Source organism: Brachypodium distachyon, chromosome 3 (genome assembly GCF_000005505.3).
Source record: "Brachypodium distachyon strain Bd21 chromosome 3, Brachypodium_distachyon_v3.0, whole genome shotgun sequence".
Taxonomy (NCBI): Eukaryota; Viridiplantae; Streptophyta; class Magnoliopsida; order Poales; family Poaceae; genus Brachypodium; species Brachypodium distachyon.
The window spans coordinates 48,347,222-48,414,939 of NC_016133.3; the positions used below are offsets into that span (position 1 = coordinate 48,347,222).

The 67,718-nt window shown below is 48.5% G+C and overlaps 8 protein-coding genes, 1 long non-coding RNA gene, 1 other non-coding gene and 1 pseudogene across 17 annotated transcripts; 7 read left to right on the forward strand and 4 right to left on the reverse strand.

The window, feature by feature from the left end:
* The first annotated feature begins 11,309 nt into the window (after window positions 1-11,309).
* Window positions 11,310-14,985, forward strand: LOC100840329 (beta-1,3-galactosyltransferase GALT1). The gene is made up of 7 exons (XM_003572601.4): window positions 11,310-12,559; window positions 12,660-12,874; window positions 12,951-13,232; window positions 13,358-13,486; window positions 13,580-13,759; window positions 14,048-14,155; window positions 14,539-14,985. Exons 1-7 carry the CDS (start codon window positions 11,824-11,826, stop codon window positions 14,743-14,745), a joined length of 1,857 nt encoding a protein of 618 aa, XP_003572649.1. The 5' UTR covers window positions 11,310-11,823; the 3' UTR covers window positions 14,746-14,985.
* Window positions 12,024-16,784, reverse strand: LOC100838407 (transcription termination factor MTEF1, chloroplastic). Of its 4 annotated transcripts, XR_002965600.1 has the most exons (7): window positions 14,603-14,617; window positions 13,990-14,054; window positions 13,367-13,815; window positions 12,788-13,229; window positions 12,493-12,624; window positions 12,244-12,406; window positions 12,024-12,166 (listed from the first exon to the last, which is right to left on the reverse strand). XR_002965600.1 is itself a non-coding variant. In XM_024462355.1 (5 exons), exon 1 carries the CDS (start codon window positions 16,660-16,662, stop codon window positions 15,817-15,819), a length of 846 nt encoding a protein of 281 aa, XP_024318123.1. In that variant the 5' UTR covers window positions 16,663-16,784; the 3' UTR covers window positions 13,130-13,229; window positions 13,367-13,815; window positions 13,990-14,054; window positions 14,603-14,642; window positions 15,524-15,816. The 4 variants fall into 4 exon arrangements, 2 of the variants coding, with proteins under 2 accessions (XP_024318123.1, XP_024318124.1); XR_002965599.1 differs by lacking the exon at window positions 14,603-14,617 and having other exon boundaries at window positions 13,990-14,132; XM_024462355.1 differs by lacking the exons at window positions 12,024-12,166; window positions 12,244-12,406; window positions 12,493-12,624 and adding an exon at window positions 15,524-16,784 and having other exon boundaries at window positions 13,130-13,229; window positions 14,603-14,642.
* Window positions 16,785-19,607: 2,823 nt separating this feature from the next.
* Window positions 19,608-23,070, forward strand: LOC100840640 (annotated as a pseudogene).
* On the reverse strand, window positions 19,913-20,489 carry LOC112271991. Its single transcript, XR_002965601.1, has 2 exons — window positions 20,159-20,489; window positions 19,913-20,090 (listed from the first exon to the last, which is right to left on the reverse strand). It is a non-coding gene; the product is annotated as an uncharacterized LOC112271991 (long non-coding RNA).
* Window positions 23,071-25,474: 2,404 nt separating the features above from the next.
* On the forward strand, window positions 25,475-28,325 carry LOC100838716 (7-deoxyloganetin glucosyltransferase). The gene is made up of 2 exons (XM_003575174.3): window positions 25,475-26,067; window positions 27,160-28,325. The coding sequence occupies exons 1-2, from the start codon at window positions 25,545-25,547 to the stop codon at window positions 28,095-28,097; spliced, it is 1,461 nt and encodes a 486-aa protein (XP_003575222.1). The 5' UTR covers window positions 25,475-25,544; the 3' UTR covers window positions 28,098-28,325.
* Window positions 28,326-28,562: 237 nt separating this feature from the next.
* LOC100839018 (7-deoxyloganetin glucosyltransferase) lies at window positions 28,563-31,456 on the forward strand. 3 transcript variants are annotated; one of them, XM_024462358.1, is made up of 4 exons: window positions 28,563-29,149; window positions 29,254-29,366; window positions 29,548-30,181; window positions 30,295-31,456. In XM_024462358.1, the coding sequence occupies exons 3-4, from the start codon at window positions 29,659-29,661 to the stop codon at window positions 31,239-31,241; spliced, it is 1,470 nt and encodes a 489-aa protein (XP_024318126.1). In that variant the 5' UTR covers window positions 28,563-29,149; window positions 29,254-29,366; window positions 29,548-29,658; the 3' UTR covers window positions 31,242-31,456. The 3 variants fall into 3 exon arrangements, with proteins under 3 accessions (XP_024318126.1, XP_024318125.1, XP_003575223.1); XM_024462357.1 differs by having other exon boundaries at window positions 28,563-29,366; XM_003575175.4 differs by having other exon boundaries at window positions 29,254-30,181.
* Window positions 31,457-31,640: 184 nt separating this feature from the next.
* On the reverse strand, window positions 31,641-32,669 carry LOC100839323 (photosynthetic NDH subunit of lumenal location 2, chloroplastic). The gene is made up of 2 exons (XM_003575176.4): window positions 31,968-32,669; window positions 31,641-31,871 (listed from the first exon to the last, which is right to left on the reverse strand). Exons 1-2 carry the CDS (start codon window positions 32,511-32,513, stop codon window positions 31,773-31,775), a joined length of 645 nt encoding a protein of 214 aa, XP_003575224.1. The 5' UTR covers window positions 32,514-32,669; the 3' UTR covers window positions 31,641-31,772.
* Window positions 32,670-36,907: 4,238 nt separating this feature from the next.
* Window positions 36,908-39,486, forward strand: LOC100839624 (uncharacterized endoplasmic reticulum membrane protein YGL010W). The gene is made up of 4 exons (XM_003575177.4): window positions 36,908-37,297; window positions 38,840-38,902; window positions 38,988-39,059; window positions 39,147-39,486. The coding sequence occupies exons 1-4, from the start codon at window positions 36,995-36,997 to the stop codon at window positions 39,261-39,263; spliced, it is 555 nt and encodes a 184-aa protein (XP_003575225.1). The 5' UTR covers window positions 36,908-36,994; the 3' UTR covers window positions 39,264-39,486.
* A 7,710-nt stretch (window positions 39,487-47,196) lies between these two features.
* Window positions 47,197-49,143, forward strand: LOC100840938 (NAC domain-containing protein 92). 3 transcript variants are annotated; one of them, XM_003572603.4, is made up of 4 exons: window positions 47,197-47,322; window positions 47,636-47,875; window positions 47,966-48,255; window positions 48,345-49,143. In XM_003572603.4, exons 2-4 carry the CDS (start codon window positions 47,686-47,688, stop codon window positions 48,900-48,902), a joined length of 1,038 nt encoding a protein of 345 aa, XP_003572651.2. In that variant the 5' UTR covers window positions 47,197-47,322; window positions 47,636-47,685; the 3' UTR covers window positions 48,903-49,143. The 3 variants fall into 3 exon arrangements, with proteins under 3 accessions (XP_003572651.2, XP_010235594.1, XP_010235593.1); XM_010237292.3 differs by having other exon boundaries at window positions 48,348-49,143; XM_010237291.3 differs by having other exon boundaries at window positions 47,285-47,414.
* A 1,907-nt stretch (window positions 49,144-51,050) lies between these two features.
* On the reverse strand, window positions 51,051-51,122 carry TRNAW-CCA. Its single transcript has one exon. It is a non-coding gene; the product is annotated as a tRNA-Trp (tRNA).
* Window positions 51,123-56,169: 5,047 nt separating this feature from the next.
* Window positions 56,170-58,394, forward strand: LOC100841244 (transcription factor MYB106). The gene is made up of 3 exons (XM_003572604.4): window positions 56,170-56,427; window positions 56,537-56,666; window positions 57,465-58,394. The coding sequence occupies exons 1-3, from the start codon at window positions 56,292-56,294 to the stop codon at window positions 58,150-58,152; spliced, it is 954 nt and encodes a 317-aa protein (XP_003572652.1). The 5' UTR covers window positions 56,170-56,291; the 3' UTR covers window positions 58,153-58,394.
* Window positions 58,395-67,718: the final 9,324 nt, after the last annotated feature.

The following is a 67,718-nucleotide window of genomic DNA, read 5'->3' on the forward strand; positions in this document are numbered from 1 at the left end:
TGCCGCGGTTCGAGCTGCAGGCCGCGCAGGTGGACGGGACGGACATCAGCACGCTGATCCCGTTTTTCTCCAACATGGTGGGGAAGCTCGGGGCGCTCGATGTGTGGATCTCCAAGTTCTACGACGGGGAGATTGCCACGTGCGCCAGGGAGATCGCCGGGACGATCCTTCCCCGGGTGCACCTCCGCCACCCGGACTTCCCCTTTGAGACGCTGCTGGACGCCTGGTCGGACAGCGAGGACGGCCAACTCACTGCCAGGCGGAGAGCAGGTTCGTCGAGGAGGTGGTGGATCGGATGCAGAGGAAGCCGGAGCCTAGGCCCGAGCCTGAGCCCTCGGCCGAAGGCGCCGGCAACTAGTCGCTGCAATCCCCTGCCGGACCTCGTTTTATCTTTGTGCCTTTGTTGTGTTTTTTATATCCCTACAAGTACCACGCTTGGCACCGTTCGAACAATGAACGTTTTATTAGTTCATGTAATCATTCACTGCGTTTTATAAATTTCGTTCTCTAGTTCTATTTGGTGCTTGTTTCCTCTTCCCCGGGTTGACTCGCGGGGTGGATCCACTAGCCTTCATGTGGTGTGTCTTGTGTTGCCGGGGACTCGCGCGCCACACACTTAACCGGACCAAGGACCCGGGACGGACCCGCAGTGCCGACCTGGGGTCAGGTAGCAGCGGCGAGCCACTCCGCCTGCGGGATAGCTACTCCCAAGCATGCGCTCACGGGACTGACCCGCAAGCCGCACGAGGAGCGCACTCCCCCCGCAGGCGTCCTTTCAACACCCCAGCCACACGTAGGACTCGTGCCACACCAGCGAGCCAACGTTAAGTGCCAGAAAGCTTGGAGACTAGGCTCATGTACTTAGCTGTCCGTTCTCACGCTTGGAATACTTGTTGGAGGGATGCGGCAGGAACGCTGTGGCGAGGCCGCCGCCGGTGCCAAGCACGGGTGGCGGCGCCACCACAGCGTCTCCGCGGCAACCCTCGCCTTGGGAACGCTCTCTGGAGGGATGCGGCAGGAACGCTGTGGCGAGGCCGCCGTCAGCGCCAAGCACTGATGGCGGCTCCACCACAGCGTCTCCACGGCAGCCCTCGCCTCGGAACCACCCTCTGGGGGAATGCGGCAAAGCCGCGATGGCAGTGCACCCATCGGCACTGAGCACTGATGGCATGTACCACCATCGCGGCGCTGCGGCAGCCCCCGCCTTGGAGATGACCGGTGAAGTGATGTGGCAGGGAGGCGATGGCGGGAACACCCCCGGCACTTGTGCGCGGAGAAATGCTCCACCACCACTTCTCTACCGCATCACTCACCATCTTCTTAGCTCCGCTTTGGGTTGCTCCATGGCCACCACGCCTTTTTATAGGCGCGGTGGAGAATCTCGCCACCATGCGCGCCGAGTCGCTGCAGCACACGTGGCGGCACCCTCCCGCGTCAAAATTCTTGAAACGCAGCAAGAGCCTTGCCACCATGCGCGCCAAACCGTCGCAGCACACGTGGCGGCTCCCTCCTGCAACAGGAACCTCGAAGTGCGGTGAGAACCTTGAAGTGCGGTCGCTACGCACTACTGGGCACCACTAAATGACACAGCCCGTGAGCGGTCCACGAGCATTACAGTGCGCAACTCCGTCCTTGTCCTGCACGTCAGATTCTTACCGAGCACAGGATGCTGCAAATGTTTTTCGAAATACACGAAAAAAGACGCAACATGGATAGAGCACAGGTAACCCTCCTGCCTCCCAGCCCCCGGGCACAGAAGGGTCGATGCCAAACTTGGGTGTGAGCACTATTCCATTCCCGGACGCAGCTTCTGCATGATGCGCATTGTGGGGAGCCCGGCAACGGCATGGCCCCATGCCGGAGTAGTCCGGCAACGGGTTCTTCGTTTTCGAGGCTCCGGCAGCCCCCTGCTCACAACCAAGGATGGAAAGAGACTTATGTGCACCTAAAGGAGGAGACAAAAGGAGAAAAAACATGCAAATAATCGAGGCAACTTGAAATCCAGAGGAAAACACTTATCTTTATTCATAGAAACTCGTGGTTTACAATCGGGGGTTGCCCGGTTACACTAGTTCGAGAGGCATGCTACCGAAGCATCACCTGTGGGTCGGGCTCCGCCGCGTCACGGGTAGAACTTGCGCAAGTGCTCAAGGTTCCAACTGTTTCGCACCGGCAAGCCTTCTTCGGTTTCCAGTCGGACAACCCCTGGCCTGGTAACCTGCACTACCCGGAACGGGCCCTCCCATTTCGGAGTTAGCTTGTTCTCGGCCTTCGTTCCTTGTATCCGGCACAGGACAAGGTCTCCGGTCTCGAGCTCCCGGGGACGAACCCGCTTGTCGTGATAACGGCGGAGTCCCTGCTGGTAGCGTGCAGCTCGCATAGCAGCCCGGCATCGAAGTTCTTCGATGAAGTTTAGATCGTCAACCCTCTGCTCGTGTTGGCTATGGCTGCCGTACGCGCGTACCCGAGGGGATCAATGCTTGAGCTCGAGGGGCAGCACCGCTTCTGCCCTGTAGACAAGGGCGAAAGGAGTTTCACCCGTTGCCCGGCTAGGTGTGGTCCTGATCGACCACAGCACGGGCTGGAGTTCTTCAATCCAGTGCTTCCCGTGGCCTTTGAGCTTGTCAAAGGTTCGCGTCTTGAGCCCCTGCAAGACCTCTGCGTTGGCCCTCTCCGCTTGCCTGTTGCTCCTTGGCTGAGCAACAGACGCGAAGTAGATCTTGGTGCCCATGCCCTCGCAGTAGGCTTGGAATGCTGCGCTTGTGAACTGTGTGCCGTTGTCGGTGATGACGCCATTAGGCACACCAAACCAGCACACGATGCCTTTGAAGAACTTGACGGCCGCCTGGGCGGTCACCTTCTACCCACTTGGAGAACTTGTTGATGGCCACGAGCAGATACTCATAGCCGCCAACTGCTCTCGGCAACTTGCCGACGATATCTAGCCCCCAGACCGCGAACGGCCAGGAGGATGGAACGACTTGCAGGGCCTGCGCCGGCTGGTTGCTCTTCTTCGCGTGGAATTGGCACGCGTCGCATGTCTTGACCAGCTGCTCGGCATCAGCTAGCGCCATAGGCCAGGAGAAGCCGTGCCGGAACGCCTTGCCGGCCAGAGCCCGGGAGGCCAAATGGTGAGAATATGTGCCTCGGTGTATCTCCTCCAGCAGCGCACGCCCTTCGTCCTGGGGCACGCAGAGGAGCTTCACTCCGTTTGCACGCCTCCGGTAGAGATTCCCATCCACCAGGGCGTACATCTTGGCTTGCCGGGCTACATGCTCCGCAGCAACGTCATCTTCCGGGAGGGCTTCTCCCTTCCGATAGCGGGCGATATCCACCGCCCAAGGCGGGGTCTCCCTGCCCATGCATGCCACTATATCAGCGGCATGGACCTGCGCTGCTGTGGGGTTTCCCTCGGTTGCCGAGGGGGGGGGGGTGACCGAAGGCGCAGTCTGCCTGTGCCAGAACACCCCCGCCGGAACCTTCCGGCGCTCCGCTGCCAACTTGGATAGCTCGTCTGCCGTGAAGTTATCCTTGCGCTTGACATGCTCAAATCGTAAACCCTAGAACTTGCGTTCCAGCTTGCGGACTTCATCCACGTACGCTGTCATCTGCGGCCAGTCGTAGTCCTTGTTGACCTGGTTGATCACGAGTTGGGAATCCCGCGAACAACCAGGCGCTTGATATCCAGGGCGATCGCCGCCTGCAACCCGGCAAGCAACCCTTCGTACTCAGCCGTGTTGTTGGTGGAGTTGGGGAAGTCGAGCTGGATGGCGAACTTCAGCTGATCCCCCGTGGGCGACTCGATGACGACTCCGGCACCAGCCCCCTGCAGGCCGAACGCGCCGTCAAAGTACAAGACCCAGTGGCCTTCGTCCAGCTTGCCGGGCAGGCTGGTCTCCGACTCTTCTTCTTCTACGCTCGTCGAAGTCCACTCTGCCACGAAATCAGCCAAGGCCTCACTCTTGACGCTCTTGGTGTTGGTGAAGTGCAGATCGAACTCCGATAACTCCATCCTCTACTTGGCCACCCTTCCGGTTGCTTCACGGTTGGTGAGGGCTCGCTCAAGGCAAAACCCCGACACTACCGTGACGCGGTGCGCCTGGAAGTAGTGGCGCAGCTTGCGTGATGTAAGCAAAATCCCCAACAAGAGCTTCTGCACCTGCAGGTACCGCCTGCGAGCATCGCGCAGCACCGTGCTGACGAAGTACACCGGGTGCTGCACGAGCCGCTTGCGCGGCGCTGACGCTGCTGGCTCAGCGACGGTTCCCGGGTCCGATGCGGCTGCCGAGGCTGGCTCAGCCCCCTGCCTCACAAGTCCGGTCCCCGGGAGTTCTCTTCTCTCTCGGCAACCAGCACCGAGCTAACCACTTGGTCAGTCGCCGCCAGGTAGCGTAGCAGCGGCTCGCCCGGCTTGGGGGTGGCGAGGATGGGCGGCGACTTCAGGTACTGCTTGAGATTCTGGAACGCTGCCTCAGCCTCGGGGGTCCAATCGATCGGGCTCTTCTTCTTCATTATCTTGAAGAAAGGAAGGAGGCGTTCACCCAGCCTTGAGATGAAACGCCCCAACGTGGCCACGCAGCCATTGAGGCGATGCACGTCCTTCACCTTGCGGGGAGCCTCCATCTTCTCGATAGTTTCTATCTTCTTTGGGTTGGCTTAAATCCCCCTGTGTGAAACCAAGAAACTTAGAAGCTGACCCAAGTCCACACCGAAGGTGCATTTCTCAGGGTTCAGCTTGAGCTTGATCCTGCGGAGGTTATCAAACGTTTCCCGCAGGTCATCAATCAGCGAGTCCCCGCGCTTCGATTCAATGACAATATCGTCCATGTAGGCCTCTATATTTCGGCCTAGCTGGGGGTCCCAAACACTCGCGTAATGCACGCTGGAATGTTGAGCCCGCGTTCTTCAACCCGAAAGGCATGCATGTATAGCAGTAGCAGCCAACTGGCGTGATGAACGCCGTTTTCTCCTCGTCCTCGACTGCCATCTTAATTTGATGTTAGCCGGAAAAAGCATCCAAGAAACACAGCAAATCGCAACCGGCAGTGGAATCTACTATTTGATCAATGCGAGGTATAGGGAAAGGATCTTTCAGGCAGGCACGGTTAAGATTAGTAAAATCTACACACATGCGAAGTTTATTATCCCCCTTGGGTACTACTACAGGATTAGCTAACCAAGTGGGGTACAGTACTTCCCTGATAGCCCCCACAGTTTTGAGCTTGTCCACTTCTTGCTTGATGAAATCTTTGCGCTCCTGTGCTTGCCGGCGGATCTTCTGCTTAACAGGGCGGGCGTCTGGACGCATCGCGAGTCGATGCTCGATCAACTCCCTAGGGACTCCGGGAAGGTCCGACGGCTCCCAAGCGAACACGTCGGCATTCTCCCGGAGGAAACTAATGAGTGCGCTTTCCTATTTGGCAGTGAGGTGTGCACCGACGGTGACGGTGCGCTCCTCATTGCCGGCTTGGAAGGGCAGCTTCTTCATCATGGCAGCCTCCTCCTTGAGCTTCTGGCCCATGCTGGGGCGTGATCTCGAGCCTGCTCCTCCCTCGGCAAGCCCTTGCGGGGTAGCACGGGCCTTCTTCGCTGCGGGGCCGTCGCCCGGCAGCGTGCCATCACTCCCGGCAACGTCTTCGTCACCAAAGTCGGCCATGGCGGCGGCCTTGGCGACCTCGCCTACACACCAGGCTGCGTCCTTGAGATCGCACCTGATGGAGAGGACTCCATACGTGGACGGCATCTTCATCACGCCGTAGGCACAATGAGTCGCCGCCATGAACTTGATCAGCGCCGGCCGACCAAGGATCCCATTGTAGGGCAACGGGGTATGCGCCACGTCGAACACAAGGTGCTCGGTCCTGAACGCTTCCCGGGACCCGAAGGTCACCGGCAGCGTGATGCGCCCCAAGGGGCGCACAATCCCGGGATTCACTCCCCAGAACGGGTCAGTGGGCTTCAACTGCTCCAGCGGCAGCTAAAGTTTCTCCACTAACTTGGCGGACAGGAGGTTCAACCCCGCTCGATTGTCCACCAGCACCTTAGTCACCGTCATTTTGTTGATGATTGGCGAGACCATGAAGGGCAAAACCCCTGAACCCAGCTGCCTGGCTGGGTGATCGTCGGCGCTAAAGGTGATCGGCACGTGCGACCACTTCAGCGGTTGCTGCGCCTCTGCGTCCGGCAATAGCGCACACACCTCTCGGGTGAGGCGCTTCACCGCGGCATGATATGGGAGAGCGCAAGCTCCCCCATGGATGCAGGCGACGCCGCGAGGCTCCTGGAAGCCGGGCTCATCGCCCTCGCTGCAGTCGGACTCACGCTGCTCCTCAGCGCGAGCCTTGTCTCGTCCCCAGGGAGGGCGCTCCCTGCCAGCGCGGGCCTGGCCGCGTCCCCCTGGCTGCCGGCAGGCTTCGGGCCCGCTCTGGGGTCGTTTGGTCAATTTCGGGAGAGATGCCCGATGTCACCGCAGTTGAAGCAGACGCCGGCTGCTCGGCACTCCTCGTGGCGCTGCTCGCGCCTCTGCTTGATACCCTGCAGGATGCGGCAATCCTGCGCGTCGTGGGTAACGTTGGCGTGGATGGTGCAGCAGGGCACGTCGCCCGGCTTGGCACCTGGTCCGCCGCCAGGCAAGGCCTTCTTCGCAGGCCTTGGGGCAGCCCTCGACTCCGCGGCGAGCACTTGCTTCCCGCCGCGCTTGCGGGAGCTCTTCTTCTACGAGCCCTCAGCGGGGCTCGCGGCAGCCTTAGCTGCAAGCTCGGGCGCCAGGCGCCCTTCCTCGGCCATGGCACACTTGTGCGCCAGGGCGTAGAGATCCTATGTCGTCCGGATCCGATGCGTGCTCAGCTTCTCCCGCATCTTGGGGTCGCGGACGTTGATGGTGAAGGTGTTGATGATGGCGGCCGCCTCCGCCTCTGGGATGGAGTAGGAGAGACTAGAGAAGCGGTTGACGAAGTTCCGCAGCGTCTCTCCCGGCTTCTGCACCACGGTGTGCAGCTTCGCCATGGTCCCCGGGCGCTTGTAACCACCCTGGAACGCGCTCACGAACTGCTCGCGCATGTCCGTCCAAGTGGCTATGGACCCGGCAGGCAGGTTGAGCAGCCAAGTTCTCGCTGATCCCTTAAGGACCATCGGGAACCAGTTAGCCCTGACCTTGTCGTCGGTGCCGATGGCGTGCATCCCCAACGTGTAGGTCAGGAGGAAATCCTTGGGGTTTACGGATCCGTCGTACGTTCCAAGCGCGGGCGCTCGGAACTTGCGGGGCCACGTCACCCGGCGCAACTTGCAGGTGAACGCAATGCAGCCGTCCTCGGGCCCATAGGAGCATCCTCCTGCTCCTGCGGGTCTTGGCGCTCTGCCGCGCGTCGACGCCGATGCTCCAAGCGCTGGTGGAGATCCTCTTGCTGGCGGGCGTTCAAGACACCGCGCACGTCACCCCTTGTGACGGTTGGTGACGAATCCGAGGACCCCTCAGGATCCCCGCCTCCTTGCCCTCCCTGCGGGGGAGGGTTTTCTCCCTGCCCCGAGGCGCGGGGCACGTCTTCGCATCCCGAGTTCTGCCTGCGGCGTGAGCCAGCCGGTGCGCCCTCGCCTTGTGGCTGTTGGGCGGCGAGTGCAAGGAGCGCCTCCAGCTCCGCACTCCAAGCCTCGTGCGTCGGCTTCCCCTGTGGCGGCTCGTAGCGCACCATGACACGCGCGACGATGATAGCCTCTGCTGGGGTCTGGGCAAGAGGCTGCCCATTCTCGGAGCGGCTGCCCTCCGCCCTGTCCCCCGGCGCCCTCGGGTGAGTGGGGCGCGAATCAGTCGGCGTCGCTCGTGATGCGCCGTGCTCCTGGCGCAGCTGCGGCTGCGCGTTGTCAGCCCGTGAGAGAGCTCGCTGACCGGCGCGTGCGGCATTGTAGCCGCTCACGCGACTGGCCCCAGCGCTGGGGGCCGGCTCAGCCGGTTATCCGCCGACGGCCGGGGTGGGGGGAGTGGCGGTGGGGGCAGCTGCGACTGCGGCTGCTGCACCCGGGCAGGCTCAGGATAACCCTGATCCTGCGACGTGCGCTGCACGTCGTGCGATCGCATGTGAGCCGCTGGGGCACCACGCGGGTCGATCCTAAAGTCACCAGCCCGCTTGGGTGGCATGATGGCTGGTTCGACTGTCGTGGAAGATGGAGCCGGTGCAGCTGTGGACGACGGCGCCGGTGATCACCGGCGAGCTCTCCTCACGCGCCCCCTACCTGGTGCGCCAGATGTCGTAGCGCTGGGCTCCGACACCGGGGATGCGCGGGCACCCCCTTTCAGGTTCCGCAGGGGGCGGCGGGGATCTCTCCGGCGATCGCCGGCGGGGCCAACGTCAGGCGTTGGAGGACAGTGTACACAGGAACGCTTTTACCCAGGTTCGGGCCACCCTGAGGTGTAAAACCCTACATCCTGCCTCTGAGTTTGTTATTAGCCAATGAACTAGGGTTAACAGGTTGCCGGGGGGAGTTCCCGGGTACTCTCTCTTTCTAGCCTCAGTGCTACTTGCTACTTCTCGCTACTACTAGTAGTGGACTGAGAACCGATCCAATCCCTTGACCGTTGGCGGGGGTCCTCCTTTTATACCGAAGGGGATACCACAGGTGCCTTGGTGCATGGGCTCCAAATGGCGAACGGAGAACTAGGGCAGCTCGGCCCCGCTGCGCTGGCTTGCATGCAGGATGAGTAGCCCTGCACCTAGGGGTCCAGGTGCCTAAAATTTACCCCGGGCTAGTCACAGTAGGCTGATTGGACGGAAAATCCCCTTTCTGTCAGTGCATTTAATTCTCGCGTGTAATCACTCCTTGTCCTGACGAGCCCTGCGCACAAGGAACCCGCCGAGTGGCCACGTGGCGTCGCTGTCCCGCCCGCTAGGTTCCTCTCCTGTAAAGGGCAATTGTGCCCGGGAACGCCCTTCCCGGCAAGTAACCTCCCGGGAAGCGCCCAGGCGGGACTTCTCTTGCTGCCCTCCAGGGCAACCCCCGCAGCCTGGCTAGCCCTGCCAAGCTGGTGACTTGTCGGGCAGCTTGCTCGGTGCTGCCCGGGGTGCTGTCCTCCCGGGAAGCAAGCGAGGTGACCCACGCGTCATGCAGCGGTGGTACCCCGGGTGTCACTAGTGCGACAATTTTGAACTCCAAATCAATCAAATAAACTCCAGAAAAGTTGTAAAATCAAATCCTCAAATGCTTTAGCCTCTGGGACTTGATTTACTCCAAACTAAAATATTTAAAAATAATTTTGCTTGTATACTTGCCTTTAGGGCTTTATGACAATTGAAGTAAAATAGGTTTTCAATTCCAATTCAAATACCAAAAAATTACGGGTAGCTCATTTATGCAATAAACCCCTTTTATGGTCAAACCCTATTGGGTTGAAAATCTAGTTTGCAAAAGGAAGATGAAACCAGATTTAAAGTAAGGAAGGCTTTGAATTGGATTCAAAAATTCAAAACAAGTTTTGAAGAAGGCTAAAAATGCATAGGTGGTATGATGCTTATGAATGCAAAATGCATGATGAAAAGTTTGAAAAATTTAGGATGTTACATCATCCAACTTTGTGGTGTGGTGAGTTGGAGAATAGAGTGAGTCTTTGTGGCGCCTCTACTTTTGTGGTAGAGCACTCCTCTAAACGGAAACGTACACCGACTCCAATAGGTGAAACTCCGGTGAAATCTTCGTCTCCCCGTGTGGTATCATTCTTGCCCCTTTACTTACTCGCAAAGCTTAATTGTTTATCTTGTGCTTCGGTTATCAAGCAAGTTTCAATTGATTATCTATTGATTGTGCTCGTGCTTCGGCTATTGCATCATACTAGGGGTGTTCATCATTTAGACGTTTTAGTGAACCCATGTATTGATGCTTGTATCCCATAAAAGTGAAAAGAAAAAAAAAAATTTGTTAGTCGCCTATCTATCCCCCTCTAGTCGACCATACCGATCTGTATTCGGTAACTTCTAGAGTTGCTCTAAGGAGCTTGCCGTGTGCTAACGCTGTAGAGGGCCCCCTCCTCCTAGTCACTCTTGAAATACTATTTTGTTCATTTTTGGAGGACTATATTGCAACTACAATTGCATAGACCATCTCTTTTGAGTTTTTGAGCCAAAACAAGGATGTGACTCAGGTTACTCTGGGGACCAGCCGGCCGGCCAGGCCAGGACACCATAATGAAATTCATATCCTGAATTGTATTATTTTATACATCGAATTTGAATTTCATATATTTTGTACCAGTGAATGTTGACACGGGACATGAGTTCTCATGTTTCTTTTCATGGCTTCTCTTGATGTTCAGATCACCGGATCCAATGAATGTATCCTAAAAGGGTCGATCTTCCTCGCCCTCTTCTCAGGTTGCCATTTATTTAGAGAATGTAACTACTCTCTTCGTCTCATATTAAGTGACTCAAATTTGTCCAAACAGTAATGTATTTGTAGTCAAAATGTGTGTAGATACATGTAATATTTCGTCAGTTAATATGACACCGAGCGAGTTGCTGCTTATATATGGATCATCGATCGTCTTCCATCCCACACGACAATGAGATAGTTGCAGGAACAAACGAAGAGGGCAAGGAACGAGCCCCCGGGCCTCGGGCTCGTGTTATACAACTCGGTCAAAGTCAAATGCCAAGTCGCGGGCCGGCGCGACTATCTGTGTAAAAAAAGATGCCTTAAGCGTGCGCCGGTTGCAGCACTTGTTTCCCTCTCGATCTTCTCGCCCGTTACCGCTAGACGCTCGGAGGCATATGCTATGCGCCTATGCACCTCCTCCTCGTCGCCATCTTCTCCCCTTCGTCCTCTCCGTGATGGTCACATCTCCCCGGTTGAAGCTTTGAGAGGATTGAAGAGCGGAGCACAAGCCAAAAGGTAAGCGGCATCCGACATCCCATCCATCCTACTATCATGCAACCGCAGTAGCCATTAGGGGGATCATTAACTTTCAGCCGTATCAGAGTAATTATTCGCCTGCTTATTGATTTGAGAAAAGCTTGATCACTGCCCTTGCTTACATGCTCGGGTTTTTTTCTGACTGAAATGCTTACATGCTCGGTTATTTTTCCTTTTAGTTTGAGAAAAAAATGATGCAATTTCTTGATAGTCGATGCAGCATTCATGGTAGTTATTCCATTCGTCATCGTCATCGTCATCGTCGCTATTGGTAGATTATGCATGTTCCAGTTTGAGTTTGCTAGAAGCAAGTCTTGGCGATGAAGAACAAATCAAGGATCAACACTTGAGAATAACCACCGTGACGTTCCGTTCATCGGAACAGAAAAAAGAGAGAGAGAGAGAGAGAGAGAGAGAGAGAGAAGGGAACAAGAAGAAAAGTCAGGGCTGCCGCCCATGCATTCCAAGACAGACTGGGTGAAACAAAGACATGCAGGGCTTGAGTGGACTGGAGACACCTGGTCTGGTACGGTGGTACAAGTGGCAGTTCCTGGCGTTGCATCCTCGTATCTTCAATTTGACAAACTACTGCACGAACATTTGACACGCAAGCACATTGGTTTTGACATGTTCATGCTCAAGATTAATATAGTACTCGAAATGGATCCTTGAGGGAGTATCATATTAATTAACCCAAAAGTTGGAAGGTGTTTTCAATTGCTGCGGCATAGTATAGTTCACTTACATTGTGCTTGATGTTCTTGGCATGCTACGGAACATATCAACTTAGTATTTAAAATATATCTGAACAAGAATTCTTACATTGCAGTAATAGGAAGCGACGGCAATTGCATTGACAGGTGCCATGCTGGACCTTGAACATCAGGGAGGACAAACCTTGACAAGGCGCTAGAGAAATCTAGATCAGAGATGTGGACGACAAAGCGACTCAGCATAACGGTTCTGATCACCTTCTTCTCTGTGCTGGTTGTGCGGCATATGATAGTGAATGGCACAGCATCAGGGGCATCACGGATACAAATCCTCCATACCAATCCCCTTGCATGGTTGAGCAACCCAGTGGATGCACCAGTAGCCAGTCCAGAAAATACAGAGGTAGTACCAGTAACAACAGATGCTTCGAACAGCTCCAATTCTGGAAATTCCTCGGTTGAAAGATTTCAGTGGCTAGATACATGGAATCATATGAAGCAGTTAGCCAACATCTCCAGTGGCCTTCCTCATGCGACTGAGGCAATCAACGATGCAAGAACTGCATGGGAAAACCTGACGATATCAGTTCAAAATGCAAGTTCTCCATGGCCAGATAAAGAGAGGCTTTGTCCATACTCGATTCGCAGAATGAATGCTTCCGAGTCACAGGGCAGTGATTTCACCTTCGACATACCATGTGGGCTTGTTGCAGGTTCTTCGGTAACTGTTATAGGCACTCCTGGTAGCCTCTCTGGTAACTTCTGGATTGATCTTGTTGGGACGACATTCCCAGGGGAATCTGAAAAACCCATTGTGTTGCACTATAATGTACGTCTAAATGGGGATAAACTGACTGAAGGTCCAATCATAGTGCAGAATGCCTACCTTGCAAGTAATGGCTGGGGTTATGAGGATCGCTGTCCCGGCAATAGCTCTAACAATGCAACTGAAGGTACTTAAAATTTGCTTCTTTATTGCTCATTATTGTCGTGTCTCATCACACAAGTTATCTGATACCTGCTCTCCAAACAAAAAACTGATAACTTTGACAGTGGATAATTTAGAGGGATGTAATTCCATGGTGGGTAGAGAACAAAAGAGCATAATGAACTCAAAAAATCATACTGGTGCCAAGCAAGGTGGCAAGCCAAGCACATATTTTCCATTTAAGCAGGGATACCTTGCTATCGCAACTCTCCGGATAGGACTTGAAGGAATCCACATGACTGTTGATGGGAAACATATCACTTCATTTGCATATAGAGCGGTAACCTTCTTCCATGTGGACCATGAAATAAATGTGATGTAACTCAGATCCTTACAATCGGTGCTTCTCTTCTTAGGGCTTGGAACCTTGGTTTGTTACTGAAGTAAGAATTTCTGGCGATTTCAAGCTAGTAAGTGCAATTGCAAGTGGCTTGCCCACCTCAGAAGACTTGGAGAATAGCTTCGATCTTGATATGTTGAAGTCATCACCTATTCCAGATGGCAAAGATCTCGACCTTCTGATTGGCATCTTTTCAACAGCAAACAACTTCAAGCGCAGGATGGCAATTCGAAGGACATGGATGCAATACCATGTTGTGCGTAACGGAACAGTAGCAATCCGGTTTTTCGTTGGCCTGGTAAAAGACTAAAAAATAAGTAATAAACTGACAACTGGTTCGAAGCGATTTTACTGGTAAAAATATTTAAATATTAAGACAGTTCAGACACCTGATACTAAAGTTGATGTTGTTTTGTTTAAAAGCATACGAACCTGATGGTAAATAAGGAACTCTGGAATGAGGCACACACATATGGTGACATTCAGGTGTTGCCCTTTGTTGATTACTACAGCTTGATTACATGGAAAACACTGGCAATATGCATCTATGGGGTACATATTGATGTTCACCATTAATTTATGCTTCTTCATTTCTTTCTATCTGTGTGCTTAATAGTGATTTATTTGATCCCTTTAATTGAACAGACCAGTGCTGTATCAGCCAAGTATCTGATGAAAACAGATGACGATGCTTTTGTTCGGGTAGATGCAATCCACTCCTCAGTACAACAGCTGAATGTCAGTAAAGGTTTGCTTTATGGTCGCATCAATGCAGACTCAGCTCCTCACAGAAATCGTGAAAGCAAATGGTACATAAGCTCAGAGGTAATGCCTCCATGAAAGGGTTCCCTACCCCTTAACATTAAAGTACTAGTTCATCCCTGAAAAAACACAAAAGGTTGCAAAACAAACTTAGTCCTGAATTCTAAGGCCATTAAAAAAGGGTATAATCTGTTCAAGGACATTTATGCAGTTTAATTTGCAACCCACCACCAGGCTAACAGAAACCCGGCTGGGCGTGTGTGTGTGTGTGTGGGGGGGGGGGGATGAGTTACCTCTATATCATCAGGAAACAGGGAGTACTAGGACTTCTCATGTGTTCTTGTTCTGCAGGAATGGCCTGGAGAAAAATACCCACCATGGGCTCATGGACCAGGATACGTCGTCTCAGTAGACATTGCAAAGACAATCAACATTTGGTATAAAACAAGTTCTCTAAAGGTATTGCTATTTAGGCGCACACGTAACTACATGCTAAATGAAAACTAGCTGACCTGCCAAGCCAATAACCTGGAGGATTTAGCAAAAATAAGCTACAATATCTGTATTAAACAGAAATATTAACTTACTAGGCATTAAGCTTACACGAGCTATTCAAAAGTATAAATGCAGTCAAGCTGCCTAAATTACAGTTTAGCTGTTTAACTAAAATCTCAGCTAAAGAGTCACATGAAGTACCAAAACTAGTCCTGCCTGCTGCCGCATAGCAAATGATTTCTACTGTATACCTAAGTGTCTAGCCTCTTATTATTTTATCTTCTCTACTACCAGAAGACATGTTAGAAGACTAAATAACATGTTATCTACATCATCCATTCTTGCAGATGTTCAAACTAGAAGATGTAGCCATGGGCATATGGGTGGATGAAATGAAGAAGGGCGGTTTACCTGTGAGATATGAAACAGATGAAAGGATCCACATTGATGGCTGCAAGGAGGGGTACATTGTTGCTCACTATCAAGAACCAAGGGATATGCTATGCATGTGGGAGAAACTCCTAAGAACAAATAAAGCAACATGCTGCACCTAACTAATGCATAACGAATTTTGACGACTTGAAAATTGCACATATTTGTTTTACTCTTTATTGGACTAAGGCTACTCACTGATGCTGGAATGAGAATGGGAAGAACAGGAACTTGTTGGCCAGAGTTTTGAATGCTATATGTTTGGCCATTATTGACATAGAATTCTTGACATGTAAGAGAAATGTAGTGTGAACTTGTTGAAAGTATGAATGAATTTACACGGATGCCATTTATTTTCATAATCTCAGTTTCTTATCAATGCTAGAGCAATTACACAAGGTCTGCATTAAGTACCATACCCTGGTGGTTTTTTATAGCCAAAACAAGGTTGAATCCGATCATAGCAGACAGTCTAGCAGCACATATTCCCACAAAACTACAATTGTGATCTCCAACGGTAAGGGAAAATAAGACAGATGAGCATAGGATGTATGTGTCAAATCTAACAACTATAACCTTAGCCATAACCAAGCATGGATAAGCAATTGTATATCCAAATGTAGCTGGCTCAGAAAATTGCAGGTTGTTTCACAAACATAACCTATCGACATTCAGGTATTCATTTTTCAGTTCCAAATGTGAACCAATTCCAAAAGTGAACCCAACAACAATTCTATTCACATAACCCCATGAAAACTCTACATAAAAAAAAGAGCGGCAAAATCGATATGTTCTACATTACACTGCTACAATTCATGTCACTCCAGAATGCATTTTTCAAATTAAAAAGAAATAAAGAGAAATGCTGTCACTAAACTCTTTGGGTTGGTTACCACTCACATAAACATAGGTCCCACAGCTCCACCATCAAACCAAAACTTTTGCGTTCTCAAACAGCTCATGCATCAGATCCATCCTTCTCACAAGAATAGTAGATTGAAAGTAATCATCACCTTAGCACCAGCATCCTTTTCAATTCATACTCAAGTCTCAACTCTTCCTTGACTCTAGCAGTGACTATATAAAATGATCATCCATTAAGGGATCTTGTCAAACTATAACTTCATGCCTTGCTCCTTGTGAACTTCATATCAGACTTTCCCTTGGGCTTTAATACTGGCCGAAGTGCAGGCTCATATCATATCCTTATTGCCGGCGAGTGCCGCATCGAGGAGCCGCTCCTTGAACTCATCATCGCTGCTCGTGAGCATGTCCTTTAGTGACATCTCAATGCCCCTCAACCTCAGCGCTTCGTGCCTCGGCTTAATCCTCCCCTCTAAGCTGAACGCAAAGTAGTGTGGGAAGTCGGTGAGCTCGGTGGCTGGGTCCTTGCCCATGCCGTCGGCAAGGAACTGGAGCTTGGGTGTGAGGTTAGTTTCAATACCACAGGAGAGGATGGCGGGGGCGCGGCGAATGATGGCACAGATGGCGGGGTCGGGGAGCCCCGTCGCGTCGCCAAGGAAGAGGAGCTTGGGGAGGAGGGTACGGTCGACAGAGAAGGCGAGGAGCAGGGCGGCGGCGACCGGGAGGGGTCTCCGGCGCAGGGAGACGCGGTGGCGAAGGAAGTGAAGCGCGGGGCGGAGGGTGTCCGGGATGGACGCGGCGAGCAGGCGAGGGGAGCGGGACACGGCGGCACGGAGGAGAGGAGGGGGCAGCGGCGCGGCGGCGGAGAGGAATCGGAGGGACTCCTCGGGAGGGGAGGTGAGGAGCGACGGGAAGGCTGCGAAGACGCGGGAGGCGTCGCCGGAGGAGAGTCCGTGTGAGAGGAGGAGGCGTAGGGAGGCCTGGAGAAGCGGGAGCGGCGCGGAGCGGAGCTCGGGGTGAAGGGCGAGGAGCGGGAATGGGTCCAGGTGGAGTTCCGCCGAGAGGAATTGGATCTTGCGGCGGAACTCCACACCGCCGCCGCCGCCGGAGCGGCGAGCAGGCGGGGCTGGGGCGGGATGTGGAAGCGGAGGAGGGAGGTGCGTATGGGCGAGCATCACGGTGCCGGAGTTCGTTCTTTTTTCTCAACGAGAATGGATGCTGTTATCCATAGCAGTACTGTTTTCCGGAAAATAATTAGGTGAGCCTCGCCCAAGGCTCGCTGCACCCCTCCGTTGATGGCCGCCACGAGGGTGGATTCAACGACGCCCTGCAACCGCAACTAACAATCACGGGGGAGGAGGAGGAGGTCGCAGACTAACAATTACGGGGGAGGAGGAGGGGCACGTGGCGGCCATCGGCAATCACGGGGGAGGAGGGTGGGGGGGGGGGTGTGTTTACGTGGCAGCCATCCACGGAGGGGCACAGGAAGGCTTGGGTTAGCCTGGGGCTCACCCAATTATTTTCCCTGTTTTCCAATCTTTCGCTAGCCTGAATGCATTTTTTAAGATGAAACAGCGGACGAATTCTGATAGGTCGGATATTTTTTTGGATTTTTGCAAAAAGAAATCAACTTCAAATTTTAAAAGATTAGCTTTAAATTTTTTTGACTTTTCATTTTTATATTTTGGTTTCGGGCTTATAAACCTAGCTGTTTCTCATGAGCAAAAATACACTGTTGCTCGTCTCATTTGCATTCTCGTTGCTGCCGACTGCTTTTGTGCTACTCCACTCGATGGCGGCGGTTCCTTCGATTCTCCCTGGCTCTTCTGACGAAGCTTGTGCAATGGTTGACTTCACGGAGCTTAAATTCGTGTTATTCTTGAACTTAAAAATGTATAAGAATTTAGGGGGACAGGTTTGTGATCTCCCGTTCTGGCCTAGACAAGCTAGACAGCGGAGCGGCGCGAAATTTTCGCTATGTTTGATGCTTGTTATCAGCACCTTGCATCATTTGGCCTGGCCCGTTTGTGGTTTTACTAATTTAGGGTTAACGTCTATGTTCAAAACTGAATCAAAGGCCAAAAGAAGATGCAACACCTTCATAATTTGTGTCGAGGTGGATACGATAAAGATACATACCCGTGGTCCTACGTGGGGTAAAGCAACTTGACCTCAAACCAACAATGGAGCAAATTTGTGAGGTAGAAACAACCCATAATATTGCAAACATTTTTTGTTTTGTTTTTGCGAACAGATAATATTGTAAACCTTGTATTAGAAGATTTTGAGATGGACCACGAACAAATTGGGCGCATGATTCTAGATTGCGTGTTGGTGCCCGATCATGAATGGCATAGTATCATGCACCAAGATAAAGAATAAGTACTGTGAGATGGTCCATGAACAAATTGGGATCATGATTCTAGAGTGTGTTTTGGCGTCCGGTAGTCATGAATAATAGTACTCTCTCCTTCCCATATTAAGTGATTTAAATTGGTCCAAATATGAATGTATCTATAGTCAAAAATGTCTAGATACAAGTAATATTTCGTCACTTAATATGAGACGGAAGGAGTGATCAACTTACTACTATCTACTGCTTCCTCCGTCCCAAAATAAGTGACATGGATTTGTATAGATTCTTATACAAATCCACGTCACTTATTTCTGGACGGAGTGAATAGCTAGTATGCCTAGTCATGGCCTCGCCAGATTGACTATATATATGTTGTATTGTGTGTGAAATCATAGGTGATATGTAACATTGTCAAGTGTTTAGTGAAACATTGATGTGGATACTTTGGGTAATATGGATACTTATGTGATGAGATGTATCTTGTTTGGACTTAGTGCTTTGCTAGTGCTGTGTTGATCCATTAGTTTCATATGTGAAAACATGGCGTGAGTTGTGTTGAAACTTACCCTGAGTCAAGTCGTGGACTTGTGCTCGTACTGGTTATTTGTGTGTTCACTTTCAGGTGTTGCCGGAGCTAGAGGAACGTGGTCGGTGACGGGTTCGAGGGACGAATCTTGGGAGAAGCTGAGGTCGAGGATCAAGGTCATGCGGGACGTTCGTGCGAAGGAACAATGAAAGTGAAGCCTACGATGATCCGGGAGGGCACCGGTTTGTCGTACGTTGTTTATACCGGAGATGTACGGTATTGGAGATATTCGATACGTGAGGGTCGAGTTTTGAAGACATCACAAGAAGAGTTGAGCTATGGAGTGGCATCGATGTGAAGACATGTAGGTCCAGCCGTGGCTGGATGAGAGCTGTTTAAAGACTAAACAGTAACGTCATGAAGATGGCGTCCGATAGAAAAGTGGTACACAAGAAAGTTGTGCCCGTCGTCGGGACGAACAACTTTGCTTTTGGACTCATCTCAATCTGAGGTTGTATGCGGGGCCCACGGGTAGAATACCGACCGGGACAGAGGAGTTCGTGTTGGATTCGAACTCGGTTTAGGGTCGCGGATTTTCCCTTATAAATAGAGGGTGTCCTAGTTAGGGTTTTAGCAAGGACGTGAGAGAACTCAGAGTTTTGGATCTAGATCAATTCTTGGAGAGTTCTTGGATGCATGGTTGCATCTTTTGTAATCGATTGACATCGTTGTAATAAAGAGATTCGTTGGCGGTGTCGTCTCTGTTCTTCTCGGATCTTCGTGGATTCTTCGTGTTAGATCTTTCTAACACTTTGCTGCAGGTTTATCACGAGTTCATAATACTTTGCTGCAGGTTTACCACGAGATCAAGGAAAGATCGCGATTATTTCATCTTTCTTGTTATTCCTTGAAATCGATTATAGATTAATTCTCGTAACTTTCTGTCAGCTGTTACTGCTTTGATCATATATTTTGTTTGGTAAGTCCAATTGAGCTTATTTTTGTTGCGTTGGTTAGATAATTTCAATATCTTTCTTTTGCATACTCATACGTATTTTTTGGTTCATCCAATCAAAAGTTACGGCTGTTTTACTATCACAGACAGAAAGGTGATTTAGGGTTTGAACTTTCGGGAAAAGTTTTAATTTGCTTCCGCGCAATCATTCATCCCCCTCTGATTGCCTATCTCGATCTCACACCGTGCCATTGTGGCCACAAGCACAGTTGTTCCAACCGAGATGGGTGCCACTCCGACCGGCGAGAAGCCGCACGTCATGTTCCTGCCGTTCCCGGCCCAGGGCCACATCACGCCACTACTACAGAAACGGGTATCAGTGTCGGTCGAAAAACTACATCAGTAACGGGCAGGCCGTCCGTTACTAACTTCCTGCCAGTGATGATAACTAATGTCCACCACATCAGTGGCGGGCACAAAACCATGACCGACACTAAAACTTTTTCACGATTTCAAAAAAAAACAGGCCGGAATCCCGGTCGGAATCAGCAGCTCGCCGGTGGGGGCCGAAACGGCGGCAAGAGCAGGGACCAAAATCAAGAAAGAAATGCATTGCTATCAGAAACATGGGATTGATCACATCACATCAAGAAACAAACATTGGATGAAACACAAGAAAAAAAAGAACCCTAGCTGTCCCGGCCGTCGCCTCCTCCTAGCGGCCGGCCCCCGCTTCATCTCTCCTCGGTGGCAGCGTTGTCGTCATCTGCAATAGGGTGAGAGAGAGATCGTGAGGGAGAGAGAGAGTAAGAAGGGAGCGAGGGAGATACATACTGGATCGGCGGCGAACTCCTTCAATCCGGCGGTGCCTTCTCGGATCTGGCGACGAACTGGACGGATCTGGCGCCGATGGAGGCTGCGTCGGCCGGGCACAAGGCGGCGGCGGGCCTCCACAGCGGCAGAGAGAGGAGGGAGAGCTGGGAGAGGGACGAGGGAGAGGAGGAGGGCAGAGAGAGTGGCTGGCTCTCGCGGTGTGTGTAGAGGAGAGAAGGGGCCGGAGGTTGGGATGGGAGAGAAGGGGAGGTTGGGATCGGGAGGAGAAGGGGAGATTTGGCTCGGGAGGGGGAGGGAGGCGGGGAAGAGATAGATGGAGGGAGCTGGGGGAGATCGATGGGCGGCGGGTTGGTGGGAGAGATGGGACGAACAATTTATACTGCCCCCAAAAAACCCTAAGGATAGCTGGGCCTAACAACAGGCCGGTACAGGCCGGTGTCTGTACCCAAATAACTATTAGTGGCGGGCCTTAAAGCATCACCCGTTACTAATATACAAGTATTTTGTGTTTTCCATTTTAACTGTAATATACAGGTATTTTGTGTAACTAAAATGGTTTATAATTTTATCAATATGATATACTTCGTATAAAAAATGGATAGGTGTCATTTTAAACCATATAAATTGTAATTGCTTCACAAAATATCCCATTTTTTGCACTTGGCTTCAAACACACAAACATGTTTATACCTGATAGTCCGTATAAGTTTGTACTACATCGTTCATTTTTCAAATGTTAACACATGATATTATTGTTCCATCATGTTAAGCAAGAAAAAAAATAAGACTTTCGCAAAAAGAATCACATTTTTCTGATTTTTTATGAATTAGTTATGATTTATTCAATCTTCAAATGTCTCCAAGGCTCATCAGTGGCGGGCCTAGATATCAAGCCCGCCAGTGATGTGTGTTTTTGTGAATTTTGTTATTTTTCACATTGAACCATTAGTGACGGGCCACCCGCACCCATTACTGATGAATGGTCATTAGTGACGGTGCGTGCCCGTTAATGATGAGGCGCGCCCGTCACTGATGAGTGGTCATCGACGGGCGTACCACATCCGTCACTGATGACCACTCATCAGTGACGGGCGTGGTATGGCCGTCACTGATGATGATGATCATCAGTGACGGACGAGATCGTCACAAATACACTGTTTTGTAGTAGCGGCGCTGATGATGAAGTTGGGCAAGGTCCTCCACTGCAAAGGCTTCCACGTCACCTTTGTCAGCAGCGAGTACGACCACCGCCGCTTGGTCCGCTCCCATGGCCCCGGCGCCGTCGCAGGCCTCCCGGACTTCCGCTTTGCCACCATCCCCGATGGCATGCCCCCGTCCGACGCCGACACCTCGCGGGACCCGGCGTCCCTGTGCTACTCTACCATGACCGCCTGCCTTCCCCACTTCAGGGACTTGCTTGCAGACCTCAACAGCACAGCCGGAGTGCCGCCAGTGACGTGCGTCGTGGCGGACCACATCACGAGCTTCAGCTTGGACGCCGCGTCGGAGCTCGGCGTGCCGTGCGTGCTGTTCTGGACTGCCAGCGCATGCGGTTACATGGGCTACCGCAACTTCCGATTCCTCATGGATGAGGGCCTTGTTATACATGGATTGTGACTCTGTCCTGCTACGAGTCCTACGTCCACGTTTCGTCCCGTTTCAGAGCGGGTCAAGTACACTTTACATGGCAATGGTTATCTGTTATATACTCAACACAGCAAAAATTCTTTAGTTTGTTCAACACAAACAAAGGACTCCCTCGATCAGGGATAATCCAAAACATGTACTCCCTCCATTCCATAATTCTTGTTTCAAATTTGGTCAAAAATGGATGTATCTATTCCTAAAAAGTGTCCAGATAGATGTAATATTTCGACAAAAATTATGAAACGGAGGAATAGCGTACAATTAATATTGCAAGTTTGTAACGAATTAACCAATTAAGTTTTGCAATGTGCTGTAATTTGCGGTTTGGAGCAGATGAAGAACAACTGACGAACGGGTACATGGACACGCCGGTGACCCAGGCTCCAGGGATGAGCACGCACATGCGCCTAAGAGACTTCCCGAGCTTCATCCGAACGACGGACCGATGCGACATCCTTTTCAACTTCATGATAGTAGAGCACATCGATGGCATGGCCGCTGTCATCATCAACACCTTCGATGAGCTCGAGCAAGCGGCGCTGGACGCCATGCGGGCTGTCCTCCCGCGCGTCTACACCATCGGCCCGCTCAATTTCCTCGTTGAGCAGCTGGTGCCTCATGATGGTTCCCGCGCCGCAGTACGAACCAGCCTCTGGAGAGAAGACCATTCTTGCCTCGACTGGCTCCATGACAAAAAGCCTCAGTCCGTGGTGTACGTCAACTACGGGAGCATAACCACAATATCGAGCAAAGAGCTGGTGGAGTTCGCGTGGGGCCTGGCCAACTGCGGGTACGATTTCTTGTGGATCATGAGGAATGACCTGGTGAAGGGCGATGCCACTGTGCTGCCCCCTGAGTTCCTGGAGGCGACCAAGGGCAGGTGCCTACTAGCGAGCTGGTGCGAGCAGGAGGCGGTGTTGCGGCACGAGGCACTTGGCATGTTCCTGACACACTGTGGGTGGAACTCCACGATGGAAGGCCTGAGTGCCGGCATGCCGATGCTGTGCTGGCCATTCTTCGCTGAGCAACGAACCAACTCCCGCTACTCGTGCATGGAGTGGGGTGTGGGCTTGGAGGTCGGCGACAATGTACGTCGGGAGAAGGTCGAAGCGAGGATCAAGAAGGCCATGGGAGGCGAGGAGGGGAGGGAGATGAAGCGGAGGGCGGCAGAATGGAAGGAGATCGCACTTCAGACGACGACACAACCTGGTGGCAGGTCGTTGGCCAACCTGGACAATCTGCTCAAGGATGTACTGAACTACTGATCCCCAGTGAAAAAGCTGGTGAAGTTGAGATCTTGACATGGATTTGAGTTCTTGCATCGATTAGTTGCTGCCATCTATCTAAACAAATAAATATTGTCCTCTTGTTCAGTGTCGGTCCTGAGATTTCGGATGTGGGGCGAATTAGAATTTGTGCCCATAATATAAACATCAAAATAATAATCATTATGTCAATATAAAGAAATATATCATGATTTTTTTTGAGAACCTAGCAGGAGCTCTACTTTTTCATTAAAGGGACAAGAAAAGTCATGTACAAGAGAACAAAAGGAACCAATGCCAGCTACAGGCAGCCAACCTGGTGAAAAAACAAACAAATTACTCTCTACCATGCTTGTTTTACTCTTCAAACATTTTAACATTACTCAGCCTGCTCGTTTACTCTCTTTTTTCCTCATTGTCACATGCATACGTTTTGTATTACACGACGGGCATCACCCGGACTAGGGCCTCCCATCTTCGCACGTCTGTGTGGCTTTAGGCATCTGAGCGTCTCGCCGTGTCATTGTATCCTTGTCCGGACTCTGGCGTGTCTGGAGATTTGTGCTTGTTGATTGAAATTCGCCTCACGAGAATGCTTATCATGTCTAAGTGTGGCAAAGAGCCGAACAGTAAATCGACTAATATTTTTTCTTATAATTGAAATTCTGATAAGACCGTAATGCTCGGGCCCAAGTGTATTGGGCCAGCTGGCTAGGCCTAGTAGTGTATAGACAACATAGAGCCATGAGGAGTGAGTGTAAGAATATTTGTGTGGCCAATGTAAATTATAGTGTAATTATAATGTTAAAAGATTAGTGTGATGATGCTAATTTAATTGATTGGAATTATGGGTTTTAATTCCCTCTTTTCTTCCTCTATTATATCTTCACAACGATATATGTGTATGTGTACTCCCTCCTATCTTAAATTATGAAATATTACATGTATCTAGACGTTTTTTAAATCAGAGCTAGTAATCAATTAGAGATTACATGCATCGGATGGGCACATACAAGTGCACGTGGGTATACGTGTGAAGGGATGCATGGAAGCGTCATAGCTTGCTTGCAGCCGGGAGCCGCGTAGTTAGGAAGGAGTTTAGCACGTGAGAGATTAAGCAAAGCGACGGCAAGCCACGTGCAAATGCGAAGAGACGCTCTGCTGTTTCCAAAAGATGCATCCGTTGTTTAACAGATGCGTCTGCAGGGTGGAGACACGGCGTCGCTTGGTGGCATATAAATAAATGGCCATCGCTCTGATTATCTCATCGATTCTTCTGCACAACACAAGTATTACTCGCAGATCAAGCGCTGACCATACGCTGTAAGGCTGTTCTTCGTCCATCAGAGGAACACGCAAGGGAAGAGGTAGAGAGAAGAAGAATGTACGAACGATGGCTTTAATCTCGCAAGGACTCGCAATGGAGCAAGATACACTAGGATCATCATTGTTAAAGGTCTCTAGGATATTTTGTTGTATCATGGGTATTGCAAAAGATCCGCAAATAAAAGTCTATTCCGCTTACAGTGAGCACACACGTGGACCTAGAGGACCGCCGCGCTCGGTTTGCCTTGGTATGGTGCTCACACTGTCGCTCGCCCCCTTAGGGTCAGAGCCGCTCTTGTTTTACTCATAGCTAGCACGGACTACCACTGCAATAAGAGTCTTTGTTTCTTATTCGAGTGGGTTAGCCTCTTTTATACTCCCTCCGTCCGCAAATAAATGTACATCTATCTTTGTCCTAAGTTAATTTTTTCTACATTTGACTAACTTTATTTAAAATAGTAGAAACACACGTGACATCAAATCGGCATATTATGAAACTACTTCTCAGAACGGATCTAATGATGCTAATTTGGTGCCATAAATGTTGTTACGTTTTCCAATAAAATTGATCAAACTTTAATATTTTTGACTTAAGACAAATTTAGAAGTACACTTATTTGTGGATGGAGAGAGTACATTGTCTTGCCCTACGCCCCGTTGAAATTATATGGCAGGACAGGCCTTGGGCAGCGCAAGCAACTTGGCCTTAAACCAACCAAGGAACAAATTCGTGAGGTAAGAACCAACCAATAAGTAAACTTGTGCTTGAAGATTTTGTGAGGGCCAATAAACAAACTGGGAGCATGATTGCAGAGTGCTTGGTGTCCGGCCATGGATTGCATGGTATCCGGTTCCGACGTAAATAAATCAAAGTGGATATTAGATATATTTTCCATATTACATGGGTTTCGAGACTTGATTAATACACCTGTCATACTTTTTATACTACCAAATAAGGCAACTAATTTGCTTTAAGAATAAACTTTTCTTGAAAGCAAAACTTACTTTCTTAGTAGTATTGCCTTGATCAATGTCTACCACCAATTCTTGCTGCACGGAAGTGCTTGACAGTCGACACTATAAATACATACAGAAATCACAGTTCGATCTCGACCTGTAGTTCATTCAGGGCGCGCGACAAGAACAAGATGGGTGCTGCTCCGGGCGACAGGAAGCCGCACGCGGTGTGCCTGCCTTACCCGGCGCAGGGGCATATCACGCCGATGATGAAGCTGGCCAAGGTCCTCCACTGCAAAGGCTTCCACATCACCTTCGTTAACACCGAGTACAACCACCGGCGCCTCGTGCGCTCTCGCGGGCCCAGCGCCGTCGCGGGCCTCGCGGGCTTCCGCTTCGCCACCATCCCCGACGGCCTGCCTCCATCCGACGTCGGCGACGGCGATGCCACGCAGGACATCGTGTCCCTCTCCTACTCCACCATGACCAACTGCCTCCCCCACTTCAGGGACTTGCTTGCCGATCTCAACGGCACGCCTGATGGGGTGCCGCCGGTGACATGCGTCGTGGCGGACCACGTCATGAGCTTCGGCTTGGACGCTGCGGCGGAGCTCGGCGTGCCATGCGCACTGTTCTGGACTGCCAGCGCCTCCGGTTACATGGGCTACCGCAACTTCCGATTCCTCATCGACGAGGGCTTTGCTCCTCTCAAAGGTACTCTATATAAGAAATTAAGAATCAAAGGTATTCTATGAAAAGATGGTTTTGCTTTGTTTTAAACAAACTTTTTAAAATTTGATCGAGATTATATTTTTTTACTGAATGTCAAATTTGAATACATTTATGGACAGAGAAAGTATATTCGTTATTGCTTCTTCTTCCTTAGACTTGTAAAGTCCCTGTCATCTTGACGTTTAAAGGCAGGTCTGGTCGCACCAAAGGGGATTTTCTAACTGAGACGAGCCATTTGGCGGGGTCCATTCATCATATGAGTAACATTTCAAACACACTCATCGGAAGAAATTGTTCATGCATGCAACAAATCTCTGGTCCTTACAACAAACCGGTGGGAAAGAGTCAGAAAATATGCAACAACTTTCCTCAAAAAAAAATATGCAACAACAAAAATAACCTTCGGAAAAGACGTCTAGAAACATTGCTACATGTCGCCTGTTTATATGCAACAAAACTTGTACAAGCTTGGAACTTGTAAAAACAACAGATGCAACATCCAAATATTTAAAATAGCTTACCTCTAACCATCAAATTTGAGGCGTCTGACAATCGCTGGTGCGAACTTAAGAGAGGAAGAACGGTAGTGGAGGAGAAGCGCTCATGGGAGTAGAGAAAAAAGAGAGCAGGAAGAGTATAAGAAGTATACGGAAAACGACCAGAGCAGTCAGGCAACAACGGCTGTTTCCCAAAATTTTATCTTGGTTTCAGAATGACTTTCAACATGTTACAAATATTTCCCAAATTCTTTTGCAAGATTCACCATGGTTCCAAGATTGATTTCCCAAATGTTGGATTATGTTTGTGTTTATCCTTATAGTCTACAAAAGTCATCCTAATGACCATGATCAAACAAATCACGCCCTACGGAAATCGCCGAGGGGGTTGGACTGTTTTGCTGAAGAAAAGAATTTTGCCACATTGAGTGCAGAAATGCTAACTAATCAAGCAACAATCACAAAAAAGTACAGTGTGCAATGATATAAGCTTGTAACAACTAACAACCAAGTTTGCATTTGTGCTAGATGTCAAAGAAAAGTTCACCTTTGTGCTATATGTGTGCTATTTGAGCAGATGAAGAGCAATTGACGAACGAGTACTTAGACACGCCGGTGGACTGGGCTCGTGGGATGAGCAAGAACATGCGCCTTAGAGACTTCCCAAGCTTCATTCGAACAACTGACCGCGGTGACATCATGCTCAACTTCTTGATACACGAGGTAGAGCGCAGCGGTAGCGGGGCTGCGATCATCATCAACACCTTCGACGAGCTGGAGCAGCCAGCGCTGGACGCCATGCACGCCATCCTCCCGCAAATCTACACCATCGGTCCGCTCAACTTCCTCTTCGAGCAGCTGGTCCCCGAGGATGGGTCGCTCGGTGCGATACGCTCTAGCCTATGGAGGGAAGACCACTCCTGTCTCGAGTGGCTCCATGGCAAGGAGCTGCGGTCCGTGGTGTACGTCAACTACGGGAGCATAACTACAATGTCCAGCCAAGAGTTGGTGGAGTTTGCGTGGGGCTTGGCCAACTGTGGGTACGATTTCCTATGGATCCTGAGGAATGACCTGGTGAATGGTGACACCACCGTGCTGCCCCCTGAGTTCCTAGAGTCAACCAAGGGCAAGTGCCTCCTGGCGAGCTGGTGCGAGCAAGAGGCGGTGTTGCGGCACGAAGCGGTTGGCCTATTCCTCACACACTGCGGGTGGAACTCCACAATGGAAGGCTTGAGCGTCGGGGTGCCCATGTTGTGCTGGCCGTTCTTCGCCGAGCAGCAGACCAACACCCGTTACTCATGCATGGAGTGGGGTGTGGGGATGGAGATCGGTGACGATGTACGCCGAGAGGTGGTCGAAGCGAGGATCAGGGAAGCCATGGGAGGAGAGAAGGGGAGAGTGATGAAGCAGAGAGCGGTGGAATGGAAGGAGACGGCTGTTCGGGCAACATCACCTAATGGGAGGTCGTTGGCCAACTTTGAGGATCTGCTCAAGGATGTCCTAATCCCCGGGTGAGAAACATGCGGACTCATGGGTCACCGACTTGAGTTCTTGCGTCGACTGATAATTGGTATCTGGATCATATACTGCTCCCGTTGTTTGCTGTTAAAAATGAAAATGCTGCTCATGTTGTTTTACACACTAGAATAAGAGTCGTTGTTGAGTCGTCGTGCACGTCGTATGTGTGACCAGTTTCCACATTATTTGGCGTAATAAAGGGAGATGCATGTTGTGCAAAAAAAACTGCCTTCCTATGGTTCGTAGGTTGTATATGTTTTTGTTGATGCAGCGTCTGATTTTCAAGCCCAGCCTTGAAGTTGAAGTCCCTTGGAACATAGGAAGAAACTTCATATGTTTAATTTTCTTTAACAGTACCAGCGGCATACGGGTGATAAAACAAATTAGTGGCAAACATCACTATTATGAATTAACAGCATTTGTTGGTAATTTTATTCAACTTTGGTGACACACATTATTATTATCTCAGTCTATTGCAATAGGTCAAATGTTTATAAATTTAAAAATTCAAGAAGATTTTTATAATAGAAAGGGGCGACGGACCGCCGGCACCAACAAAAGGAGTAAAGAGATAATTTTATTTAATTTTGATGGCGAACATCATTAGTACCTTCTTAGTGCAATAGATATACTGTTTACATTAAAGAAGTCCAGAAGTTTTTGTAATATAAGTGATGACAGAACGCTGGCACCGATTGTCCTTTTTAAGAAGTACAGAAAAGGATAAAGATGACTCAAGATGTGCATATTGAACAGCGGAAAATTCAGAGTACAGCGCGGCAACTAATTAAACACGAATGAAACAATTGCTAGTTAAAAAATGAACGCTACAAGCCCAACTGTTAGGTTTTCTAGTAGGTCTTTCTAGTCTTCTGCTGTACTGATGAGCACGTACAGCGCGGCGCTTATATATCGATGCCAGGATCAGAATACCAGCCAAAATGCAGTTGCAAATTCTAATCCTGCGCTCGTCCTAACATCGACGCAAAAAGAATCGTCGACCGCTTAGCCTTCTTGTTGCTGTGCGCGGTGGAGGCAGAGAGTATTAGGTGATGTTTTAATATTTCTGTATTAATTTTGTCCAGTTGAAGCACTATCTAATCACCTAGCATTGGACGTGCCCTTACCCTTTTGCTTGTATGATGAACTCTAGAGGTAGCCAGTGAAACAATGACGTACAGACGTGCAAATAGCCAAAACCCACCGAGACGGCAAGGCAATTTCGAAGTCAAAATGGGTGGGCGTCGGTGCAAGCTGTCTGCTGTGGTATGTTTGACTCGTGCTCGATGTGTAGCCAATATTTCAGCCTTTGCAGTGGAGTACCACTTTTTTTTGTCAGTGTTGACCAGCTCTCGCTGGCAAGGATAACCTTGACAAAAACTTTGGGTAAACTGAAACGAATAGGCACTTCGTTCTTCGCCGCTGCTTATTTTATTTGGAGCTGCAGGTGAACAGGGGTGTGTAATAGTCTCGTGTGTAATAATCGAAGAGCCAGATTCAGGCCCATCCACAAACAAGAGCACAAACAACACGATCTACCACACGCCGAGCTCCGGAGATGGACGCCGTTCCACCGGCCAGCGAGAAGCCGCACGCCGTGTGCCTGCCGTTCCCGGCGCAGGGGCACATCACGCCGATGATGAAGCTTGCCAAGGTCCTCCACTGCAAAGGCTTTCGCATCACCTTCGTTAACACCGAATACAACCACCGGCGCCTCATCCGCTCCCGGGGCCCCGGCGCCGTGGCGGGCCTCCCTGGCTTCGTCTTCGCCGCCATCCCTGACGGCCTGCCCTCGTCCGAGGCCGACGCCACGCAGGACCCGGCGTCCCTCTCCTACGCCACCAAGACCAACTGCCTCCCCCACTTCAGGAGCCTGCTCGCCGGCCTCAACAGCGGCTCGGACTCGGCTGGCGTGCCGCCGGTCACGTGCGTCGTGGCGGACAGCCTCATGAGTTTCAGCATCGACGCCGCCAAGGAGCTCGGCGTGCCGTGCGCGCTCTTCTGGACGGCCAGCGCCTGCGGCTACATGGGCTACCGCAACTTCCGCCCCCTGATCGACCAAGGCATCATCCCCCTCAAAGGTAATCAATCCTCTGTTTTTCCTAAAATACAGAGTAACTCCCAATTCTTACCTGCAAATTTGCAACATGGTCTTGAATCTTGAGTATCTCAACAATTCTTTTGTGGGGAACAGATGAAGAGCAAATGACGAACGGGTTCATGGACACACCGGTGGACTGGGCGCCCGGCATGAGCAAGCACATGCGGCTGAAAGACTTCCCCAGCTTCCTCCGCACGACTGACCCCCAAGACACCCTCATGACCTTCCAGCTGCACGAAGTGGAGCGCGCCGAGGCCGCGGACGCCGTCGTCATCAACACCGTCGAAGAGCTCGAGCAGCCGGCGCTGGACGCGATGCGCGCCATCATGCCGGCCGTCTACACCATCGGCCCGCTCAACCTCCTCGCCGACCAAATCGCCCCCAGCGAAGGACCCCTCGACACTGTAAGCTCCGGCCTGTGGAAAGAAGACCACGCCTGCCTCGAGTGGCTCGACGGCAAGAAGAAGCCCCGGTCCGTGGTGTACGTGAACTTCGGGAGCGTCACCGTGATGAGCGGCCAGGAGCTGGCGGAGTTCGCGTGGGGGCTCGCGGACAGCGGCCACGACTTCCTGTGGATCGTCCGGCCGGACATCGTGAAGGGCAGCGAGGCCGCGGCGCTGCCTCCGGGGTTCCTGGAGGCGACCGAGGACAGGGGCCTCCTGGCGAGCTGGTGCGACCAGGAGGCCGTGCTGCGGCACGGCGCCGTGGGCGCGTTCCTGACGCACAGCGGGTGGAACTCCACGGTGGAGGGCCTCTGCGGCGGCGTGCCGATGCTGTGCTGGCCCTTCTTCGCCGAGCAGCAGACCAACTGCAGGTACAAGTGCGTCGAGTGGGGCGTCGCCATGGAGATCGGAGACGACGTGCGGCGGGAGACGGTGGCCGGGAGGATCAAGGAGGCGATGGGTGGTGGGGAGAAGGGGAGGGAGATGAGGAAGAAGGCAGCGGAGTGGAAGGACGCTGTTGTTCGGTCCAAGGCGAGGTCGTTGGCGAATCTTGAGGCGCTGATCCAAAATGTGCTGCTCTCTGGTCAGAAAAATTAGTGCTCCCTGCGTTCATAAATATTTGTCACTGTTTTATTGTGCACGAGGCGTGACGATGTTTTCCCTTTCTTTGTCTCTCCTTCTTCGTCTCTCCTTGGCATTTGATGATCCATATGACCATATGCACTTTCCACATAGATTTTGGACGATCCCTGTGCCAAGACTTAACTCTTTTTGTTCGATAAAGGCCAGAACTTAACTTGGCAATGTATAAACCACGGTTGTCAACTGAAGACTGCTAGTAGTACTAGCTAAGATCTGTCGTGTTTTTGTTCGATAAAGGCCAGAACTTAACTTGGCAATGTATAAACCACGGTTGTCAACTGAAGACTGCTAGTAGTACTAGCTAAGATCCGTCGTGTGAGAGTCGCAGCGCGTTGAAATCCATCGTGTATAAACTGCGTAGAAAGTTGCATCTGCTACAGATTTGCTGAGGCAACTTAGTATTTCATGTTTAGTTTGTAAGAGTGGAATCTTAAGGAAGCAACACATTTCTAGACCTACGGATTACGGTATATATACTGTACAGGATCATGCGAGGAACTCTGCAACTTCATCCAGCGACTTGAGGGTCTTCTCGTAGAAGAGGTACGACTCGTACACCTTGGGAGTCCGCACAAACCGGTCGAACTGCACGGCAAGTTCATCACAGATTACAGAGTGAAATATACATAGTGCTGATTGCTGAAAAAAGGCAATCAAATTGTTGCAATTAGTTACACTAACCTCGGTCATGTTGTCGACGAGCTGGTTGGCGACGCGGACGTAGTCGGGGCGGCGCGGCTCGGGGACGGCGGCCATGGCGGTGGTGAGGTCGAGGTCGAGGTACTTGGACTTGAGGCGCACGTAGAAGAGCACGTACTTCCACGACATGGTCTCCAGCATCGGCCGGAGCGTCCGCATCCCCTCCGCCGTCTGCCGGATCCGCGCCGCGGCCTCCTCCGCGGTCAGCCCGGGCTCGAAGAACCTCTCCCGCACGTACGACCGCGTGCCCCACCTCGGCACGCTCCCGGGCGGCGACGGCGCCGGGGCCGGCACCGCGGCAGCCTCGGCAGCCATGGCCGGGGGCGGCGCCGCGGGGCGCCGGGCGGAGAGCGCGGCCGTCGCGGCCAGCGCCGTGGACGCGGCCACCGCGAGCCGGCGCGTGGCCGACTGCGGCGCGTTGGTGCGCTTGTCGGCGCCGTCATCGTGCGGGCGGTGGCGGTTCGAGGGAGAGGAGTTGGAGGAGGTGGCGCTGGAGCACAGGATGAGGTGCTTGGCAAGGGTGGCCATTGTTGCCGGCAAAGCTCAGTCAGCCACTCAGCTCAGCTGAGTGGAGTGGAGTGGAGTACGTGCAAGCGAGGGTGAGGTTCTGTTGGTGTTCGGCACTTCAGGAGATTGTTTTCTTGGGGCTGGAGGGAAGGGCGTGGGTCGTATGGTAGAGACTAGAGAGAGGTATTATCCACTTTGTTTAAATAATACGATTTTTTTTAATATTTTTGAAAATAATACGTGTTTAAAAAAATTCAAAAATAATACCTCCTCGGTCTGGGCCAGGCCGATTAGACTCAGTCGGCCTGACCAAAACTGATAAGGCCCTGTCGGCCCGGCCCAAGCCGACTGGAGGTCGGCGTTGCCAAGGCCGATAAGGGACCGACGGGGTGGGTCGCGGGCACAGAGAAATAGCATTCTCGAGCCATGCCTACCTGCTGCAAGCAGAATCACACGTGCATGCATGCCTCAGGCGCGTGCGCATGCTAGGGCAACGTACGTACGTACATACCTCGCGTGGATAGCTAGCAGCAACGCAACGTACGCAGCACAGTGCAAGCGGGCGGCAACCGTGGTCGCACTTAGCTGTTTGCATTCCACGGGATATATACATATCCAACGATCAGCGGTCACAAGGACGGACGAAACGAACGGTCTAGCTAAGCTAGGCGCAGAACCGACAGACGTGATCAACGATCGTGCATCAGTGCATGCATGGACGGATGGATCGAGCACGGCAAGCTACAAGCGTATAGTCACGTACGTACGAGCTGGCCGGTGGCAACGAAGGGCCGACGACCCACACCGTCGGCCCCTTATCAGCCTTGGCAAGGCCGACTGCTCTGTCAGCTTGGGCCAGGCCGAGAGCTTCCTCTCAGCGCCTGGGCTGGGCAACCGGCCTCCAGTTGGCCTGGCCTAGGCCGACAGGGCCTTATCAGCTTCGGCCAGGCCGACTGGGCCTAATCGGTCTGGTCCAGGCCGAGGCCGTATTGTTCTTGAATTTTTTTTAAAACGCATATTATTTTTAAAAATTATTAAAAAAATCGTATTATTTTAAAAAAATTAGCTCGTTTCCGTTTCGACCCTGGAGATGATGGTTAGATATGCCTGCTGCACATCTTGTGGTTTGAGGTTCAGAGAGAACTCTCGGAGACTCAGATGTGATGCCTGAAGAATCTTTCTGAATTTCATTGCACACAAGGATCAGTTGTTTTCTGCTTGATTTTTCTTTTACAAATGATATGGAGCAGAGATTTTGATCCAACTATTACTTGATATATGGAGCAGAGATTTTCACCCAACTACTTTAGATTTTCTTTACTTGAATGAATCGCACAAACAAAAATCACACCGTTCCACATCGCAGTAATGCCATTATAATTGCCCTTCTTTTACCTTTTACAATGGTAATATAAAACGATTCTTTCCCCAGCGCACAGACATGAGACATGCACCCGATGGTGCCGGTACAAATTTTCTTTTCCTCCCCTTTAATCACATAAATTTATTCTTCCTTTTTATAACTTCTATCCGAGATTAAAGGGGCCATGTGGAAGGCGGAGCTGGGCCTTTGTTCCATTATCTGCTTCGGGCGGGTCCCGATCAGCAACAATCCACCATGGCCCATTTCAGAAACCAGCCCATGTGCCGCACATAACAAGACACATAGAGCACGGGCTTTGACGGGCCAAACAACCACGCCCATGGCCTGGAACGACATGAACCGCCCGGCTCGGTGTCTTCCTCGCTGGCTCGCAGGAATGCTCGGGGCGGCATCAGCGTGGTGGGGAGGTGCGCTGTGGCCTGTGGGCACATGGGAACGGAGGTTCGCTCATGCGAGGCGTGCCGTGGCCGCAAGTTCTCCGTGCGAGAAGCCGAGAAGCTGTTGTAGCGTCCGAGTTACGAGTAGCTAACAAGAGAATAGAGAGGCGTGCGTGCCACTGCCACCGCTAGCGCTGCCACTCGTGGAGCTTTTTTGTAAGCAATATATAAGCCTCGCTAAACATGCCATTAGAAATTTAGCCAGTATTCTGGTTCACGCATGAGACAGCAAAATATTTTTCGCAAAATAAAATAAAAAATGAGACAGCAAAATATAACGGATGGTTCTCTGCTTCAAGAAGTAGGCTGAAAATGGAGGATGGCAAAGAGCTGAATTCACACTAATGCCGGATTTGACGGCGATGCCCTGCAGACCAAAGTTCAATTAGTCAAATGAGAGACGCAAGTGCTCAGCATTTTATTCGAGACGAAACAACGCCAAAGTTGACTGCAACACACCTTCTTTTTGCGCTATTACATACCCATCCGTACGCACATAGTTTTCATTTTTCTTCTTCTTATTTTCTGGTTACGATATTCCGAGCTTGAAGCTCTAGTTTTGAACGAGGCGCGACCGGAGTTTGTACGAAGTTCCTGCATGAACTGTCGCAACAAGATCCTGAACCGCCACTTTGGTCAAGTAAAAACTATCCGAAGGATGACATTACAGTTTTGTATGCAAGGATGGTGACCTTACTTCTTGTTTGGGGGTCGCTATTAAGAGTTACTCGATTTATTTTTTCATTTTCAGAACTGACCAGATTTCCATATGCATGTTTTTTTTCCAATCACTCCCTCCGTTCCATAATTCTTGTTGAAATATTACATGTATCTAGAATTTTTTTAGGAATGGACACATTCATTTTTTGACAAATTTGAGACAAGAATCATGGAACGGAGGAAGTACAAAGTAGGAGAAAGAAAGTGAAAATTCATCGGTTGTTGTAAATAGAAGTGTTTTGAATTTGGATAACATAAGTATTTTTCTGTCACTTCCTTCTAAGTTTTGAACAAGATTGGAGCGCCAGGCTTGAGTCCTCGTAAGCCTCTCCCTCCTTCCTTCTCATGTATTCGTCGGCTACAAAATGAAAGGAATTTTTCCGTCAGTTCCATGACAAAAAGAAAATAGAGAGAAAATGTGAAAACGGGAGTGGAAATGGGACAACTTTTCCTATGGAACACTTGCAGAAACGGAACATTTTGTTGGTGTCTATTACCGGCAATATTTGTTTTGCGTAGTGTACGGCATTAGATCACCGATGGTAACCAAAGACGAGAATTTAGACATGTTCATGCACGCACATCGAGGTAATACCCCACTCCACTCCCATGTGTTGTGGTTGTATTGATCTTGTCTAGTGTTTGAGCGATACCGGAGAACAGATCTCCCGAGGTCACTTTGATATGTGTGTAAAAAGTAAAGCCCATGGGAATTTGTTCCTCTAGAGAAGTCTTCCTCTTGGGGTTCTTCCGTCACCCCGCTTATATAGTGCTTCCGGGTTAGGTTTACAAGTCCCCAGTCGGTTACAAAGAAAGATGCACTATGAGAAAAGCATGTCCATGAAATATCTTGAGGCTTTCTTGGTTCCCAGTATAAACTACCACGGGACCCTGGGTGGAGGTTGGACACTTGCAGAGTTTTCGCCTATCCTCTATCTGTTCGCCGAGTTAGGCCGGCATGTGTCCACCGAGTCCCATGACATTGTCACATTGTGAATCCGTACACGTGTAATCTTTATTTATCTTACTTTTTAGCCCACTCTAGTTCGATCGAACCAAGCCAAAGCCCATCCACGTGCCATCCATGTCACCTCCACGATAAATCTAATTTTTGCCTAATACTAAATCCCCACATAACCTTTCCAATCCTGTCACATCCTTCGTGCTGCATAGCGCCTCCACCCACCGTGCTCAATGTTGTTGCACCAACCGTGGCTGTGTTATATGTCTGGCCGTCGATGAGCTCCTCTTGAGATTGGCGTTTGGAGGCCCCATGGTGCATCACGTCTAGATAGGGAATTGATGCATTATAGAAGGATGCTTAATATATTTCAACACGTCCCTTCATGTCTAGATTGCTTTAGGCCTTAGACGTGGGTTCGATAAAGGCCGCAACTATTTTAATTAATAGTGCATTGGCTGGGTCATGAACTTGAAACCCCATGGTTCTGACACCATATTGAATTGATGCACCTAACAAATTCACCCAAAAGTTTGAATTGTTAGCAACGGTGCTTAATATATTTCCATACTCCGTAGATAGATGGTGGCCAGTAGCTCAATGAGAGGGTGTGGAACCATGAACAATACGATGATAGATTCCAAAACCTGAAAGTGAGCTCGGGCTTCTGCGAGGGCGAAATTGTCAGCAAATAAAAAAATAGTTTCTAGATCTAAAGAAAATCATGAAAAAATCAACAAGTTTACATTTTCAGAATTGCTCGAAACTTAAAAACATGATTTCTGAATATATTTTTTTTATAAATTTTCAGGCTCTCCAAACGCAGATTTCGCCCTCTCCGTTTTCCAGAATAAGAAAGGAAGGGCGCCCGTTGACAGCACAGGGGTAAAAAGGTCTAGGCTATAAAAAAAACTAGTGCGGTTGGTACCCCTTCGCAAATTGACACAGTCCTTCGTGTTCACCGAAGCAAATCCCAGCAACCCCGCGGACACGCACGGCGATGGGTGGCGGCGGCCTCCTCGACCTGGAGAAGCACTTCGCCTTCTACGGCGCGTACCACAGCAACCCGGTCAACGTGTTCATCCACATGCTATTCGTCTGGCCCATCTTCCTCACGACCGTCCTGCTCCTCCACATCACAGCTCCTTCCGTCCACGCCGCCGCGGTGGCGGCCGCGATCTACGGGACCTTCTACATCTCCCTCGACCGCCGGTCGGGCGCCCTTGCTGCTCTACTCTGTTTCCTCTGCTGGGCTGCCAGCGCCGCCCTCGCCGCCCGGCTCGGTTTCTCCACCGGATGGAAGGTTACAGAAACCCCGCCCCCTTTTGCCTTTGTTCGTTTGATTGAGCGTTCCATGGTTATGTCTCTTGTGTCTGCTGCTTGCTGTCCGATGTGTTTGTTAGATTGCGTGCAGGAGCGGTGAGACTTGGTGTTTTGCCAATCCAATTGTTACCGATGTGGTTATCCCGTATGAAATTCATGATACGGTTTACGGTTTATGCGTGCCTAGTCACTGAATCTTAGGTACTCCTCCTAGATTTTGTGAAACTGTAATCGCAATTTGCGGTTTTGAGATTGCGCTATTTTTTCTCTCTGTATTTTACCTAGTTCAGTTGTTAGTGAGGCATTCACTATTTCTTAGGTATTGACTTGTGTCTGAAGTACTGTGGTCCTAATAGTTAGTTGATTACCTCACCTTTGGTTGAACTTCTGCTTGAATGGAAATTGGTTTGATACTTTGATGTAGTTAATAGGATCTGGAGTGAAACCTTTTCCCAATCTTGAGTACTGGTTAAGCTGACTGAAGATGCTTACATTGAACATTAGCCACTATTTTTGGTGTGGCTGAATTTCTGATCCAGTTCATTGTGGTGTGGTTGTACTTTATTGGGCCATATAAGAATCTCTGATTTGGTGTATGTGCAATAGGCTATGAGCAGAAATAATTGATTTGCAATTGGATTGATCAGGTTATGTGCGCTGAATTTCTTCAGTGAGGATAGGGATTTTGAGATTTTGTGGCTGTTTGCTGAAGATCATCTTGGTTTAACAGCATCATATAACATGAAAAAGAAAATATGGAGCAACCAAAGCTTGATTTCCATTTAGAGAAAAGAGTTCAAATCATCTCTTGATGCTAACATGTACTTCACTCACAGAATAAATTGCTAGCTTGAGACTTTTTTACTAACTGCAAATGTCTAACTTCTACAATACACTCACCTTGAAATGGCCATCTTGCAGCAGAGAAGTTATACTCTGTAACACAAAATGATGTGGTTCTGAGGGGACACCATGTGTAGAATGTCGTGCCAGATGAACTCTTTGAATAGTACCTGATCTGATTATTGTGCTGGTTGATGCATCAAGTCTTTACATTGAGCTACGTGTAACCACAAAAAGGCACACTAAATTACTTGTTTGCTTGCTCCATCCACTGCAAATTGTTGCACCGTCAATGGTCACTGCCCATGATTTTGATCAACTAATGGCCTCTAGTTGCATAACTGTGATAGCAAGAAAGCATCTTAGCATGTTTTTATTTATGAGCAAATACCACTGTAGTTAACAAATTCATGGTTCTTTTGATCCGATCTCAGTGTCCTACATGTGGATTTAATCTCCTTCTTTCTTAACTTCTAAAATTTAAAGTTCATACAGGTGCCTACATGTGGATTTAATCTCCTTCGTTCTTAACTTCTAAAATTTAAATCCCGACAGCGTTTTGCTTTCAAGATAAAGCATGATGCATAGTTGCCACTTTTCAAGATGCTTCATAGCTGATAAACAAGAAAATCACTAAAAGATCGATGGCTCAAACATAAATTCATATTTTTTATTGCAGGTTGTATTGGTAACTCAGGTGTTCTGTTGGACTATGCAATTCGTTGGCCATGGAGTTTTTGAGGCAAGTCTCTATCATGCTATTAGGTTCAGCGTTGATGTATAAAATTCTTGCCACAGATTATGCTTGACTATTGTTCTGATCATAGAAGCGAGCACCTGCTTTATTTGACAATCTTGCCCAGGCTCTCTTGATGGCTCCATTCTTTGTGCTTCTAGAGGTAAACTTTCAGCATCGCGCTATTGTCTTCCCTGATCAATGATAACATGATTGCCTTATGATTCATGCTAACCTCGTCGGTTGTCAGGTTCTTCATGAGTTTGTTGGGTACGAGCCATATCCTGGCTTCCATGCCAATGTAAAAAAGTTGATTGATGCTAAACGCAAGGAGTGGGAGGATAAGAAAGCAAAGAAATTGTCCTGAGGTGTGGCCAACAACTCCTGATGCTATCTGCATTGTGAAAAAGTATCTGATGAGATCCACCCTGTTTGATGTTGTGTTGTGTTACTGAAGATATACTGAACAGTGGAGTAATATGACCACCTACTTACTGGTGTTGAAGTTGTTTGTGAGTGTATGTAAAGAACTGGATTCGTCGTACTTAATAAACGAAATGACCGGCCCTGCAACAAAGTGCAAACACAGACAAGACATTTTGGTTGGCTTTTGCAGTTGGTTCAGCTCCCTTTTCATCAAGGAGGTTCGTTCAATGCTGCCAATCTGCTTGCATGGCTGTCCGTGCACGCACGGCCTTCTGTTGGGCCTACTCTGGGTCTCTGGGCTAAAGCTCAGCTCAGTTAACCGCGCGTGGGCTGCTAAAGTGCTCATGTATGTATGCTTGCTTATTGTTTCAGCTGTCTTTGCACGGGTCTTGATGCACGGGCCATGTAAACCCAGAAGATTCAGGACATGCTGGCCTGGCTAATCACTCAGCGTATCGCACGGTCCAATAGTTTACGAAGCATGTAAGGAGACAAGGACTGCTACGGAGGAAGAACCGTCTACTGGATGCTCCAACATTGCGAGACAAGCATTACGATCGGAACTGGTCAATGTTGAATAACCTCATTATCCCGGCCATGGACAGGGAGTGACTTACTACTACGGACAATATACTACGCATAATCGAATTGGCAGTCGCATTAATCTAGAGTGTGCTGCGCCATACGCCTTTCATTTTCTTGATTTGATGAGTTATTGAGTCTGCCTCATCGTTTCTGCTGTTTTCTGATGATTCTGGGAGCTTCCACATGAAGCACTCTCAGCGACGTTTTTTTTTGCTGGAGATGGCTAACATTTCACTGATTGTCTTCTGCTTGTCCTTCTCGTTGTCATTTTCTTTAACGGAGGCAAAATCTTTGCATCATCTCATTAATTAAGAAGGTTGGATACCCAGTTAATTAGCGGAAAACCGGATAAAAATCATTCCGACACTCTCATGAGCTGTCATGTTCCCCACATTGGTCATTTGCAACTCATCTTTCATATGATGCCAGAGACTCCCTCGGTGTGAGACCTAGGCTTCTCAACACCATTGTTCTCGTGGTCTTGCCCTGCAACCATGGGCGGAGCTACAGTGTAACCACCGGTGTCAGTTGACACCGATGACTGTCGTCCAAACTTTTGTAAAACCAGTCTAAATATTAAATTGACCCCAGTGGAAAGTAAACATAAGTTACTTCTACTAGGTTATTGACACTAGTGATGGTATATCCGGCTTCACCCCTGCATGCAACGAGATTGCGCCCATATACAGGTTGTGGCCCCACCCGGTCACCAGAGACTCTTGTGTTATTCATGTTAGTGTCTGATGCCCGACAATGCGGTAGTTGAGCGTGCCTCTTTGCTCAAGGGATAGTTTCACTCGAGATGTCTGACCAACAGCCCCTCTTTATGTTGTTTTCCACTACCACATCCAAGCCTTTTTGCTCAAATCCTGACCATTTACCGAATGGGATTTGTGATCAAATATTGAATTCAGTTTCCATAATAAAATCGTTACTGAACCTACAGTATTTCACAAATTTAAACATAGTGCTATATGGACCAAGCTATATCTCCTAATCCGAAGGCCACGAATTTAAAACTGTTCGTTAGTGCCTTCAATTATTTTTTAGAAGGCATTGTTCGTAAACTCATTTACCTGGGGTGCCTAGGAAATGTGGTTAAAGGGCGGTAACCGAAACCCCAATGACAATCGACTAACTGAATGTTCATGTAACAAATAAAAGATTTTTTGTGTAATACTCAAGATTATAAAATGAACCCTGAATTAATGGTCAGAGGTAAAAAAATGATTTAAATCCTGAAGTAAAAATGAGGTATATATAGTTATCGAGAAAACAGCAAGTGGGCCATCAATGTTATGCATAAAAAATGAGGTAATCTTATTTTACCATATTATTAGGAACCCTTCACATAAGTTCATGAACGTACATTTATATTTTTTTTAAGAAACTGTGCACTTCATACTGCTGATGATACAATAGCAGTTTTTGGATGTAATACAATACTAGCATTTTCACTGGCGCGATCTTTACTTTCTGCTGATACGAGCAACACTTCAATTATAACCCCATGGCCTCGTGTACAGAAGTAATACTATTTTAGATGAATAGAACCACAGGGCCCAAGTGTCCAAGGCATGGTGAGCACTGCAGATCCAAAGTGGTTGAGATCTTCTCTAGTCATCTAGCTAGTGTAATAGTACTATTAAGTAATAAACTAATAACTTTGTGATTTGTCATACGGCCAAAAGACAAACATATGACTTGAAGATTCAGTATTATACTATTATGGCAAGCAATTCCATCATCTGCAAACTGAAATTTTGAGGCTTGAGCTGACATATGCGATGACATACTGACTAGTTCCGTATCTGAGCTCATTCCTTCGGCCTGTATACTTCTGTGAGCCAGTGTGAACGTGTACAGAACAACTTGTTTGAACCCCATGTGTATCTTATTAGCATCTGACTACCATATAGTTATGAAATTTTCTTGTCTTGATCTCCGATGATGGTACTATCTGAACAAGTCAATGACGCGAATCGTCCTAGCAAGTTGCAACCACTCAGAAGTCAGAAACAAGGAGGCGGCGGTAAAGAGTAAGCACATACAGACTGCAGTGCCACCAGGCCAGTTCAGGTCAATGGTCTCTAGTGGTTGCATACACAGCAACTCATGCAGATTTATTTGTTTGTTTGCGGGGGAACTCATACAGATTTAATTTGGCTACTTGATCAACGGTTGTTTCATAATATACGTTTGATGGGTAATGCCTCTTATTAAATTCTCTGATCTGAACTAAGCACCTTACAGAACGTAACCAGGGAGTAGCTAGCCGTAGTAGCAGGTACCATGCTGCTCTGAGTCTTCGAAACTTCTGATGAATGCACGTTGGTGCATACATATATACCCGGTAATTAAGGAGCAATCATTGCTTTTGACATATTCAGAGTTTTAAACTATCCACGAGGCCACGGCGACACATATATGTATATGAAATCTTGGTTAATTCTATCCCTGCCCAACTCTGAATCCATCAAACTTGGCGATCATTGTCTAAAAACCAAACGTGCGTGCCAGTGGCCCAGTGCAATGATACGTGTATGATCTGTCGGAATGCAGGGCACATCAGCGCACCAACATATGCAGGTAAGCGGCATGCAGAGGTGGCACGGGAAGAAGCTGCCGCGACAGATGGATAGGATAATTAACTCGTATATATAGTTAGCAGACGGATGCATGGGTCAGAGATTTGGACTTGGCCCGGCCGCCCAAATCTGCTCGACGTCGTAAACTGACTTGTTGATCAATTTGTTCGTTTTCGATGCCGCGTTGGCGACATTGGAGAGACGTGAGAAGGCAGAGGAGCCAAGAATCGAGTCAAAAATGCGGGCCACGAACACTCCCTACCTACCTAATTGTGACGAGTACCGACCCACAGAGGAGTCGATCGAGTCGAGGGCTCGAGATCGATCGATCAATCATACAATTGTGGCAATTGCTGATTAGAATAAGATTGACCCGGGCCGGTAGCTGCAGTTTGCCTCCCGTGCGTCCCGTCATTTGCAACATCGATCGAGAAGAGACCGGCAAGCAATGATGATGATCAAATTAACTAGATAACATATCCTAATGGTGTTAGATCGCAACACCCCAGTATAATACTAGCACGAGTAGTACGCAGTTGCACGACATATACAACCCCGTACATTCGCATATTAATTAACTAGAGCCAGTCGTATTCAGTCCGTACATCCCCACACTACAGAATGCACTATCCGAATTGGATGGGAAATGCCTTCTTCGAGATGAATTCGATCGAGCCAATAGTAAAGCTCCAGGATCTCAACAACTAGCCAGCCCCGGCCCCCGGATATTTTGAGATGGATGAAAAATTGGTTAGGTACGGTACGTGCAGCCTGCAGGCCGGCCGGGGTTGTACATGGGTTCTGGCATGTGCGAGGTTCCCCGCGCGCCCTGAACTCTCACCCGGGAGCGCGCGCGCGGCGGGCGGCGCGACACGTACGCTCGCGCCACCTCGATCATTCGCCCCGGCACGCCGACTCGCATAACTGCGCTTCAGCCGCCACGTTTTCCTTTTGTCCGTTTTGCAGCTTTAATTTGCTGCACGCGGAGAAATGAAACGAAAGGCCGGCCTCGCACCACCCATGCCATGCGCGCGCCGGCGCCGCGAGGGCGCCTTTTCTTCCTCCTCCTTTTTCCCAACCCATATCATCTGCGCCCGCTTTCGCTTTAGTTCGGTGTGTAAACGTGTTGATTTCGATCAAAGAAAAAAAAAAGGCGTACGTGTTGGCTGCAGCGAAGCAAAAACGTGCGTGCATGACGATCGAACCGGAGCATCGACCTAGCTAGGGTCTAGGGAAGCGCCGGAAGCCCCGTAACTCAAAAAGGCCGTGCTGCGGCGTACACGTGGAGCCGTGGAGGCGGCATATATGATCGCGATGTATCCGCGCGTCGCTGTCCCGTCCATTGGCAGCTCGACGACCCTAGCTAGGTCGTTTGAAACAGAGAGAAAGAGAGATGTGCGTGTGTACTACTGTAGATCGAGGGGGAGATGAAAGGTGACCCGGCCGGTATCTAGGCGCGGGCGCGCGGGAACGTATATACGTCTCTCCATTCCCGTGGGCACCCACGAGCCGGAAAATTGCCCCGCCGGCCGGCCGGGGCGGGAGAAAGGGAAAGGCCGAAGAACCGGCCGGACCTAACGCGCGCGCCACGATCGACCTTAATTCTCGGCATAGCTAGCGCGCGCCTCTGCATGTGCCGTATACGCATGGCCTGATACGTATGTACACATGCGTACAAAACAGCGTAGAATGAGGGAATGGTACGGTACGTGTCGACGCTAACGTATATCTCTGCACATGAAGGGAAATTAAGGACTCTAGCTATGGATGGCTGTCGCGTGTGCCGCGTGGTGCACTTTAATTCCACCATCCTGAAACATTTCCGACTTAATTTGTTTGTTCAAGGTGTAAATAAATTACATCAGATCCACTAAACTGAAATAAACACGAATGACAAAGTAACTGTGCTACAAACAAAAGTTACATAACTGGTTTGAACAAGGTTTTTACTAGAAGAGTGTATCCGGTGAAAACCACACCTACCGTGAAATCTCCGTAAAATCATTGTTAAAAATTTCAAACAATTCTCAGGAAACCTAATTCAAGTTGAAAACAAAACACCCATGACAGCTGGAATCATACAACAAAAGAAATTAAGGATTACAGAGCCGAGCTATGTCTAAACCACCATCTAAATTGACACATAAACTCCCCGATAACACTCGCCATCTTGTTACACGTATCAACACTACATGCTGTTGATGAAATGCTATGTTCGTCAGTGCGGAGCCAGCCTAATGCAAGGGTATGCATTGTATACGGATACCTTTTGCAAAATCTTTGCCAGTACATATATGTGCATGTAGTACATGTATGTATCAATGCAATATCCGCTAGTTTTTCAATTTCAACCTTAAATTATTTGATGGCTCCCCGATGTCTTGCCATCCTCCCATATCAATGTGGCTTCCTCCTAGAATAGGAAGACTTCAGGCTTGCATATAACTTTCTCGAGTGATGATTGAAACTTTTCTCGTGAATTTTCAAGTTCCGATCCTATGTCTAAGATTATGTATCCATGCGCAATGTCTCAATTCAACCTAAGTATGAACGTAGCGGATGCATCGAGTCAGAGCTCTGACACTCCATCACATGTAGATCTACCACCATCGCGCCTGTCCCCCCTCTTGATCCTCTTGTCGACTGGTTTCTTGTCAAAGGAAAAGAGGCTTCCTATGCACACGCTTGAAATCCTGGTCCGACCGGTGCTGCCTGCGGTAGAAAATAGAAAGATCAAAGACAATTTGTAGAAAGTAAATATTTTTACCATGTTGTTTCGTAGCACATTTTTGTTTTGTAAGATCTGGGAAAAGGAGGTCGCCCATGAGAGTTAGGAAAACCATAGAAAAAGACAACTAGATAGGGGCGAAAGGAAAAATAGAAACTAAAATACTTCTGATGAACCAAAACCAATTTACATAACATAAATATATACTCCCTCCGGAGGGAATAGTTGCATCGACTTGCAAAGGCCGTGGTTTTAATCCTTTTCGAAGAACTTTTTTTGCGTCGACTAAGTATTAATTGTGCTAGATCTCTTTTTTTTCGGGTAAGTAGTGATTTTTTTTTAGCGAATGGGTAAATTGTGCTAGATCCCTGGGATTGCTACTCTCCGTGCCGCACCTTTCACACTAGTTACTTGTGACGAATCAGAAGTGATTAGACAGGCACGTAGTTTCTCACCAAGCAATCAATCCTGACTGATCCATCGGCTCGTGCACGTTGTACACATTGAATACGAAAGGAACCTACCTAACATTGTTTACGACGAAGTGAGACCGAGCTTGGCGCCATGCCGGCCCATCCCATATGTCAACTTAAAACTAGTAGCGTTTTCCTTCTGAAGAAACTTGAAGAAACGATAGTAAGCTACGCATGTTCGCATGCTGGTAATTAACATCTATCAAGTTTTCGAGTTTCCGGCGTCGAATTCAGATTTGGATTTTAAGGCAACAAGTTGGCAGGCCATTTGCCACTAATTAATTGCAACATAAAAGCTGGGAGTGGTTTCGATCAAAAGAAGGATATAGCACACCACCGTTAATTTCAGGCAATGCCTATATCTCAATCCCATAGTCATATGCATTTCCTTTTTCCATTCTTACCATGTATCTCGATCATGAACCTATTTTTTTTTTCATCCCACAGTTACAGTGTGGCTCTGCCGCATGCGCATCCCGATTCCTGACAGCGAAAACTAGCTAATTCTGTTCCTCTCGGACGACGTAAGATCGAAATGCTGCCATGCATGCATCAGTGAACGATCGGTGACCAGGATATATGTTTCTTTGTCTGGTCTCTGCTAGCCCATGAGTGCACGCCAACCATAACTAAATTCCTTTGGATTTATATGCACACACGCAGTACTGGCGCGCGCTGTGATCCACTTGCGCGCGCGTCGATCGATCTAGCCTGCCAGGCCAACGACGTACGTGCTGTACACTGTCCCCGAGCTAATGACGATGGAGTATATATCCTAGCCCTAGCTTGATTAGCTTGATTTGTGTCCATTCGACAATCATTGACGGACGTACTTACTTGGGTGAGTCTGGGAGGAGCTGTGCTGGTATGCATGGACCGCATGCATCTCTCCCTCGTAAAGCTTGTGGCGTGTGGGCGCATACGCACGCACGCTCTTGGATGACTGGATATCTCGCGTCAATCAACTAGGCTCCGTAGTAAGTATAGGATCAGGGATATAGCAGCACAGTGCCCCTGACAATAACCTTATTCTTCTTGTTTTATTAGGCTCAATAACTGTTGGCAAACGATCGAGCCAGCATTATTTTATTACGTACGTACATAGGCATCGGCAACCAGGTTGAACAGAGAAGAAAGATGTCTAATTAATTGACACTTCTCGTCTCCAAAGAAAAAGTCCTATGTAAGTATGTATCGCTTCTTAACTTGGTGATAGTTGTACTGCAAGTAACTGAAGTCAGTTCATTAAACTTTAAAACAGTTTCCTGCTATACGTTATAATACTGTACTAGTTAAATGAAGAAAATTGATGGGAGGAAAATGGGACTATATTTGACCAAATTATTTAGTCCTTTTTGAATTGAAAGATAATGGGCTAGGTGAAAGTAGCAACTCCATGTCTGCATAGAAGTCAAAAGGTTAATTAACCACCTCCTCCATGCTGCTTGTTGCAGCTGGCTGCCGTGCACCACCTTGCTGTTTCCTTCACCACCACGTCCCATTCAATCTAAAACCAAAGGGGCCCTTTGTCGTCCTTGCCAGTATTTAAGCCCCCCCATCCCCTTCTAAACTTTTAATCGCTTCTCTTAACCACTTCAATCCCTTCAAGACTGTAACACGAAAAAGGTTAGCTCACTTCCTGCAGCTCTCCCCCTCCTTTTTCTTCTTCTTGTTCTCGAGGACTTCCTTGGCCTCCTCTCATGTTCTTCATGTGCCATGTACTACTTCCATTTGCTTGTACATCTCGTTGCTTGTTTAATTGGTTCATGTAGTACCTCCTGCTAGCTAAGCTTGCTTGCTTGCTTGTTGCTTGCTCCAAATTAAATTCCTGCCTTAGCACTAAGTATATCTTGTCTCGATCTTCTCCTAGCTAGTCCTTGTTTAATTACGCTCATAAGGTGTACTAGTCGGTAACAGCATATTTGTATTTATGTTTCAGCTTAATTAGTTGCACAAGCTGAGACCAGCAACGTCCTTGGCTAGCTGGAGATGGAGCATGACGTGCACCAGCAGCAGCTGGAGGAGCCCATGGAGCTCCCGCCGGGCTTCCGGTTCCACCCCACCGACGAGGAGCTCGTCACGCACTATCTCGCCCGGAAGACCGCCGACCCCACGGGCTTCGCCGCCCGCGCCGTCGGAGAGGCCGACCTGAACAAGTGCGAGCCATGGGACCTGCCATGTAAGCAAACGATCGATCACTGTAAAACGCATCCGTAGATATATATGATTCGTCATGCATGACTAAACGTGTGAATGGATTGTGATGCAGCTCGGGCAACGATGGGGGAGAAGGAGTGGTACTTCTTCGTGGTGAAGGACCGCAAGTACCCGACGGGGACGAGGACGAACCGGGCGACGGAGTCCGGGTACTGGAAGGCGACGGGCAAGGACAGGGAGATCCTGAGGGGCAAGGCCCTGGTCGGCATGAAGAAGACGCTCGTCTTCTACACGGGGAGGGCCCCCAAGGGCGGCAAGACCGGCTGGGTCATGCACGAGTACCGCCTCGAGGGCAAGCACGCCCCCGCGCCCTACAGCCTCCCCAGGGCTGCCACATCCAAGGTACTCGTGTAAATTTAGGAGCTTTCATTTTGTTGATTAATTAGCTCGATCGATGAAGAGGATTTTGATGATTGCTCCGTTTCGGGCAGCAGGACGAGTGGGTGCTGTGCCGGGTGTTCAAGAAGAGCCTCGAGCCGTCGGCGGCCGGCAGCAATAACGGCGCCAGGAAAGGCGCGTGCACGGGGATGGCGGCGGACGCCGTAGGGTCCTCCATGTCCCTGGCCGACGCCGGCCTTGCCGCGCTACCTCCGCTGATCGACGTGGCCGCCAGCGGCAGCTTCGCGCCACCGCCAGCGGCACACGTGACCTGCTTCTCCAACGCGCTGGAGGGCCAGTTCCTGAACCCGCCGTTCCTGCTCCCGGCGACGACGGCCGCGGCTGCACATAGCGCCGGGGAAAATATACACATCGCCATGGAATCCGCCGCCTCGCCCTTCTTTGCCAGCATGTACACGCAGGACGTTTCGGGGGGCATGGCGCACGAGTTCCTCCTGGACGGCGGCGGCGGCGGATGGTACTCCAAGGGCGAGCGGGAGAGGCTGAGCGGCGCCTCGCAGGACACCGGCCTCACCTCGGAGGTGAACCCCACCGAGATCTCCTCGTCGCGGCAACACATGGATCATGAGCCGACCTTTTGGGGCTATTGAGACCTTTCATCATTATTCGAGTCACTGGATTGGTATGAAAATTATACTGTAGTAGTAGTAGTAGTATTGGGTATATCTGGATAGGTGCCAATGGGGAAAAAAATCATCATGCGTGACAATAGTAGTTTGTGTGCTGTAGATTGGATAATCCGAGATGTATTGTGGTAAATACTCCGTAGATATTAATGTGTGCTGTTTGCCGATTCGATCTTAATTTTCTTGAAATATACATATTCTGGGAGATTGTTGTGCCATGCATTTAGTTAGGTGTTCTTGATCTCCTCCGAGTGGTAGAGAAGTGATCGCATCTCGAACCTAAAAGCTTGACTTGTCGTTGTAGAAGGCTTATCTCGCATTAATTAAAACTTAATTTGGCCGTGGTTCCAGTGGTGCTTGAGCTATCAATCCCCGCTTGCAACCTTTTGTCCCTTGACCAACTATCTAGCGTGCGTACGCATGTATACGAGATCACGGCAGGTTCTCCATTACGTGGCTAGCTTGGCCGTCTTTGGGGTCACATGGGTTTCTAGTGGGGAAAAGTTCCCTGTGCGTAGTCATTCCAAGGAAGAATCAATCAGGGCATGGGAAAGTACGTTACGAGACTACTGTAGCGGGTACAAGTCGGCATGTCGCCACTTGGTTCCCATGCCTTGTCCCTATGCAAAGGGTTGGGGGAGCCCCATCCCATGTCATCTGATTTGCCCCGTCCGTGGCCATGCATCATCCTTCCAACACAACAAAAGGCTCACGTTGTTTTCGGTCCAGGGATAGATGGGCTCCACCGATCGATCCGTGCAAGCTCATCATTGAGATTTGAGAAAGGGCGCTACTGCTATATTCTACTACTCCGTAAACAAGAAGGGCAGTTGTTCACCTACTAAAAAAAGAGAACCCATGCATGAGCAAATCACGCGAGGACAGGTGCCTCTGCTTCTAGATCTTCTGGTGTGGGGGCAGGGCAGGGGGTCCGGGAAGAATATGTTAGCATATCTCGTCGAGTTGTGTAGTGTTGTCTCGTATCTTTGGACATCTTCGTTCTCCATGGCGTCCAGATATATATTCTCACCTGTCGATTGTTGTGGCTTTTAAAATTCAGAGTTCCGGCCGCGTTTGCGATGTTGTGCACATATCGTGGTACTCAGTCTCTTGCCCATGCCTGCTGTCTGCAGATTGCACAGGTACTAGATGGACTGCCAATGCGCTCTTGCTATCCGTTCATGGTTGTTAAGGGAACCCCGACTTTTCTGTGCATCATGGGACTATCGAGTCACCCATCACTCCATCAGGCCATCAACCTCTGAGACAATAAGAAGCACTTTATTATTCAATAGAAAGATCTGTTGACACAAAACTGGGGGCAAATTGTTTGTTTCTGGAAGTACTTAGGCTATGACAATCTTGGCAACCGGTCAACTGGTAAAAATAACCGACGTGGTTCAAAGGTCCAGAGGCAGCATCGAGGTTCGCTCACCGTGCGCCACCGGCGAGTGCAGGAGGAAGACAACGACGTTTACTTACAAGAACTACTTTGAAGATGGTTCTGTAAGGGTTTATTGATTTAATATATGGCCTTGACTTTTTTCGAAAAAAAAAAGCTAGGGAATGTATGGGTAGATGGAGAGATATATTCCCCGCACGGATAGAAAATATGTTTCGGTATTACAAATGCTACAATGTCTTGTCTGGTCGATCTTGACGATCGAGTTTTATCCAATGTCTGTAGAAATAAGACAGGTTATAACTTGGCTGTCAAAAAAAAAAGACAGGTTATAACTTTGTTTCCCTAGGCTAGAGAATCCACGTCCGTCCAGTACATGCCTCTAAAGTCTAGATTATCTGACCGACGTTGTTTCGGACAAAAGCAGGAGACATGTCGTCTTCCAAACTTTTGTTTTCGAAAGAGAGATGCCACATCCAAATTGAGGGAGAGGAATATCAAGAAGACAACATTGGAATCCATGTTCCTTCTGTTTTTCGAAAAGAAGGGACGGCGTTAAAAGGTATAGCGACGTGGGCCAGAAGAGCAAAAAGGCCCATAAAGACCATTGTATTAGCCAGATCCGGTGGCCCATCGCTCATGGATGCTGTTTCGACCCTCAAATAAAAAAAAAGAATGCTAAAAAAACACCCGGATTAGGATCGGGATATTGAACCCGACGTGAATCGAACACGCAACCTTCTGATCTGGAGTCAGACGCGCTACCATTGCGCCACGGATCCGGTACTGAACTTCAAGAGGAATACATTTATATATTTATAATATTCCAAGAGGTTTATGGTCATTCAGCTGTTTAGCCAGCCAGAACCTGTAACTCTGAGGACGAACTTGAGTCATAGATACACGATGAACGATCAAATAGCTAGAAAATGCATGCTCGCGAAAGTTTTGTCGGCAGACACATTGTCAAATCACATCACACCGTCGTAATTAAGCCCTTCATTACGTATAATAATCACGCAGTGCCGTCGATCTTATCACGCACATAATATAATCTACCAATACCGGAGGTCGTGAATACCGGACCGCGAACCCGGCACCAACGCCCCGCTGTAGACCGATCGCGACAGCGCCGCATGCATGCGCGGTGCGTTATTAAACGAGAGAATGGGGGGAAAAAACACACATCCTCGATCTTCCTCGCGGGTCGATCGGGCGAAACGTCGAGCCACGACGTCGCAAAAAAAGCTTTTGTCTTTTCCAGCGGCGCCGCCGCGCACCGTGGAGCCAAAGGCCGTAGCACGGCAGCGGATAGAAGCATTCCTCCCCCCAGGCCCCCACCACCCCCCGTATTGATGGAGCCATGTGTGCCTGTCTTTGCCCCTCTTGATCTACGATACGAAGCCTAGCTCTGCCCGGCCGCAGCCGGTGGTTGCGCCATCTCTTCCGTCGATCCTTTCGATCGATGGCGTCGCTCGTACGAACGGGGACACACCTACTAAGCTAAGCTCATCCGCGCGGTCATCCGATCTGAAATTGGTCGTGTTTCTGCGTGTCTTTCTTGGATTCCTCCGGTGCCCACACCTCTGAATCGCCTCAAGTAACTCGGGGTGGCTGACTGTTTCAGACTGTACGTCCCGTTTTTTATTTTGCCGTTTGCCGTTACCACAGAGTTTGACACTCAGGTCACTGCATATACTAGTAGCTCCTGTAATCACTTTATCAAGAACATGTGGAGTGTCTGAAGACTTGAAACCCACGGAAAAATGGACATAGAACTAGTACTCGTATTATTACTTTTTTTTTTTTTTGAGAACCTGGCAAGAGCTCTGCTCTTTCGTTGAAGTGGACAAGAAGAGTTACAATGAAGGCTAAAAGAAACCATGCCAATTACAAACAACTGGCCGGTTTTATAAACAAAAGAGACTACTCACTACACTCCTCCATGAGGAGGCCACATTCTGATCTAATGAAAGGACATACACTGTGTGGCAAGGATCTGCAATCCTTAAAAGTTCTCTTATTTCTTTCCTTCCATAAATGCCACACCACCATGCTAGCCCACACAATGTCATGATTTTTCTTCCTCGAATTAATCTTCAGTAATCGATTCCACCATCCACTTAGCGAAGTGCTTTGCTCAGCAGCTCTACACATCCTCGGCCTCTCAGTCATGAAGGACGCCCAGATTTCTGTGGAAAAGGGGCATTCAAGAACAAGATGTCTCGCCGTCTCCATCTCCTGGTCACAAAGGCAACATTGGTTGTCATGAGGACAACCCCTCGCAGCCAACCGATCTCCAGTCCAAAGCCAAGCAAAAGCCACAGGAAGAAGCGAATTTTGCCCTCACATCTGACGCTCCAAAAGGCTGCACTCGTATTATTACTTACGGAGTACTTTTGGCTGAAAAAGGCTGCGTAAAAAGCCTTGGCATTTGAGATATAGAACGAGAAGGACAGATACACTAGAAGGACAGTCATACGGGTTCAGAGAGCTGAAGTGATTTGGCCGAGACCAACGAGGAAAACACTATTCCGTCAGCCATGCAGGCCATGTTCAGGTGTCTGAGAGAGCAGGCCAAGAACAGAACAGAAGAGGAGGGGCACGGTAGGGGTCCTCCTCGGTGTAATCCTTGGACCGCATGTCTCGCGTAATGAATTAGGATCACGCGTGCTCATTTACAGTTACGGGGGGAGTGGGACTACTACACCTTGGTCTCGTGCGCTGTCCGTATGTGCACCGCACAAGCACAAATCAAGTTTTACCAGAACAGGGCGAGGGCTCTCTTCTCAGCTGACTCTCTCCTGTGTGTCTCGTACTGATTCCTATCCTGCTGCTATAAATGTATGCGTGCCGGTCCATGCCGAAAATGAACATTGACCGTGTCAGACTGCTAGGAGAGGCGCCATTGGTTGGATTCCTTCTCCTCCCTCCGTTCCCACGGAGGGAGTGCCGTTCTACGGTCTTCACCTCAGTTTTATACTGCGCTGAAGCTTCAGGTTAAACGCTGCCACCTGTCCTGGAGTCCATCAATGCCCAGCTAGCTGCACGACACTGTTAGCACTGATTATATTCTTCCTGATGCGGTGAAACAGAAAACCACGGTGTCAGTCATTCCAGTAGGGCCCCGTACGTAAGATGCAGTAACTTTGTCTAGTAGTGGTAATACTGTGTACACATGCCAGTGATTATTTCACTGAACTTTCCGAGACACATTAAATTTCCAGGACGTATGGCTGTAGAATAGAGTTGGAACTGACAGCATCCGAGGAACTGCATGATCTCCTCCTCCTAATCGGGTGGCGCATTGCCGTTTGACACTTGTGTTAAGTTTATTTCCATCCGTAGCTAGCTAGGCTAGGTGTCGATCTACTACTGATCCCGAGCCATGGGTGCTTTGTGCAGTCAGTTGGGTTTCTTGCTTGGTTTCCTGCAAGTTTCTTCAAGTGCCATGCAATGATGCAAATGCTCCACATACAGATGATTTGCTGAAACATTCAGCATTCATGTAAATTCATCTCTTTTGGCATCACTGACGGCCATAAATGTTGCTCAAATACTAGTACCTCGGCATGCCATGTGCTATGAACTATCAAAGTAACCAGAAATGGCTAGGGCATGCCGTTAAAAGATATGTTGGTCATGGATGAATGCTGGACATAAACAAGGATACGTAGGCGGCGAGGTTACGTAAGTGTGCTAAACGCTCATTGTAGGACATAAGAGCTGAGTACAAGCTAACTAACTTGATCATATCAGAGCAAGGAAAACGTCCTGGCTTCAGGCATAGCAAACGAAATTTTCATATTTTTGCTTGCTCGAATTCAAAAGGTAAGGGCAATAAGCTCACGCCCTCCTGTTTCAAAGCTCCAAGTCTAAGCAACTCCTTGACGGAGGAGGGTGCACATGGGGAATCGATTTGCATGGTGGTCCTGGAACAAATGGCCATGCAACCAGTGGAATTAATAGTAAAATAAATTTTCCATTGTCCCACTGTGACGCAACAAGTAGAATCGGTAAAATTATAGTGGGCTCTGTACGACTGTTGTGTTTTTATTGGCAGTTTGCCTTTCATCAAGATTAGATGTTCCATTATCTAAAATTTTATAGATGTTCCTTTGCCCTAAAGGCTACCGTGGTCGTCCACATTGGAAATCCTATGGTGTTTTGGTCCCATGAATTAACGGCTCTCGACCCGGTGGGTTGTCGGTCAGCGGCCTGCCTTAGAAGTGGAGGTGGCGATGCTGGTGTCCGTTTGTTCTAAAATATATAGCTTGCATGTTTTCAAACATTTCTCTTTGAAAAGTTATTTTAAATACAAATCCAACATTATGTATTTTGCATCACACAATTACACATTTAGGTGGAATAACCATGGCCATGGGTCAGAATGGAAAACATGTGCACTTTATATTTTTGCAATGGAGGGAGTATAATTGTTCCTCTAAGCCGGTGGTGTTTTGGTTCCGTGGATTGACAACTCTCCATTTGCTCTCCGGTCTGTCTTGGCAGTGGCGACATTGTCGTCAAGTTTGGTTTGTTGGTGATTCTTCAGTTTTTTTTTTGCGCCAAATCTGCTTCCCTGGTAGTATAACGAGGAAGAAATAGCTTGACAAACTTTCTGTCCCTTGTCTCGGTGCAATAAACGATTTTAGGTTGCCATCTATTTCGGCGGACGACTCGTGCAGCTATGCTAAACCTTTAAGGTTAATTTAACTTATTTAGGTTAGGTCTTCTATGTTTAACCTTTTTCACCGAATAATGGGGAACTTCGATCTACAAAAGGCAGAGCTAGAGGCGATGACTTTGAAGTATCTTGATGTAATTTTTTAGCTTTACTGAAAATCTCTGCTCTTGGTTCTTTTCAATTTTTGTTTTGTTAATCAATAAAGTTGGACGATACTAGTACTAAATTGAGTAAAACACCTAAGTTTGGGAAGACCGAAACTGACATCCGCTTAATGGATTAGCGTCCAACCGAGACGAGTACGAGTAAAACAAGGTGCCAAAAGTGTCAAACAAGTCAACTGACTAAGTGGGACTCGGGGAGTCTTTTTCACCTGGAAGCAGCAAGGGCCCAAAACAGGGCATATCACGCATTCACACGTCACGCCGTGGGACCAGTGCGTACTAGCATATTATCTGGCACGGTAGAGCGGGCAGCAATCTCAAATTTGGCAGCTCCGACGAGAGATGGTTGCGTACGTGATCTGAAATATCCGATCCGATCAGCTAGTGTTTAATTGCGTCAAAACGAGCCACGCGCTGCATGTTTGGACGCAAGAATTTCATCATCACTCAAACTCTCAGACGGAAGAGGGTGACAAGTATCGCCAATGAGTAGGCAGCCGGCCGGGGCAGAGAGCCGCGGCGCGGTGCATGCAGAGATACAGGAACAGGAGGCGGGCATCAGATCAGTGCGGAGCCGTGGCGGCGGGCAGCAACGAGACCAGGCACCAAACGATGTCTCCATCTCCCCGGTCGGCGGGTACACACGCAGCGCCGCAGGAGAAAAGACCCACGCCACCGTGCAGCGTCTCTGACCTGCGCCCCGCCTCACGATTGGATTGATGATCCGGACAAGCGGCGGAGATCGGTCCACCTAATATAGCAGCGGCTCGCTTTGCCCGGGTACACGAAAAATCCCCATCCTGCCCCTAGTGCCCTCCTGTCTTGGGCGTGCTGACGTGTGGGGCCGACTTTGGCGTGGCAGGGGGGCGGTCGTCGCGGTCTCACAGAGACCCAAGAAGATTCTTGTCTCACAGTCACACTGGGTAAAGTCAGTAAGTAGCACAGGACACCCACGCTCATGCCCTATTTATGTTGCTCGGATCACTGGACTTGGTCGTCACTCCTCACTAACTAGCTAGAGGGTTTCCTAAGCGAGCCTCTCGATCTTGACCCCTCTCTCCTTGCACTTGTTGGTGTAAAAACTGCACGACCGTGTCCGGATGGGGCGATCGCCGTGCTGCGAGAAGGAGGCCGGGCTGAAGAAGGGTCCGTGGACGCCGGAGGAGGACCAGAAGCTGCTCTCGCACATCGAGCAGCACGGCCACGGCTGCTGGCGCTCGCTCCCCGCCAAGGCAGGTGAGCTCCCGTGGAACGAAACCCGCCTTTCAGTTTTGGTCGTCCCGCAGCATAATTCGGCAGAAAGATCGATGCTGTTTTCTGATATGTTGTATGTGTGTGTGTTCAGGGCTGCGCCGGTGCGGCAAGAGCTGCCGGCTCCGGTGGACCAACTACCTGCGGCCGGATATCAAGAGGGGCAAGTTCACCCTCCAGGAGGAGCAGAGCATCATCCAGCTCCACGCGCTCCTCGGGAACAGGTGATCATTTCCCCCGTCATACTGGATCGTGTCCGCTTCATTTTTCTCCAAGCAACTCGATCGTGCAGAGGCACGCAGTTCTGATCCTAAGGGAATGCCTGTGACGCTTGCGCACGCTGCTCTCAGAATTTTTTTGCAACAAACTTGGCAAGAAACCACAAGATCATGGCATTACACATCCTTTTATTTTTGTTCCTGATTAGCAATGGGAGTATAGTAAAAGGTGTAAACAGTCCGGCCTAAGAACAGCTCATCGCATACCTTCTACCCCTGGCAACCACAAACAAGATAGGACTAGTACTAATGTACTACGAGTAGATCACAGAGATCACAGGGGGTGAAAAGCAGAGTAAAAGAGCTGGTCTTGCCAACATTCCTCTGGTACGTTTACCAGGGTTGGTTAGTCACGTACGTACTCACGTTTGCCATTAAAGTCGCTGAGCCCGCAAGCTTCGCTGTGGCTCACCATCCATGTCAGGGCTTTGGACCATTGTCACCGCTTGCTTGTCGTCCTGCCATTTTGACTTGCTATTCCCATCTCTGTCGGCACGTACCGCACCACGCGCGTCTTCTTCAATCCCAATCGCAACAAACGCACCTCTGATCTTTATTACCTCCGTTTCATAAAAATTGACACGGTTTTAAACTAGAGTTAGTATAAAGCCGCGTCAATCTCTGTGGAATGGAAAAAGACAGGGAGAAAGATCCGCGTAAAAGATAAAATGAAAAAGACAGAGAGAAAGGTTACTGCTATCATGCTATGGCATCCACACTGACGTAGTAGTATGTTCTCCCCAGGTGGTCGGCGATCGCGACGCACCTGCCGAAGCGCACGGACAACGAGATCAAGAACTACTGGAACACGCACCTCAAGAAGCGGCTGGCCAAGATGGGCATCGACCCGGTCACGCACAAGCCGCGCGCCGACGCCGACGCCGGCTCCGGCACCGGCGCGCGCTCCAGGGTCGCGGCGCACCTCAGCCACACGGCGCAGTGGGAGAGCGCGCGCCTCGAGGCCGAGGCGCGCCTGGCGCGCGAGGCCAAGCTCAGGGCTCTCGCCTCGCCGCAGCCCGCGCCCGCATCGGCAGCCAGTGTGCTCGACTCGCCGACGTCCACGCTGAGCTTCTCGGAGAGCGCACTGTTCGGCGCCGGCGCCGCGCGCACCCCTGTTCAGCCCGTGCAGTCATACGGGGACGCCTGCGAAGAGCAGCAGCGCTTCGGCGGCGGCGGCGGGGAGACGGGCTTTGCGGGATCCGGGATCACGTTTGCGAGCGTCCTTCTCGACTGCTCTGTTGCCGCCGGCACGGAACAGAGGCTCCTTAAGATGGCAGAGGATGAGGTGGGGGAGCTGGAGGACAAGGGCTACTGGAGCAGCATACTGAACATGGTCAACTCGTCCATGTCCTCGTCGTTGACCTCCGAGGTGGCGGCGGACGACCCCGAGATGTACTTGCCGGCGGCGGCGGCGGCGGCGGGAGAATTCTGAGTGCCCAAGACGCCTAGACCTGCATGCCTGCATTCACACAGTAAAGCGTTTGTGCGTGCCTTGTCGTGGAATGACGAACTAGTGGCAGTGCTAATGTTAATTTCCAGCGTGTTGTTAGGTTCGTTCCGACGTGCTTTGGTTTAATCCGTGTGGAATAAACTTTGTACTGTACTGATTTACGAATAGTTTGTTTATCTGTGTCTTGTCTGATGTAGCTTGATCAACAAAGGGTGGTTTCTTTATGTGCCGGTTTCTTGGTCCCTTTCTGTATGGTAGACGGTGGATTGGCAAGATTACACAATGTAAACGAGTCATGGTACGGGGAGATTCCTGTCGTAATCCTTGATGCCCCTTGTCACTCTGTAAACTCTGTGTACATTAATGAATGAAGCTCTCCTTATCTAAAGAAAAAAGACTGTCTTAGATCCCAGTTGAAAGCCTGCTCATCCTTTTTCCCCAGCAAAATGATCGATCGAAAAGGCAGCGAAGTCGCGCGCGGAAATGCCGGACACGGCCGTCGGCCCGGGTGGATGAGGCCGTGCGAAGGAGCGGGAGCAACCAGCGGCCCAGACAATTCTATAAAAAAAACCAGCAGCCCAGACGCGCAAGGTGGTCGGCTCAAGAGGCAGCCCACCTATATATGGCCCAGGAGGGTCTGAAAGCAGGCCTAGTAGTATTTCGGGGGCTGCCGAACCACATGGCCCTCTATTGATTTATAGAAAGGCTCAAGGCTCGTCCCGCTTGAATACATGAGGTCCAAGGTAAGCCCCTCTGGTTCAATGGTTCGGTGGTTCCTAGGTTGACCATCTTGCCTCCTTTACAAGAACCAGAGAGGGCATTGGCCAAGGATCAAGACGGAGTCAAGGAGGTGGACGGTTTCGACGAGGCAACGACCGCCTGACCGACTGAAGTCAACACAGGTTTTACTTGACACATAACTCCTCCCACCGTTCCATAAAGATTGGCGTGGATTTGAACTATATTCGATACATATTACGATAATATAAGTGCTAATGTTGACATTTAATAAAGAAAATTCATGAAAATCTCAATTAGATCACACTATTGCTTGTATACATAAATAACGCAAAATATGATAACAAACAAGCCACTAGCCAATAATCTACCATCAACTTGCAACAAGTCGATAACAAAAGTCCAAAATTCAATGTCAATCCACACATCATCAAGGTCACAAGAGATAATCTAGATAAAAAATGAATTAGTAAAACATACATTTTTCATTGCAATTATGAAATATCAATTCATAGGAATTGAGAAAATAAACATACCAACGAGGTGCTAATTTTTTTTTGACGGAACAATGATTTGCTAGTTAGGCATATGGTCCTGTATGAGACATCATGACTTGAAACAAAAGAAAAATCCTAATTTGAGATCAACTAATCAAGCAGTGTACCATGAAAGAAATACTCTCTCTGGTACTGTGCTGCATATATACAGAGGGGCAGTTCAATACCGGGGGGCAATTCAATGTCTCAACCCCTCGAATCACTCGGATGCGATTAGAAAAGGTGAAGGAGGTGGCAGATCGACCGTATTCAGGCTTCGTTGCTTTGATCGATTCGGCAGGAGAAGACCAGGCCCAACCGTCCAACGCCCAAATAAGAAGAAGAGCCCAGAACTAAATTCAAGGTTTAGAGGCCCAGTAAAACAGAAGGGGAGACGAACTGCTGTGGCCCAGCCCAGACAGAACAGATCGATCTACTCGATTGTTCGTCGTCTTCGGGGGCACAGCAGGTTCCAGACCCGCCCATGGCTGCCGGCATCTCGGTGCAAAGCTCGACCGTTCCGCCCCTCCCTCTCCTTGTGGCCGATCTCCATCGGCGGTGGCGGTTGCGCTGCCCCGTTGTCGATCTGTGTGGTCGGGTGAGTGAGCGGAGGTGGCGGTGTGGCAGGCGTGCTAGGGGCATGCCGGTGTCCAAATCCAATCAGCCGCAAGTTTGGGAGGGCGCGATTGCCGATGAAAATCAAGCCGACCTTGGTCATGACGGATGATGGCGGCGTCTATGCGTCGTTACCTTGTCGAAGGCATCATTCTAGCAGTTCCTACTTCCTCACTCAGATTGCTCCGAGGGAAACCCCTGATCTTGGTCTTCCCGGATCGGACGATGACGACGGTCGGCGCCGTCTCTCCCTCTTGAGGGCATCGTCATGGAGCAGGTGTTGGTCGAGAGGGTCAAGAGGTGGAGCGGCGTGGCATTTTCTGCGTCAACGACGACGAGTTTAGGCGGCATGGTGCAGCTGGGTCTCGGTGGCGGACGAATGATGATGGGCGCGTGCAGAGCGGTGGCGTTGTCTGGTGTCGTAGCGACGTCGATGGCAGACCTGGGAAGGTCAATGCTTCGATCCTTGTCCTGAAGTTGGGTCGGCGGAAGATGGCGGCGGCTGATTCTGCAGCGTGCGCATGTGATGTGCGCCGGGGATCTGCTAGTCCGGTTGTGCCCTGTTGCGGCCTCCAGATTTAGATGATGTGCGTCTGTGTGTGGTCAGGACATGCAGTCCTGATCATGGTCACCCCCTTCATAAAGTTTGTGGTTATTGGCATTTATCGTCAGAAAGATGGCTTTGGGTCTGTCGATGTATGCATTTTATCAGATTTGTTGAATAATTTAATAAAAAAAGACCGTGTACATCGTTTTGATGGAGAGGCCGGGGGTGTCATCCTCTTTTTCGAAAAAAAAGATCAACCCTAGAAGTTAGATCCGGTGTACCATAAAAGACCTTGCTCGTAATTAGGTGGGTGCATGGGGCTGTGTTGTGGAGAGCTCTCGGATGAACGCCATGACATAGAAGAGGCCAAGCTCCATCAATTCGCTCTCAAAAGGAAACAGATAGATACCATATATACTGATGTTGATATATCCACAAATCTGAGATAAATCATACAGTATGTTTTATCTGGCAGAACATATTAAGTCATCGTTTGGATAGTCCATGACTTAGGTACAAACCGCTAGAAGGGTTATTAAACACAGAAGTACATAACATATGATAAAGTTTGAGGTACATGGCTCTTATCTTAGATACAGTACATGAAATAGTTATTTTATTTGATCCCTTTTCACTAAGAGACAGACACATCAAAATTTGCACCAGCTATCACTACCGGCCTCCCTTGACTGATTAGGGCATCTCCCGATGGTGAACTGATGGACAACAAAAGTGCCGTGTAAATTCATTAAAGAAACACGCCAGTGATCAGCCCAAGTAGTAACCCACACGTACGCAGGGGAACGTGAAAGAGAGGAAGCTGCTTCATTTGGTAATAGCTTCCGAGACGATCCTGATCTCGAGAATCTTTCCCTTTTCGTCTATCTGATGATTGACACTTGTGCGTGGCTGTACAAACCAAAAAATGAAAAAAGGATCATCGAAGTGCTGTTGTCTCCTATTTCAACGAGGTGCTGAGTCATTCCTCATTGCCCATTGGTGAAGGAGATTGCACGCTTTCTCACATGGGCTCCACAAGTAACCAAAAACTTTGTTTTTTGTTCAAGTTCCCAAAGTGATGCTCGGAGATACATCCAGGTGGTTTCCATCCGAGATCTTCTGCAGCAAGCATGTGTATGTGGATTAAATATGTGGCAACTTTTCAAACTTCATCAAGCAAAATGTCTGAGATATACAACATTCTATCTCCGCAGTATAGTAAAACTTATAATGCCAGATACGACCGAAACGTACACTACAGGAAGGCAGCTCAATTTTTTTTGACCGGTAAGGCGGCTCAATTTATTGACGAACCTCTTGTTTCCTAGCAAACAAGTAGAGATTTTTACCCTTTTTACAGTACCTTGGAATGAATATAGACCATTCATTTAGCCCAACAAATATTAGATGCAACTATTCCGGAGAACTAAACAAGCTAGACTCTAAAATACATTCCATGGTTTTCCTAGATTGTTTTAAGTTTTTTTTTTACGGAAAGACTGTGAGGAAAACCCCTACAACATAATTGTGAGGACCCACAACTCCATTTAAGGTGGGTGAAATCATGCACCCACAACTCCACCAGCACACCAAGAGGTGTTTCTCTTGACCATCTGAAGTTAGCTACACCGAATCTTGTTAGAGTTGTTCAATCATTCAGGGAAATGGATCATTATGTATTTATGTATAGGTCACACACCTATTTTGAATATAGCTCGATTTGAGTGTGAGGCTATCATGTTCATTTTCTTGGGCTTCATGGTTTGTAAAATGCTCGGGTATTATCTTTAAAATGAGTAAGCTAGTATAATAATTACTCCAATGTGTAATGTTGGATCGCTCGATGAGTAATTTGGGCTTTGGGATCCATATTCGATGCCTAATGGGTTGGTTGGGCCAGCTAGTTTTTTTTTTTTTTTGGATTTGGACCTAACCGGAGAATACCGACCAAAGGTGCGCACTTCGACTTTGTGGGGAAATGATCTAGCTAAGATGCACCATTTAATTTGTATGCTTAGAAAGTTATTCAAGAAACTGTGATTAAAAGGACCTTCTTATTGGGCTTCTACATTGGAATATGTAACGTGCGTTTGTCACCTCGATCGGTGTTTAGGTCACATCTTGTTTTGATTTGATATATAGTAGTGTATAATTAATTAGTGCTTTGAAATCAATATCTAAACTTCGTTTGAAGCATACATACTTTGCATAATTTGCCATCATATTTTTTATGTCATCCGCCATATTGGTGTATGTCAGATATATGGCTGCTATACAAGCATAATGTATTTAGTTCATTTTTCCAAGCAGTTACATGCATTCCTACTTATATTGTTATATGATATTTTATTACTCTCTGCATTTAGTTTGATGGAGCTCTTACCAAAAGGAAGACAATCTTGCATAATTTGGTATATTACTAATTAAGTTGTGTTTATCTAACTGTGATTAGTTACACTGCCGGCAGGATAAACATAAATCATAAATATTTCTTGTCATATATTTGAGTGGTTGAACAAATATATGACCATGGAATTCTCTCCATCACTTTAACGAGTATTAAGTAATTGAAATATCCTTTATTTGACCCATTTGGGAAGTACTCTCTAGAGAGTATATATAAACAGAGCACGAAACATATCTGTAATGTGGCAATTGGCTTGATCCTTGACGATTGATTGGCGGACTCTACTAATAGGAATTCGTGTCACTGCTCCAGTTGATGGACGGCAAAATTTTATTTCTACGCAAGACTTTCTTGGCATGCGATAAAACAACTATATATTTGCATCGGTCGAACCGTCGTGCTGCTCGAATCCTAGGCTGTCATAGTCGATCGAAATTATGACCCAAACTACATTTTCTATAATGATTACATTACTTAAACTTATCTCCAATCAATGTGCAATATAGGTACCTTAAAAGTGCGATGTAGTGTACCGCGCACAATTAATCTAGTTACTCTTTGTACGTCTAATGTCAACATGATTTTTTTTGCATAATACTTTAGTGATGTAGTATGAATTCATCCCGGCCAGGTGTTATCAAAATTTAATTAGAAGGGTGTATGCTTCAATGGGAACCTCATGTGCAGTTCTGATCTATATATGGTATGAAAGTAAACAGAAAACTAAAACGAGTAGGTAAGTTCTCTCTTGAAGTATACAGTAGTACTACACAGCATGATTGACACAAAGCATCCTAAGCAATTGAACAGAGAATCTGCAGCAGCATGGCTTTTCATAAAGTGGGGGCGTACTTGATCACGCAGAGGCACACATGGTCTTTGTCCCATCGGCAAAGCCTGCGCAAGCTCCTCATTGGCCGTGCAGCGAAAAGCAGAACAGTACAACCGTCACATCATCTAATCCTGAATTCTCATTTGTCAATGCACGGCCATCTTTTTTTGAAGGGGACACGGCCATCCTTGATTTGGGAGCGCGGCCACTTCGAATTATTCTGTTAACAACTCCAGTTCAGAAATAGCAGTGCAAACAGCGAAGCAATGACGTAGCAGGATAATTGACAACTGTGTACTCGTCAGCCCGTGCCCTCAGAGTACGCATGCATTTCATTGAATCACAAGACACCGTATTGGTTTCGCCACACTCCTATATTGGTTTCCTATGCAGGAGTATATCTTCTCATTGGACTTGGTTACAGATTTTTCTTTTGCGGAGGATTGATTATAATATGTCGATAGGTAGAACTGTTTGCTCTCCACTAATGAAAAGCGAACACTACGTGACTACGTCTTGTGGAGCAAAGGTTGCTGTTTCGTGTTTCGGAGCAAATAGCAGATCTAGATCTATTGTTTATCATAAGAGTGTCGACATACATTCTTATAATATATACATGACAGACTGTCACCAACACAAACTTATATGACAAGTTATATGGAATAATAGAAAAATCAGCATATGACTTGCGTGGCGTAGGGAGTGAAGGAGAAACAATGCTACTAGCCAAGGGATCAACAAGAGTTGATCAATTAAACCAAAATTCTGTTAAGAGTAGTAGAAAAAACCACACTCGAATGCAAAATATATGACTTGTAGTTACCTTATCTAATTAATTTCACAAGATATAATAGTGGGTTAGCCTAACCTCTTATGGTACAGATAAGCTAGTGCATGCGCGCATGATCTAGTATACATGCCTAGATGATGATACCATTACTTTTTCGATAAAGGAAGCTTTTATTGCACTTAAAAGTAGCATCAAGAAGATACATCAAGCAAGTTCGCTCACGGCCTCTGCATAACAAAATGTAGACAACCCTAGCAAAACTGAACAAGAAAAATCATGAAGGAGCCTGCAGCCGAAGATTACGCTACCACCCATATTGTGGGTAAAAACCTCCTTGAGAGCTCACTCCACTTGTGTACATGCAGCCATAACCGTAGACATGCCCACTTCCCACCAAGGAACGATGTCAATGGGTACACTGGAAAATAACATGCATAAGAGATGGAGATTGTCGGTTATTATTAAAAATAATGTCGTTCATGCATAGCTAAATTGACCAACAAAGCACGATCGCTCCCACCAAAATCTTAGCTGTAAACTTGGTGCCTATGCCATGTAGGAGTAGCCAATTACCAATTTTTTTTTAATATGCTATGTGGAGGGCGAAGATTAGACACCATCTGAATGGTAGATCATACAAAATAAGCGAACTGCAGTCAAAGAATAGATGCTTGATTGTCTCATTGTGAGAGCAAAATGCACACTTGGGGTCACCATGCCAGTTCCGTTTTACTAAATTATCTTTTGTGAGAATCACCCCATGACACACAAGCCACATAAAAACGTTCACCTTAATTAAGGGGTATTTGGAGTTTCTATATGCGTCGATTTTATCTGAGAAACACCCGTATTGACTAACGCGTGGTACAACGGCTGACCGTAAAAGACCCAGGCCGATGTAAATTCCATCGGAATAGATCTTGTCCTGAGCCAACTGAATCGGCCTAGAGGAAGGACCAACCTAACAAAATCATTTCATACATATCCCGTCTATAGATCATATGCCGGCCGGGTGGGTAAACCAGCATGTATGCTCGCAGCTCTATTAACCCTTCAAGTTTCTATTAGCACGAAGATGTGGAGTCACGTGAATGTCTGATCATGTGCACATGTTGCGTCTCCTAACTGCTACAACCGATATCACAACTTTTAACGCCAGAAGACTATATAGATCGATGTGTATATCACAACTTTTAACGCCAGAAGACTATATAGATCCATGTGTGTGCTTCTGAGCTTCTCTCCTGGGATGTACTTGTAGATAGGCTTTATATGTACAAACGTATGGTTCTTCACATCAAGAGGAGACGTTAGGGTCTACGTACCGAACAATATTTGTATGTTTTTATCAACTGAAATACATATTTTTAATAACTTCCCATATATGGTCCATCCACCGGCAAAAAATAAAATCATAAAATTTTTTTGCACAATATTCGTATGTTTTTATCAACTGAAAAAATACATGTTAGAAAGAATGTTGCACTATTATCTTATATCACATAATCCATATTTATTCCCATCTTAATTATTGTGTGCCGAATTAACAAAAGTGATCCAAACAAAGTAACGCAGTTCAAAGGTGACGGATCATCACCAACAATTGAGTCTTTTATAGGAGCAAAGAATTACCATAGTCCGGCAAAGGGAAACTCAGCTGTCTTTGGGACCAAACCAGGATAAACTTTTGCATGGAGGGAGAAATGTACCAAAGAGAAAAACAAATTATATGACACAAATGTATTGAAGATATACATACATCTAGCTCAGATGAGGCAAATCAATTAATGAAATTTTATGCCAAACTTCCGGAACATGGAATTTTATGCCAAACTTTAACCAACTATTGAACAAGTAGTGTAAGCTAATTAAGGTTATTGTGACACATAAGTGATATCATTGGATTCATATTGAAAAATATTTTTTGTGGTATAAGTTTTGTACACAATAAGTCAAATATTATTTGTCTAATAGTTGCTCAGACATTGAAATCCATTTTGGCCAGCCTTATACATTTGGATGGAGGGAGTATTCATTAGTAGTCTGTAAAAGAAGGAGGATGACAGACCATGTAGTGGATCAAGGCGACCTTAGCGTGTGTGTGAGCATAATGATGGTGCACATGAAGTCCGCATGATAGGGATACAAGCGGGATCGATCCCACTTAATTGACTGACTGTTTCAAACTTGCTCAATATTGACTTGAAGATTTAAATGTCAGCCAAAATCTGGTTTGCACCCCCATCAAGTGGCACACTAGCTTAATTTGATGAGCGTCCTGCACGTGCCACCTTCCCCCTTGCTTGGTGATGCATGTAAAATGCATACATGAACTTTGATGTGTTTATTATATTATTTTCCTGCAGAAAACCTATTTTCAATGTTTTTGATGTTCCAGGAGCTACATAACTCCAAATGAGCTAAAATTTTACGCGCGTCATTACTTTGGGAAGATAAAGATTGCGTGCAATCGAAGCCACGAGACCCAAGGTAGGGCCCATGCCGCGGCCTGGAAAGGAGACTGTGCCATGGTGCCCACCCGGGGCCTCAGAGCTCCATTTTGCTCCCTTTTTTTTCCTGAAGCTTCGTCTTGACCTAAAACCGTCTATAAATATGCCCCCATATTTTATTTCGTGATGTACAGCGGCGGAGATCGAAAACAAGAAAATAGCAGCAGATTGGTTCTAGATAGGAGGAGGGGAAACTTTGCCGCCTTCGGTGGATTTGTCCCCGCTCCGGCATCGCCACCATCAACATCTACAGTAATATCTTCATCGTCTACAGGGGCAACTCCATCTCCAAGCTTCGACTTCATCCAGCTCACAGTTCGTTTTATACCGTATCTTCGGTGTAGCTTCTAGTATCTTCTCCATAATTTCTTGAGAGCTTAATTGTTATTCCGTTGTGAAGTTATATGCGTGGGCGGACCCATGTTATGCATTGTGGGGGTAGCTGCCCCCACTTAATTTTCATTATTCTTTACACTATGTTTATGCTACGTAGATATTGCCCCCACAAACACTAAACATTTGTCCCCATTCCTCTATTTTTTTTTGTATGTTTTGAAATGCTTATAATTTTTG

Excerpts from the sequence above, each read along its gene's own strand:
- LOC100838407 (XM_024462355.1), bottom strand. The coding sequence starts at position 16,662 with ATGCTCGCCCATACGCACCTCCCTCCTCCGCTTCCACATCCCGCCCCA.
- LOC100840938 (XM_003572603.4), top strand. The coding sequence starts at position 47,686 with ATGGAGCATGACGTGCACCAGCAGCAGCTGGAGGAGCCCATGGAGCTC. Across the intron at positions 47,876-47,965 it reads CGAGCCATGGGACCTGCCAT|CTCGGGCAACGATGGGGGAG; the intron begins GTAAGCAAACGA and ends ATTGTGATGCAG. Across the intron at positions 48,256-48,344 it reads CCAGGGCTGCCACATCCAAG|CAGGACGAGTGGGTGCTGTG; the intron begins GTACTCGTGTAA and ends CGTTTCGGGCAG.
- LOC100839323 (XM_003575176.4), bottom strand. The coding sequence starts at position 32,513 with ATGGCCACCCTTGCCAAGCACCTCATCCTGTGCTCCAGCGCCACCTCC. Across the intron at positions 31,872-31,967 it reads TCGTCGACAACATGACCGAG|TTCGACCGGTTTGTGCGGAC; the intron begins GTTAGTGTAACT and ends CTTGCCGTGCAG.
- LOC100839018 (XM_024462357.1), top strand. The coding sequence starts at position 29,659 with ATGGACGCCGTTCCACCGGCCAGCGAGAAGCCGCACGCCGTGTGCCTG. Across the intron at positions 30,182-30,294 it reads AGGCATCATCCCCCTCAAAG|ATGAAGAGCAAATGACGAAC; the intron begins GTAATCAATCCT and ends TGTGGGGAACAG.
- LOC100838716 (XM_003575174.3), top strand. The coding sequence starts at position 25,545 with ATGGGTGCTGCTCCGGGCGACAGGAAGCCGCACGCGGTGTGCCTGCCT. Across the intron at positions 26,068-27,159 it reads GGGCTTTGCTCCTCTCAAAG|ATGAAGAGCAATTGACGAAC; the intron begins GTACTCTATATA and ends CTATTTGAGCAG.
- LOC100839624 (XM_003575177.4), top strand. The coding sequence starts at position 36,995 with ATGGGTGGCGGCGGCCTCCTCGACCTGGAGAAGCACTTCGCCTTCTAC. Across the intron at positions 37,298-38,839 it reads GTTTCTCCACCGGATGGAAG|GTTGTATTGGTAACTCAGGT; the intron begins GTTACAGAAACC and ends TTTTTATTGCAG. Across the intron at positions 39,060-39,146 it reads CATTCTTTGTGCTTCTAGAG|GTTCTTCATGAGTTTGTTGG; the intron begins GTAAACTTTCAG and ends GTCGGTTGTCAG.
- LOC100841244 (XM_003572604.4), top strand. The coding sequence starts at position 56,292 with ATGGGGCGATCGCCGTGCTGCGAGAAGGAGGCCGGGCTGAAGAAGGGT. Across the intron at positions 56,428-56,536 it reads CTCGCTCCCCGCCAAGGCAG|GGCTGCGCCGGTGCGGCAAG; the intron begins GTGAGCTCCCGT and ends GTGTGTGTTCAG. Across the intron at positions 56,667-57,464 it reads CACGCGCTCCTCGGGAACAG|GTGGTCGGCGATCGCGACGC; the intron begins GTGATCATTTCC and ends TGTTCTCCCCAG.
- LOC100840329 (XM_003572601.4), top strand. The coding sequence starts at position 11,824 with ATGTGGACGACAAAGCGACTCAGCATAACGGTTCTGATCACCTTCTTC. Across the intron at positions 13,233-13,357 it reads TCCGGTTTTTCGTTGGCCTG|CATACGAACCTGATGGTAAA; the intron begins GTAAAAGACTAA and ends TTTGTTTAAAAG. Across the intron at positions 13,760-14,047 it reads AATGGTACATAAGCTCAGAG|GAATGGCCTGGAGAAAAATA; the intron begins GTAATGCCTCCA and ends CTTGTTCTGCAG.